This window comes from Nycticebus coucang, chromosome 19 (assembly GCF_027406575.1).
Source record: "Nycticebus coucang isolate mNycCou1 chromosome 19, mNycCou1.pri, whole genome shotgun sequence".
Lineage (NCBI taxonomy): Eukaryota > Metazoa > Chordata > Mammalia > Primates > Lorisidae > Nycticebus > Nycticebus coucang.
Window position 1 is genome coordinate 7,451,923 of NC_069798.1, and position 72,089 is coordinate 7,524,011.

At 42.0% G+C, this 72,089-nt stretch overlaps 2 protein-coding genes across 4 annotated transcripts; one reads left to right on the forward strand and one right to left on the reverse strand.

Moving 5' to 3' along the window:
• Nucleotides 1–34,306: 34,306 nt before the first annotated feature.
• On the reverse strand, nucleotides 34,307–35,910 carry LOC128571937 (serine/arginine repetitive matrix protein 1-like). The gene is made up of 2 exons (XM_053571803.1): nucleotides 35,532–35,910; nucleotides 34,307–34,563 (listed from the first exon to the last, which is right to left on the reverse strand). Exons 1-2 carry the CDS (start codon nucleotides 35,908–35,910, stop codon nucleotides 34,307–34,309), a joined length of 636 nt encoding a protein of 211 aa, XP_053427778.1.
• On the forward strand, nucleotides 35,399–45,329 carry ZBTB14 (zinc finger and BTB domain containing 14). Of its 3 annotated transcripts, none has more exons than XM_053571799.1 (3): nucleotides 35,399–35,626; nucleotides 38,289–38,372; nucleotides 39,587–45,329. In XM_053571799.1, the coding sequence occupies exons 2-3, from the start codon at nucleotides 38,370–38,372 to the stop codon at nucleotides 40,931–40,933; spliced, it is 1,350 nt and encodes a 449-aa protein (XP_053427774.1). In that variant the 5' UTR covers nucleotides 35,399–35,626; nucleotides 38,289–38,369; the 3' UTR covers nucleotides 40,934–45,329. The 3 variants fall into 3 exon arrangements, with proteins under 3 accessions (XP_053427774.1, XP_053427775.1, XP_053427777.1); XM_053571800.1 differs by lacking the exon at nucleotides 35,399–35,626 and adding an exon at nucleotides 35,738–35,774; XM_053571802.1 differs by lacking the exon at nucleotides 35,399–35,626 and adding an exon at nucleotides 36,435–36,495.
• The last annotated feature ends 26,760 nt before the right edge of the window (nucleotides 45,330–72,089 follow it).

The window sequence follows — 72,089 nt, forward strand, 5'->3', positions numbered from 1 at the left end:
TAAATATGTTCTCACCCATATCCTGAAAAAAGAGGCCTAGATCTCATCAGTGATGTATCCATCTCTGGATGGTGTTAATTGCTTTTTTAGCTCATTTACAATCCCACCTGAATATATATAATATAAAAACTAGATGGTAAAGTTAATCACTATGCAGATTCCATATAGAAAGGGATACAGAAAAGGGGGCTGATGGAAAACATTGTACATATGCAAATTAGTACATAAGAAGCTAGGAAGCAAGTCCGTTTCGCTGCTATATCCTCCTTTCCATTACTGGTTATGAGGCTGCATTCCATACTTACAGCTTCCTTCTACTCCTCATCCATGTTTCCTGGGCCTTCAGCCAGCACCTAAGCCAGCAGGGAATTTTTACTTAGAAGATTAATATAAAGTTTCATTTCTGAAAAGCCAGAGTTCTTTTTTTTGCAGTTATTATTTTTTTTTTTTGGCCCCAGCCCAGGTTTGAACCCACCACCTGCAGTATATGGGGCTGGCACCCTACTCCTTTGAGCCACAGGCGCTGCCCAGAGCCTGAGTTCTTTTTTTTTTTTTTAATTTTATTATTATTTTTTGTGTGTGTGTGTGTGTTTTTTTTTTTTTTTTTTGGCCAAGGCTGGGTTTGAACCCGCCACCTCCGGCATATGGGACCGGCACCCTACTCCTTGAGCCACAGGCGCTGCCCAGAGCCTGAGTTCTTAATCATTCTTCGTTGAGTTGTAGTAGTTATATGTTAATTTTTATTCATGTACAGGGAGGTAGTAAGAAGTACCCAGAAAAATCTTCTCACATCCAGATACATATAGTTCTTTGATGCCGTTTCACAAAAGGAACCAACTTTTCACTTACTTAATAGTCGGAATCAATTTCCCCAATGAGTCTGTGGGGTCAGAGACATAAGGAGCCCAACCTGGCCAGATGATAGTCTCAGCTTCCAATCAATATATCCATTATTGTGTCTGCTGTTGAAAGCATAGTTCTCCCTTGGAAATGAAGACCTTTAAACCAACAGAAGCCAAATGTTCAGCAATTAGAAGCAAACATTCTGAAGTAGGTTATTATATTGTACAACAGCCCACTTATTAGCAATCAGGGTTCCTGGGAAAACGTACAAAGTAATATCCATAGAATGGGTTATGTTCCCAGCCTAATTATTGAGATCTATATCTGCAGAGGGGAAAAGTAGCTTTACAATAAAAAAAAGAAAAAAAAAAAAGGAGGCAAACATGTCCTTAACTGACCCATCAAACAGCCTGACCAATCAGGGACCATCTAGCATGTCACACACGGTGAAGGACACAGCATTACCTAGGATGTCCCTGTGCCAAAAATGATTCCCTGAATCTAATTAAGCCTTTTGATCTGCAATTTACAGGAATACAGGGTTATAAAGGGGAAAGAAAATTCACAACAAATTTACAACAATCAAATGAAGAATGTGGAATGATTTACAAGACACTGGTCTGATATCTTCCCAAAGACAATGTCCTAACAATAAAAGGTGAAATGTTGTTCTAAAAGAAATTTAACACTCTGGGAGGTTAATTGAATTGCTGGAGCTCAGGAGTTGGAGACTAGCCTGAGCAAGAGTGAGACCCCTGTCTCTACTAAAAACAGAAAAATTAGCTGAGCATTTGTGGTAGGCGGCTGTAGTCCCAGCTACTCAGGAAGCCAAGAAAAGAGAATCACTTGAGCCTAAGAGTTTGAGGTTGCTGTGAGCACTCAACCCTAGGGAAACAAAATGAGACTCTGTCTCAAAATAAAATTAAAAATAAATAAATAGATAAATAAATAAATAAAAGAAATGTAGGGCTGGGCATGGTGGTTCATGCCTGTAATCCTAGCACGCTGGGAGGCTGAGGCAGGTGGATTGCCTGAGCTCTCAGGCTCCAGACCAGTCTGAGCAAGAGCAAGACCCCATCTCTAAAAATAGACAGGCGTTGTGGCAGGTGCCTATAGTCCCAGCTACTCCGGAACCTGAGGAAAGAGAATCACTTGAGCCTAAGAGTTTGAGGTTGTTGTGAGCTATGACTCCATAGCACTCAACCTAGGGCAACAAAATGAGACTATGTCTCAAAAAAAAAGAAATGTAAAAGATGTCAAATTCAAATGCAACTCATGACCCCTGTCTAAACCCTAGATATGTTTAAAAAGCAATAAATGATATTTTGAGGCAATTGCAGGAATTTGAATATGGACTAGATGTTAGATAATATCAAGAATTTACTAAGAAGTTTCTTGGAAGTTGTAATAGTATTGTATTTATGTAGACAAATATTCTTAAGAAATACAAAAAGTATTTAGGGGTAGTGTCATGCTTGCAACTCACTTCCAAATTAAAAACAAAACAAAACAAAAAACAGTCTTGTTGGCGCACTCCTGTAATCCTAGCACTCTGGGAGGCTAGGATTACAGGAGGCAGGAGAATCACGTGAGCTCAAAAGTTGGAGACCAGCCTGAGTAAGAGTGAGACCCCTGTCTCTACTAAAAATAGAAAAACAAGGGCGGCGCCTGTGGCTCAAAGGAGTAGGGCGCCAGCCCCATATGCTGGAGGTGGTGGGTTCAAACCCAGCCCCTGAAAAAAAAAAGAAAGAAAGAAAAACTAGCAGGGCATTAAGGAAAGCGCCTGTAGTCCCAGCTAGTTAGGAGGCTGCTGAGACAAGAGGATTGCTTGAGCCCAAGAGTTTGATGTTGCTGTGAGGTATGACACCATGGCATTCAATCCCAGGGTGACTGAGTGAGAGTCTTTAAAAATAAAAATAATTGGGCGGCGCCTGTGGCTCAGTCGGTAAGGCGCCAGCCCCATATACCAAGGGTGGCGGGTTCAAGCCCGGCCCCGGCCAAACTGCAACAAAAAATAGCTGGGCGTTGTGGCGGGCACCTGTAGTCCCAGCTACTCGGGAGGCTGAGGCAAGAGAATCGCTTAAGCCCCAGGAGTTAGAGGTTACTGTGAGCTGTGTGAGGCCACGGCACTCTACTGAGGGCCATAAAGTGAGACTCTGTCTCTACAAAAATAAAAAAATAAAAAAAAATAATTGGGTGGTGCCTGTGGCTTTGTGGGTAGGGTGCCGGCCCCAATACCGAGGGTGGCAGGTTCGAACCTGCCCTGGCCAAACTGCAACAAAAAATAACTGGCCATTGTGGTGGGCGCCTGTAGTCCCAGCTACTCAGGAGGCTGAGGCAAGAGAATCATCTAAACCCAGGAGTTGGAGGTTGCTGTAACCTGTGACGCCACGACACTCTACGGAGGGTGATAAAGTGAGACTGTCTCTAAAAGAATACAATAAAATAAAAGCAAAAATAATTAAAATTAAAAAGAACCCAGTATCTACATAGATAGTCAAACAAATGTGATGAATGTTAACACTGAAAGAAAATATTACCATGAGAATGTGACCACTTCTCACTCCCTACCATAGGAATGTGACCACCTCTCACTCCCTACCATAGGAATGTGACCTTTTGTAACTGTTCCAGGAGATAGCCCCAGGAGCTGCAGCAAATGTTTACTATTAAGCAAATATTTGACTGTTAGTCTTGTCTTAAGACAGTTGAATAATGAACCAGAGTTCTTATCTGGTTAGAGCCCCAGCTGTGTCTATTCCCTCTTACTTTATTGTTAGAGCCCCTGGCATGTCTGCTATTCCCGCCTACTTTGTAGTTTTTGCCTTTATAAGCTTGTAAAAACTGCTGTGCGGGGCTTGACTCCTCGGCTTCTAAAAGAGTTGTGGGTCAAGCCCCGGCATGCAGGAATAAAAATCCTCTTGCGTTTTTGCATCAAGCGACGTCTCTTGCGGTTGATTGGGGTGGTCAGAGCTCCGGGCAGAGTGGGGGGTTCTGCCCCAAGTCTTTTAACACTTGTTGAATACAAGTACATATATACAATTTTTTTTTTTTTTTTTGAGACAGAGCCTCAAGCTGTCACCCTGGGTAGAGTGCTGTGGCTTCACAGCTCACAGCAACCTCCAACTCCTGGGCTCCAGCAATTCTCCAGCCTCTGGCTCCAAAATAGCTGGGACTACAGACGCCCGCCACAACGCCCGGCTATTTTTTGGTTGCAGCCGTCATTGTTGTTTGGCGGGCCCGGGCTGGATTCGAACCCTCCAGCTCAGGTGTATGTGGCTGGCGTCTTAGCCACTTGAGCCACAGGCGCCAAGCCTGTACTTGTATATTTTAAACCCTTTAAAAATTCTGTAAATTTGAAACTCTCCTTGATTAAAAAACAATAAAATGAACTAGTTAGTGTTTCAAACTGAAACAAACTTTCAAAATGCTTGCTAAAAATCTCAAATAAAAGAAAATTAAAATATAGAAAATCTTATAGGAATCTATTAAAAGATTCTCAGAATTGAAAAATGTGTTCAGCAGAGCTTTAGAATGCAAGATCAGGGTGGTGCCTGTGGCTCAAGGAGTAGGGCGCCTGTCCCATATGCTGGAGGTGGTGAGTTCAAACCCAGCCCCGGCCAAAAACCAAAAAAAAAAAAAAAAAAAAAAAAATAGAATGCAAGATCAATCTAAAAAATCAATTTTTATTTTTATACACCAATACAATAATAAACATTTCAAAAAGAAAATGAAGAAAGCAAATTCATCTATCATAGCACCAAAATGAACACAATACTTAAGTACAAACAAAACAAGTACAAACTTTGTAGGCTGAAAACTACAAACCTTAGTTTAAAGAAATTAATAAGACCCAAATAAATGGAAAGGCATCTCATATTCATGGCTTGGAAAGCTCAATAGTAAGATGACAATATGCCCCACATTTATACAGATTTAGCACAATTTTCCTATCAAAATCCTAGCTGGTTTTGCCACAGAATCTGACAGACTTACCCTAAAATTTATATGAAAATGGAAGGAATACAGAAGAGCCAAAACAATCTTGAAAAAGAACAGAGTTGGAAGACTCACTTGTCCTGATTTCAAAATTCACTACAATAGCTACAATAATCAAGACAGTGTGTTCCCAGCTGCTCGGGAGGCTGAGGCAAGAGAATCGCGTAAGCCCAAGAGTTGGAGGTTGCTGTGAGCCGTGTGACACCACGGCACTCTACCCCAGGGCGGTACAGTGAGACTCTGTCTCTACAAAAAAAAAAAGACAGTGTATTACATAAATAACCCAAAGATCTCCCTTGGATATTGGCTCCTGTTTTGTTTACTTCTTTCACAACAGGCTAGGACTTTTAGCTCAAAACCCTCTAGAGTCAAACTCAAATTTTTTACACATCCAATTGCTTTAAAAGTAGCAAAAATAAACGTATTTTTAGTCACATAGAGCCTGCCTGCTTTACATAACTTGTGAAACGGCACCGAACACCTAGCCCCACAGATAAGACTAACCCTATAGTGGTAAAAGACCCCAAACCATTGCTCCTTGGAGCATTCTGACCCAGAGTTTCCCTACTTGGCTACTGGGCAACATGGAATTCCTTTCTTCAATCTCCCTCTTTGCCAGGGGTCTCCTCACTCTCCTCCTCTGCTGTCTGGGAGGTCGGCCGTGAGGGACTCCCCTCTGGGGCAACACCCTCAAGCACCAATAAAGCTAATATGCTGCTTTCTTGTGGTCCTGTTTTTTCCCTGATCAGCCCCCACATCCTTGAATTTAGCACACACTCACATAAGTATAGATTTATAGACCATTGGAATAGAATGAAGGACCCAGAAATAAACTTTTATATTTATGGTCAATTGATTTTTGACAAAGGTACCAAGAGAATTCAATGGGGGAAAGAATAGTATTTCAGCAAATTGTGCTACTATGACTGGGTATTCATACTGCAAAAAATAAAGTTGGACTCCTATCTCATCCCTTCCATAAAAATTAACTCCAAATGGATAGGAGTCTTAAATATAAAATCTAAAAATAGAAAACTCTTAGAAGAATACATAGGAATGACTCTTAATGACTTTAACTTTAGGCAATGATTTCTTAGATAATACATCAAAAAGCATAAAGGATAAAAGGAAAAATAATAAACTAGATCTCATCAAAATAGGCGTGCTGCAAATAATATTATCAAAAATGTGAGGGGCCGGGCATGGTGGCTCTCCCCTGTGATCCCAGCACTCTGGGAGGCCGAGGCAGGTGGACTGCCCGGAGCTCACAGGTTTGAGACCAACCTGAGCAAGTACGAGACCCTGTCTCTAAAAATAGCTGGGCGTTGTGGCCCCTGTAGTCCCAGCTACTTGGGAAGCTGAGGCAAGAGAATCTCTCGAACCCAAGAGTTTGAGGTTGCTGTGAGCTATGATGCCACAGCACTCTACGGAGGGTGACAAATTAAGACTTTGTCTCAAAAAGAAAGAAAAAAAAAAAGAATGTGAAAAGACAGCCCCCCAAAAGGGAGAAAATATTTGCAAATCATATTTCTGATAATAGACTTACATCTAGCATATAAAAATGATTATAACTTAATAAAAAGATAAAGAATGAAATTGAAAATGATCACAGGATTTGAGTAGATATTTCTTCGCAGGACCAATATACAAGTGATGTACTTATATAAATTACTAATAAACACATGAAAAGATGCTTAACATCCTTGTGGTGGTTTATTTTATGTGACAATTTGGCTAGACCATGGTACCCAGTTTTTGATCAAACACCAGTGTAGATGTTGGTGTGAAGGTATTTTTTTAGATGTAATTAATATACATATTGGTTGAGTAAGTAAAGGAGGTTACCCTTCATGATGTGTGTGGGTCTCATCCCATCAGTTGAAGACCTTAAAAGATAAGACTAAGGTCTCCAGAAGAAGCAAGTCTGCCTGCTCACTGCCTTCAAACCTGAGAATGCAGCACCATTTCCCTGGTCTCTGGTGCGCTGTGCTAACCTGCCCTGCAGATACATGTCAACATAAATCTCCACGGACGGATAGGTAGGGACAGGTTCAGCCACATCTGCACACACACACGTTTTATTGGTTCTGTTTCTCTGAAGAAACCGAGCACATTTCGGTACCAAGGGTGAAGTGGGTCTAAAGAAACAACTTTCAGGATGAGTTTTCTGAAATTGGATATCTAATCTAATTAGATGTATTTGTTTATTTTATTTTTATTATTATTTTTAAGACAGAGTCTCACTATGTCAGAGTAGAGTGCTGTAGCATCACAGCTCACAGCAACCTCAAACTCTTGGGCTTTAAGCGATTCTCTTGCCTCAGCCTCCCAAGTAGCTGGGACTATAGGCGCCCTCCACAATGCCCAGCAATTTTTTGGTTCTAGTTCTCATTGTTGTTTGGCAGGCCTGGGCTGGATTCAAACCCTCCAGCTCTGGGTGCCGAGCCTGATCTAATCAGATGTAAACATGTTAATGGAGCTATACCCAGCAGTAAAGAGTACACTGGGAGTCCACAGCATTATGTGGCAATAGAGAGAGATTTATAGATCATTAGAATAGAATTAAGGACCCAGAAATAAACACAAACCAACAAGTACAGTGAGACTGGCTATTGATCCTATTGTACTGGGCAAGATGGAGGAAGAGAAGGTTGAGAAGACGGATTCAGATTCCTAGCTGAGCTACACAAATGACTTGATAGTTTCTACATCTGCCTAAAGGAAATGCTTACCTCCTGCAGCCTCAGAACTGAGACTGCCAAAAACCAAACCCAGAGTCTCATCTTGTGAGTGGCTGAATTACAATGCAAATTAAAGACTTAAATTTGCAGGCAGTCTGTGTAAAGTGAGGCATTGATGGGAAAGAAACAGGATTCTGAACATTGGAACGGAGCCTTATGGCAAGATTCGATGAAGCTGTGACATTGAAGCCCCTAAAACCTGATGATTCTTCTTTGCCAATAGAAGCAGAAATTCCATCCTTGTCTGAAGAGGTTAACCTTGCTTTGCCTGAAGAAACTGCATAGCCTCTCTTGAGGTAACTGCTTGCAAGATGCTGCTGATTCCTCAGGACACACCCCTACTACCCTTCTTGGCTTCTAGACCTACAGATAGACTCAAGTCCCAGCAGGCTCCAGAAGATGAGGTGCAAAGTACGACCAGTGAAGAGGGTGCTACACTCCAAAAGAACTATACAATTTTTCCACTTTGTGCAGACAGAAATCTGAACAATATGTGTGGAAATGGATGTTAAAGGTGTGAGTAATGGTGGAAGGAACATACACTTGGATCAGACTGGTATGTATCCACAAAAGCAGAGGGTGGGTTTAACATCTCTGCTCAGGGGCGGCGCCTGTGGCTCAAGGAGTAGGGCGCTGGTCCCATATACTGTAGGTGGCGGGTTCAAACCCAGCCCCGGCCAAAAACAACAACCAAAAAAAAAAAAAAGAAAAAATCTCTGCTCAGGGGGCTGTAGCAGTTTGGTTGGTTGGTTGACTTCAACGTAACCCGAAAAGTGAAGTTGAAGTTGAAATGCCAGAACTGCCTTGGGACACCATAGCGGCAGGAATCCAAAGACTCAGAACGATGGCAGAGGGGGCTTCTCATTTGAAATCTGCTTAAAGGTACAGAGGACACAATTTTCACCATGAGTGTGGGAAATCCATTTGTGAGGAGAATCCCAGATTTCTTGAAGATCTTCGGGTCCCTCTTTGCTGAAGGTCAGAAACAGAAGGAGCCGCTACCACTGTATTGGGAACCTGAATGCAGTGGGTACAACTGGACAGGGAGTCAGGTGCCAAGCGGAGCACTGACTTAACAGAGGTGAGGTGGGCGTGTATGGGAGGAAGCTATTTTTAACATGTATTTTCACTGTTTTATTTTTATCCTATGCTTTAACTACTAAAAAATTAAAACATAAAACCAATAACAATGGAGCATGTTCTGAAATCTCAAAGATTAATGCCAAATTCAAGTTCAAGTGCTTTTTGAATATCTCAATCTGAATATTGCCACAATTATACAGTACTTTATCAGCATAAAAAGAAAGGAATCTCACTATTATTAAAGCTCAAATTGTAACAAATGCCAATATTAGCAAGTGATTTAAATATTATCCAGGAAGATTTAATAACATTTAACTGAATTGCATATTTATTTATTAAGTTTTTCTTTTCTTTTATCATCAAAAAAAAACCTATTTCTTGTATTTTATACATGACATTTTTTTTTCAAATAGTAAAGTAGAAAACAAAAAGCAAATTTCAGCAGGCCCTCACCCCACCAATATCCACTTCCATGGACAAATATTTTTAAATGTGGATTTATTTAGTCCTTCTGAGGAGTTAATACTTTTATATGTAAAATATTTTTTAAGTGTGTAACACTTGTAGATATCTATTGCGTTCCCATGTTGAAAGTTGAAGGAATAGCTCATTTTTCTTTTCTATTTAATTTCAGATTAACATGAGGGTACAAATGTTTAGGTCACATGGTTTTCAATTCTAAGGTAAAGTTCAAGTTGTAGTTAAGCCCTTCACCCAGGGGGCGCTGAACACTTTCACATTGTGCCCATGAAGTGAGATTCCCGCCAAGAATAGCTCATTTTCCGCCCTAACTCTCCTCCCTTTTCCCAATTTTATTAGTGGTATTATTTTGGTTGTTATATTTCTGCTTGTGCTTATCTTTATAACAATAAATAACAAACATGTAATCTATTAATATTTGTGAGCCACTGATTTAAACAGTTAACTCTTTTTTTTTTTTTTTTTTTTGTAGAGACAGAGTCTCACTTTATGGCCCTGGGTAGAGTGCCGTGGCCTCACACAGCTCACAGCAACCTCCAGCTCCTGGGCTTAAGCGATTCTCTTGCCTCAGCCTCCCGAGTAGCTGGGACCACAGGCGCCCGCCACAACACCCGGCTATTTTTTGGTTACAGTTTGGCGGGGGCCGGGCTCGAACCCACCACCCTCGGCATATGGGGCCGGTGCCTTACCGACTGAGCCACAGGCGCCTTACCGACTGAGCCACAGGCGCCGCCCTAAACAGTTGACTCTTAACTGGGCTAATATCATCGTTTCCTATATACACTTGAAAAGCAGACAACTCAAAATTGAGAAATCCAAAGCAAATATGGCCAGAAGCATTTCTAAAAAAATTTAAAAACCAACTTACCAGATGCATAGCAGCTTGACAATGAAGTCTTAATTGTATTTGCATAGCCGTTTTATGTATTGCTTTACTATAAAATTCATAGCCAAGTAGGAATGCAAAATTGAGTAATTTCAGTAGTAAATGAATGGTAAAACAATTTAATTTTTTTCTTTTTTTACTGCTATTTGTTTCATTCCTGAGAAAAAGTTAAGGCAACCTGAAGAAATGAGGAAACCTGAAGAAATGAGGAGTCCTGAAGGTGAATTCGACACTGTGGTGCCAGCATCAATGAGCATGTCTTGGATAAAATGACAGTGACGTCCAGAATCTAGTGGAGAAGCTTGGTAGGCAGCCTCTGTTCCTGGGTCCGTGAACCAGACTGCTACAAAGCTGCTTTTGTGGAGAATGGCGGTGTCTTTTTTCCTTCCAGGAAACAAATGCCTCTAGCAAAGGAATGTTGCCAGACAAAATGGATGTTTCACTTTCTCTGTCTCCACATGATGTTAACATCTAAAACACAGAAAGAGATTGAATCAGATGTGAGAATTGTGCTTCCCCAAAGGGTCTTTGCTAACAGTTTTGAAACTTTACCGGAGACATCGTCCCAATTAGCAAAAGCACCTAAGAGAAGTCATGTCGTCTGTTTCCAGAGGTTATTAAAGGGGCAATTAGCTAAAGGACTGCTTCTCTTAATAGCATACCAGGAACTGGCTGGGTGCGGAAGCTCACGCCTGTAATCCTAGACTCTGGGAGGCTGAGGCAGCTGAATTGCTTGAGTTTAGGAGTTCAAGACCAGCCTTAGCAATAGTAAGACCTGTCTTTATTAAAAATAGAAAAACTAGCTGGGTATGGTGGTGGGTGCCTGTAGTTCCAGCTACTTGGGAGGCTGAGGCAAGAGGATCACTTGAGCCCAAAAGGGTTGTTGCAAGCTAGGACGCCACAGCACTCTACCCAAGGTGGCAGAGTTAGACTCTGTCTCAAAAGGAAAAAAAAAAAGAAAGAAAAAAATAAAACACCAATAGCAAAACAGATGATGTTGTCTCGTGCCTGTTATCCTGGCACTCTGGGTAGCAAGGCAGAAGGACCACTTGAGCTCAGGAGTTTGAGCCCAGCCTGAGCAAGAACAAAATCCCATCTCTACTAAAAATAGAAAAGTTAGCTCGGCGTTGTGGTGGGCACTTGTAGTCTCAGCTACTTAGGAGGCTGAGGCTGGAGGATCGCTTCAGCCCGGAAGTTTGAGGTTGCCGTGAGCTATGAGGCCATGACACTCTAGCCTGGGCTAAGAGAGTGAGACTCTGTCTCACAAAAATAAAAAAGAAAAGAAAAGAGACACAGTGTTGCTCTCTGGCCCTGAGTTCTACTCTGCCCTGTCCTCTCTCTCCTTCATAACATATTCCTGGACTACAGCCATGCTTTTTAACAAGTAGTAATGTTTCATTTGCCCATTTCCAGTGCCTTAGTTTCTAATTCGTTAGGTTATTGTCCTTCTTAATTTTAACCTTATTAGAAGATTTTGCTTCAAAAACTACAAAAGTACATGTGTTTACTATAGTCAGTGAAATAATACAAAAACAAGAAAATCCTGATAAGTTCTGTGCCATTTCTTCCACTCAACCACCCTCAGGGGACCCAGTATTTTTAGGCTGGCACATCTTTTTTCACTCCTTCCTCCCTATGTATAACAGGTTTTGTTTTTTTTTTATTAGAATGAGAATATAGTTAGCATCTTACTTTTCTTTTCTCTTTCTTTCTTTCTTTTTTGCAGTTTTTGGCCAGAGTCGGGTTTGAACCTGCCACCTCTGGTATCTGAGGCCAGTGCCCTGCTCCTTTGAGCCACAGGTGCCGCCCCTTACTTTTCTTATTTCAAAGTTCCTGATGGATATTCAGCCAGTCTAATGGATATGGGGCTAATTTTTCAAAATTACTGACTATATCATCACTAACATTGTCTCCTTCTCTGTGGACAAACCCTGATGTTATTGAGGTATTAAGTTATCAGGAATGTGAGGTCAGCCTGCTGGGTAGATAGTTAAGAATCTAGCTTTCCAGGGCAAAAAGGACAAGGGGCCTGCAGTCCCTCATCTCCTGGTACCACTCACCTGAATCCCCAGTCATTGCTCACATCTGAGAGGAGGGAACACCCTACCAATCTACCAATCAGAGCTTAGCCGGCCAGCGTGAAAAGATGTAGAGGACTCTCTAGTCTATGGCGGAGCCTTATAAGTACACTGGAATCTGGAAGGTGACCTAGAACAACTATAAAGCTAACTGTCAGCAGGTTAAATCTATGTTGCAGTCCACCCCCACCCCCACAATGGTCTTTCAGAGAGGCAGGTGTGAAGTCCACATGTGCAGTAAGACTCTGGTTCTAAGGCACCCCCTGAAGCAGAGGTGGGCCCCATCCAGACAGTATAAACCAGAACCTCAGGCCATAGAACCAAGGCCTTTTCTTGTCTGAAAAATGGGGCCATTCATTATCTAAGGCAAACATATATATATCTCTTGCTCTGTAAAACTGTCTTTCTCTTCCTCAATAAACTTTGTTTCACGCTTGCCGTACTGTGAGGTGTCTGGGCATTCTTTGGTCAAGAGCACTCTGAGAACTGAGGACGCAGATATCTCCCAGGAAACCTGCCAAGCCTCTCCCTGGTCCCCAGAAATGAATAATGATTGGTCTGTAATAGTACAGGGTCTGTATCAGTCATAGTAACTCTACTCCTTTCTTTGTTTTCATGTAACTTTTGTGGAGTATGCTACGAATACAGGGAAGTATACGCACCAGTGATTTTTCCCCAGGCAACATTCCCAGGGAAACATTGCCCAGATTGAGATACACAACATTCCGGCATCTCAGAAGCCTGCCCCACGGTGCAGCTCCCGGGTCACCCTCCTCCAAAGCAATCAGCATTCCACGTCTCTCTCCATAGAAGAGAAAGAGGCTTGCTGCTGTTTACGCGTTATATAGACTGAATCACACGATATACATTCTTTTATTGTTTTATTCTCTTGTTTAACATTGTGTCTGTGAGATTCACCCATGTACTTATGGTAATAGGTAATAGGTACTTTTCACTATCGTATAATATTCTGCTGTGCAACTAATTTGCTTGTTTCCAGTTCGGAGCTATTATAAAAAATGCTGCTATGAGTATTTTTGTTCATGATTTTTTAGTGTACATATTTATACATTTCTACCGAGCGTATATACAGAATTGCTCAATTCAGAGTATGTGTACGGCCAACTTCACAGATACTGTCTGTTTGCCAGAGTGTTTGCACCAATTTACTGTCCTACCAACACTGTGTAAGACGGACAGTGAGCGCAGGTCCTAACACTTGTTATGGTTACTACTGTTTTTTTCATTTTAGTCACTCTGATACATATCTCATTGAGGTTTTATTTTCAATTTCTACAGTGATTAAGGATGTCGAGTAGTTTTTTATATGCTTCTTGTTCCTTTGAGTATTTTTTATGATGCACTTGTTCAGTCTTGTGAATTTTTTACTAGGTTGTCTGTTGTTGATTTGCCTGAATTCTTTATTTTTATCTGAAAATAGAGTCTTTTGTCAAATATATGTAATCCAAATATAGTCTTCTACTCTCTGGCTTACATTTTCACATTTTAGTATAAAAGTCTTTAATTTCAATGAAATCCAATTCATCAGTCTTTTACGGTTAATGTAATTTGTGTTCTGTTTAAGGAGGAATGTTGGTCTTGAAGAGATCCCCCCACTGTCTTCTAGAGGCCCTTTTTGTTTTAATGTTTTATACAATCCAACTGGAATTGCTTTTTCCACTTGATGATACAAAGGTCACGCTTCATTTGCTTATTTATGGATCTCTAACTGATCTAGCATTAAATATTGAAAAGCCCATCCTTTCTTACACTGCACTGCAGAGGAACTTTTGTCCTAAATCAAGAGCTTGTGTACATGCGGGTCTCCTCTCTTTTTTGTTCCAGTGATCTATTTGTAGACCCTGGTGTGGAGACCTTACTACTTTAAATACTGCAACTTTCAAATAATATCTAGTAGTATAAGACTTCAACTTTGTTTTTCGTTTTCAAGGACCCCATTAGAAAAGGAGAAATGCTTTACCAGAAATCTAACTCTAGGATTAAAAAACAGACAATAGAAAGATAATGGTGCCTTCTTATTCCTGAACCATTTGAAAGCAAGTTATGTGCATAATGGCCTTAAGTATTTCAGTATGGATTTCCTAACAATAGGGATATTCTCTTACAGAACCACAGCACAGTCATCAATTTCAATAAAATTTAACATTGGTATAATATTTTTATTTAATTGACCATTAGCATTCATTGTGTTCCGATTTTACCAATTAGCCCAATAACATACTTTCTAGTATTTCCCCCTCCATCCCAGGATCCAGTCGAGGATGAGATGTGTAGTTGTCTTTTCTTTTTTGCAGTTTTTGGCTGGGGCTGGGCTTGAACCCGTCACCTCCAGCATATGGGGCCGGCATCCTACTCCTTTGAGCCACAGGCACTGCCCCTGTAGTTGTCTTTTTAGCCTCCTTCAATCTGACGCATTTCCACAGCTTCTCACAGTCTTTTGTAACATTCATATGTTCTAAAAATACAATCCATCCCTTTTTTAATAACATGCTCCTAATTTTGTATTTGTCCGATGTTTCTTTGGATTTTACATCTTTTCTGGAATACTGTGTAAGGGACGCTATGTTTTCTCAGAGCATCTTCATTGGGAATGGCAATGTTTATCACCTGGTCCAAGTTTTGTTCTATTTTCCCATCCTATAATTACTGCTCTTATTTCCCCCTTCCAAGTAATAAGCAGTCTGAAGGAGATACTTTAAAATTAAGTGAATAAGCCCAAGTGCCCATCGATCCACAAATGGATTAATAAATTGTGGTATATGTACACCATGGAATATTATGCGGCCTTAAAGAAAGATGGAGACTTTACCTCTTTCATGTTTACATGGATGGAGCTGGAACATATTCTTCTTAGTAAAGTATCCCAATAACCCTCCCTCCGCCCGCCTCTCTCCCCTCCCTTTCCCCCTTCCCCCTATTCTTGGGTTATAACTGGGTTATAGCTTTCATGTGAAAGCCATAAATTAGTTTCATAGCAGGGCTGAGTACCTTGGATACTTTTTCTTCCATTCTTGAGATATTTTACTAAGAACAATGTGTTTCAACTCTGCCCAGGTAAACATAAAAGATGTAACGTCTCCATCTTTTGTATAGCTGAATAGCATTCCATGGTATATACCACAATTTGCTGATCCCTTCATGGGTTCATGGGCATTTCAGTTGCTTCTACAACTTGGAAATTATGAATTTTTCTATTTTTAGTAGTTACAGGGTCTCACTCTTGCTCAGGCTGGTCTGGAACTCCTGAGCTCAAGCAATCTACCTGCCTCTGCCTCCCAGAATGCCACGATGACAGGTGTGAGCCATCACACCTGGTGTCACAGATATTTCAATCACCATCTTCTTAATAGACACATTGCAAATACATCACTATACCTCTGAGTTGAGTGCAGCCTCACTTTGTCCCTCTCAGTGCTTCTGTCAGACTCATTCTGAAAAAGAACCTCCTACCACTTTGAATCATTCTTAAATATGGAAGATACATATTTTAAGTACTTTAAGCTTAATTACAATGATATAAATCATATAAATGATCACAGATCATTATTATAATCAGTTACATTTTAACAGATGAATGATATTGCTGAAGTTACAGATGCACAAATAATATACTAAGAATGCTTCAAACACAGACCTTTAAAATTAGAAAATGACCATGAGAACTAGACTGTCAACAGTTTTATAGATTAACATCTTATTTTGTTGGATATCATCACTGTATTCAGGTGTTGGGTTACCAAATGCAACAAATAAAAATACAGGGTGCTCTGTTAAATTTGAATATCAGATAAACAGCGAATAATATTTATATTCTGCATACTTGTGTATAACTTTATTCACTTGAAATTCAATCTTGCAGGGCTGCCCTGTATCTTTTTTTTTTTTATTAAATCATAACTGTATACATTGATATGATCATGGGGTATCATACACTCGCTTCATAAACCATTTGACACATTTTTATCACAGTGGTTAACATAGCCTTTCCGGCGTTATCTCAGTTACTGTGCCAAAACATTTACATTCTACATTTACCAAGTTTCGCAAATACCCCTGTAATATGCACCACAGGTGTGATCCCACCGATCCCCCTCCCTCTACCTACCCACTCCCTTTCCCACTTCCCCCTATTGTTAAGTTGTAGCTGGGTTATAGCTTTCATGTGAGAGTCCCAAATTAGTTTCATAGTAGGGCTGTGTACATTGGGTACTTTTTCTTCCATTCTTGAGATATTTTACTAAGAAGAATATGTTCCAGCTCCATCCATGTAAACATGAAAGAGGTAAAGTCTCCATTTTTCTTTAAGGCTGCATAGTATTCCATGGTATACATATACCACAATTTATTAATCCATTCGTGGATCGATGGGCACTTGGGCTTTTTCCATGACTTAGCTATTATGAATTGGGCTGCAATAAACATTCTGGTACAAATATCTTTGTTATGTTGTGATTTTTGGTCTTCTGGGTATATGCCCAGCAGAGGAATTACAGGATTGAATGGCAGATCTATTTTTAGATCTCTGAGTGTTCTCCATATATCTTTCCAAAAGGAATGTATTAATTTGCATTCCCACCAGCAGTGCAGAAGTGTTCCCTTTTCTCCGCATCCACGCCAACATCTCTGGTCTTGAGATTTTGTGATATAGGCTAGTCTCATTGGAGTTAGATGATATCTCAAAGTAGTTTTGATTTGCATTTCTCTGATGATTAAAGATGATGAGCATTTTTTGATTTGATTTTTGACAAGCCAATTAAAAACATTCAGTGGGGAAAAGATTCCCTATTTAACAAATGGTGCTGGCTGAACTGGCTGGCAACCTGCAGAAGACTGAAATTAGACCCACACCTTTCACCATTAACTAAGATAGACTCTCATTGGATTAAAGATTTAAACTTAAGACATGAAACTATAAAAATACTAGAGGAGAATGCAGGGAAAACCCTTGAAGAAATTGGTCTGGGTGAGTATTTCATGAGGAGAACCCCCCGGGCAATTGAAGCAGCTTCAAAAATACACTACTGGGACTTGATCAAACTAAAAAGCTTCTGCACAGCTGAGAACACAGTAAGCAAAGCAAGCAGACAGCCCTCAGAATGGGAGAAGATATTTGCAGGGTATAACTCTGACAAAGGTTTAATAACCAGAATCCACAGAGAACTCAAACGCATCAGCAAGAAAAAAACAAGGGATCCCATCGCAGGCTGGGCAAGGGATTTGAAGAGAAACTTCTCTGAAGAAGACAGGCGCACGGCTGCCCTGTATCTTATCCGGCAACCCTACTCAGGATTCACGTAAGACTAGCATGGCATAAAAACTACTTTCGTCACCCAGTGTGGTCATAAGTATAGGCTCCTGAGGTGTCTCCCCTCCACTGTATCAGGGTGGCCTCACATGAAGTTATCCTTGGACCAGTGTCAGCTACATAGGCTGAAGAGAGGGGTCAGGAGTCCAGCAATTGCCACACAGTAAATGCACATGAAGGTGGCTGGGAGGTGGGAGGGCAAGAGGCTGGGGACTATTCTGAAGGAAAAAGACTCCCACAAATTCCTGGGCAGGGAAGATGGCATCAAAGTGTATCCTCGAGTGAATGGAATTGTCTTCCTTCAAGTGGATAGCTGAGAATCAGCTTATTCCTGTGATGTTAAATGCAGGTGTATCGCTGAAAGTTCCCATTCCTCCCCAGGTGTTTGTTCATATTCCTGGAGTCAAAGCAAAAGCCAACACCTTTTGAGGATTTTCTTTCCTTGTTTTTTTTTTTTTTTCTTCTTGCCAATGGTGGGAGTAGGGATTGGTTCCAGTAGTAGAAAGGAAGTTTGTAATGGGAGTGGGTTTGTCCTAAAATTTAAAGTTTTGTGGGTAGTAGGGTGAGGAATGGGAGTGGGAAGTGAGTGATGGTGTTGACATGGGGCCCCACTGTATCTCCCCCAATCTTAGGTAACCCCTGAGGGTCATTTAATTATTCACAGCCTGTCTGCGGGGATGGTGGTGCGGTCTCCCTAGAGGTGCAGAGCCTGTATGTCTAGGAAAATGATCTCATGAACCCCCTTCCCATCCACCTTCCACCCTGTTAGTAATTATACTCTGACCATGATCTGGCTCTGGGGACTAGCACCAAGTCAGTACCAGGAAGATAATGGCTCTTTTAAAATATTCATATAAGTTTTGGCACAGTGAATCACGCCTGTGATCCTAACACTCTGAGAGGCTGAGGCAGGTGGATCGCCTGAGCTCAGGAATTTGTGACCAGCCTGAGCAAGAGCAAAACCCTATCTCTACTAGAAAAAGAAAAAGAAAAAAAGAGAGAAAGAAAAAAACTAGCCACCATAATGGCACAAGCCTGTAGTCCTAGCTGCTCAGGAGGCTAAGGAAACAGGATTGCTCAAACCCAAGAGTTTGGCTCAAGCCCAAGAGTTTGAGGTTGCTGTGAGCTATGATTCCTTCTTTCCTGGCATTTAACACCCCTGCCATAAAAATGAGGAATTTCACAAGCTGCAATGATTTACTTGTGACTCGAGCTATAGTGATTCTGACCAAGTTACTGCAGTTGACAGCAGAAGAAATATAAGCATCCAATGGTGAGTTGTTCCAAGTGAAAATGACCATGCTGTTTTCAGAAGCATTTGGCAAGCAATTTGTGTGGGGAGAAAATAATAGCAAAGGCAAAAATGAACAAATGGCAATTTAGCCATCAGTGTGTGCCCTCCAAAGTCATCAAAGCTAAGGGAGAGATTTCCTAATTTCGGAGACATAATTCTGTCTTGTGACAGCATGCAAATAAAAAAATTTGCTTAATGTGACCAGATCAGTGACTTTATGAGTCAGCATAAATAAATAAAAATGCTGACTAGGTGATTAAATAATTGCTTCTATTTGCTGTCTAGCTGCCTATTCTTTAACTTGTATTAGAGTCATAAATAATGAACTTTTAACAGTATGAATTCATGCACATTACCTGGAATTGAAATTCAAAGTGTATTCAGCATTCCACTTAAAGATGTTTTGAAGATATGTTATCAGATGCCCTTTCATAGACTTTATAAATAAAATGTCATAACCTCCCTCTTGATAAAAATAGAAGAATTATTTCTGGCTTAAATCTCATGTACTAAAATATCTTCATCTTCCAGAGATTACCAGGACATTGCAAGGTACATTTGAAGATTTTGGGGCTTTGGAGAGCAGGGGTTTGTTTGGGACTAGAAGAGAATGTCTCTAGTCATTAATTTCAAACACTGTACAATTGCTTTCCCTCAAGGGCAGATATGGTAAAGTTCTTACCCTTTGAAAAATATAAAACAAACTTTAGCAAACAAATTTTTTAAAAAAAAATGTTAAAAATCGTGAGACTCTCAAAAAAAAAAAAAAAAGAAAAAGAAAATACAGTCCCTACAAAATCATTTTGATGGGAGGATTTGCTACTGACCCACAGTTTCCTCGTCTTTCCTCCTTCTTCTCTTTACCCATCTCTTTCCTCTCAAACTTTCCCTTCTGTTCTCACTCAAGGAATCATGAATTTCTAGAGTGAGAGTCATCTTTCTCAATCTTTCTTTTCTTTTTTTTTTGCCTCCCTCGGTAGAGTGCCATGGTGTTACCGCTCACGGCAACCTCAAACTCTTAGGCTCAAGCGATTCTCCTGCCTCAGCCTCCCGAGTAGCTGGGACTACAGGGCCCACCACAACTCCAGGCTAGTTTTTCTATTTTTGGTAGAGACAGGGTCTTGCTCTTGCTCAGGGTGGTTTTGAACTCCTGAGCTCAAAGATCCACCCATCTCAGCCTCCGAGAGGGTTGGGATTACAGGCACGAGCCACCACGCCCAGCCTATCTTTCACATTCTCTATGTCTCTATAATTGAATACACTCCTAGCCTGTTTAAAAATTGAATTTTTCATTTGTTTCCTTTTTTTCTGGAAATAGGCTTTGCCTATTGATGTATGTTTCTCAAATGGGCAAGTTGAGGCAAGGACGGGACTCCTTAGGAGAGCAATAAAATATGTCGCAAATCTGTAAGTGCTGGAGAGGCACAGAACACATGGCAGGTTGGAAATAACGCACTGTAGTTGACGCGCTGATGTGGGCTTCTTTCCCTGCTCATCGTTTGAGTGTAGCATAGGTCAAAATTGACCCATAGGCCAAAACTTATCTAGTCATAATATGATGTTTTTAAAACAGCAAGTTGCTTTTTAAAAATATCGGCCAGGTGTAATCCCTGCACTTTGGGAGGCTGAGGGGAGAGGATCACTTGAGTCCAGAAATTTAAGACTAGTCTGGGCAACACAGTGAGACCCCATGTCTATACAAAATTAAAAAGTTTCTGGAGGTTGGTGTACCTATAATCCTATCTACTTGGGAGGCTCAGGTAGGAGGATTGTTTGAGTCCAGGAGTTAGAGGGCACAGTGAGCTATGTTTATGCCACTGTTTTACAGTTCTGGGTAACAGATTGAGACCCTGTCTCAAAAAAAAAAAAAAAAATATATATATATATATATACACACATATATATATAAATTGAACTCTATAAAATATGAGTATAACATTTAAAATGGGAAAGGATCTTAGAGCTTATCTAGTCATAATATGATTTTAAAACAGTTAACTGATGTGATAAGGACACTCCACCTCTGTGCTACTCTTTCCAAAATCCCCCAGCCTAATCATGAGAGGAACATCAGACAAACCCAGATTAAGGGAATGTTCTGTAAGAGGCCAGCTGGTACTTCTCAAGGCTGCCAAGATCAGGAAAAACAAGGGGAGGCTCAGAAACTGTGGCAGACCAGAGAAGACTGGGAACATGTGACAAATAAATGTGAGACTCTGGATTAGATCCTGGGCCAGAAGGAAGATAGTTGTGCAAAAACAGGTGAAATCCAAACAAGTCAGGAGTTTAGTTAATAGTGATGTCAATGTTAGTTTTTTAACTTGCACAAACACACCACTGCATTGCATGGCAATAACAACAGGGCAGCTAACTAGGGAGTGAGTATACGGGAACGTTACACTCATTTTGCAACTTTTCCATAAATCTAAAATTATTCTAAAATTAAAAGTTTATTAAAAACAATAGAAATTGCTAAGGCCAGGTGCAGTGGCTTACACCTATAATCCTAAGCACTCTGGAGGCCAAGGCAGGTAGATCGCTTGAGCTCAGAAGTTCAAGACCAGCCTGGGCAAGAGTGAGATGTCACATCATCTCTACCAAAAATAGAAAAAATAGCCAGGTGTTCAGGCACCTGTAGTCCCAGCTACTTGGGAGGCTGAAGCCAGAGGATGACTTGTGTCTGAGAGTTCAAGGTTGCTGTGAGCTATGACACCATGGCATTCTAGTTAGGGGAACAGAGGGAGACTCTGTCTCAAAAATAAAACAAAATAATTAAATAAAATAAAATAGAAATTTCTAACTGAAACATTTGCCCTTTTTAATGAAACATTGCTCTAGTACTGGCTTCTGGTTTTGGACTGATTGAGAGGTCAAACATATTAGTAAACCGTGACTCCTTTACATGGGAAATTTAACATGAGCATACCTAAATGCTCTGCTATTTTTAAGGTTATTTTTACTTACACATTTCCCCATGAGTATTCATTTTAAATATTCTAAATAGTAGAACGGAATTTTAATATGATGTAAACTTTTCCAAAAATATCTGTTTAGAAAGATAAGTGATTTCGCTCCGAAACTGAAGACACAGAATGAGGAGCCAATGACATAATTTGTCTGATCATTTCCTTTCCAGTCACTTAAATATTAGCTCTGAAAAGATCTCCGCGTCTTTATAAATTTATTAGGACTCTCCTTGGACTGTTTCTTTCGTTAACCGTGGAAATGAACGCCATAACTTTTATTAACATCAGATAAGAAAAGTATGGGAAAATACATTAGCTTGCTCCCCAATCATAAAGATAGCCATGTAGTATTTAGAGTTATCTGTTACTTTTATTATGTCACAGTTTGAATACAGTAGCAGCAAATAAATTAACTGACTGGAAGTCATGCTTGACTTATTCATCCCAACGAAAAACAGGAATTGAGACCAACGTGAAGGCAAATTATACAGACAAATCTTCTTGATTCCCAAAGAAATTAGGAGGAGAAGACAAACCTTTGACTTATTTAGTCTGACCACATCTATGGTCACATTGCAGAGAATGAAAGGTAAGGAATGGCCACTAATCTCTAGACAGGACTTTGGGCTGCCCTTGGAAAGATGGAGGTGTACCGTGAAGATATTTGTATTGTATGGAATAAAGAATTCCATGGAGATGTTCTTAACCATGTTAGGTCAATCCATCCTGCACAACAAAGTATCTTAGGTTGCCAGAATATAAGTATTGATGTTTGAAGAAGAACGTCAACAGCTGACTCTGTACCAGAAACCTGTGAATATATGGAAGGCATCATCTTACGGAACTCCCTCAACACCCTGCTTGTTAATGAATGGTCCCCATTCCTTTTTGGTGTTAAGATAGTGGTTTTCGGGCGGCACCTGTGGCTCAGTGAGTAGGGCGCCGGCCCCATATACCGAGGGTGGCGGGTTCAAACCCAGCCCCGGCCAAACTGCAACAAAAAAAAAAAAAAAAAAAAAAAATAGCCGGGCGTTGTGGCGGGTGCCTGTGGTCCCAGCTGCTCGGGAGGCTGAGGCAAGAGAATCACGTAGGCCCAAGAGCTGGAGGTTGCTGTGAGCCGTGTGATGCCACGGCACTCTACCGAGGGTGGTACAATGAGACTCTGTCTCTACAAAAAAAAAAAAAAAAAGATAGTGGTTTTCAATTGCGGCTTTACCTTAGAATCACCTGGGAACCTCCTAGTAACTCAGGCCACACCCCAAATCAATTCGTCAGAATCCTTGAGGGTGAAACCAGGGACCAGGATCTTGGAACAGCCCCCAAGACCCCTACCTTACTCCCACCACTGCACTGTGCAATCATGCTGGGGAAGGAAAACCTTCTTTCAGGGGTCTGCTTGAATCCTGGTACTCAACAGAAAGAGAAACTTCAAGAGAAACAACTGACAGCAAGTCCTCAAAGAATGTCACTTTAGTTTATTGTTGTTTCCTTACAACGTTGATGCTAAGAAAAGAATTGGGGTATGCTGGCTCATGCCCTGTAATCCTCGCACTCTGAGAGGCTTTAGGCTGCTGGAGCACTTGAGCTCAGGAATTGGAGACCAGCCTGACCAAGAGTGAGACCCCATCTCTACTAAAAACAGAAAAACTAGCCAGGCTAGGTGGCACATGCCTGTAGTCCCAGCTACTCAGGACACTGAGGCTAGGCAGCTGTTCTCAACCTGTGGGTCACAATCCCTTTTAACTGTATTAAAGGTTAGTAGCATTAGGAAGGTTGGGAACCACTGGGCTAGAGGATTGCTTGAACCCAGGAGTTTGAGGTTGTCGTGAGCTAAGATGACAGCCATGGCACCTCTACTCAGGGTGACAGAGGGGGACTCTGTCTCAAAAAAAAGAAAGAAAGGGAAGGAAAGGGAGAAAGACCAGCAAGGCGTTAATGGCAGGCACCTGTAATCCCAGCTGCTCAGGAGGCTGAGGCAAGAGGGTCCTTGAGCCCAAGAGTTTGGTTGTGTGAGCTATGATGATGCCAGGGCACATCAGGGTGACAGTGAGTCTCTGTCTCAAAAAAATCCAAAAAGAACTGGTTTCATTTTGTGTATTTTCTCTTAAAGTCACAATTTCTAAGAACTCATCAATGATTATAAATAAGGACTTACTACACTCAAATTACATACTGAATCAATTAACTAACCCTGTGGGGTCAGTACTATATTCTGATTGTACACATAAGGAAACTGAATCTTGAAACAAGAAGTGACCTGACTAAGGAGGATTAGTTATTAAGTGGCAGTCGTTGGATCCCATTGGATCCAAATTGTACCTAGAGACTGGGCAATTACATGTTATTTACTTACTCTTCCCTGCTGTTCCTCAGGACATCACATGGAAGATTTGTCTACTAACACTGTAAAAGGAAGATTGAATTTTGAGTGAGCAGATAAAAAGCTAAAGATTATTATATTGATGGATTTGAGCAGTTTCAATAGTTATTGGGACCACTGAATACAGTCTTATTTAGACAATAAGTTTTACCAGTTCAACTTGAATATTGCTGAGGTTCACAAGGTTCTGAGAAGGAAATACCCACTATGCTCAAAGAACAGCAAAGAAAAAGCATGGGAGGGCAAAGGTGACTTAGTTTATTTATTTTTTTTTTTTGAGACAAGAGTCTTACTATGTCACCCTTGGTAGAGTGCCGTGGTGTCACAGCTCACAGCAACCTCAAACTCTTGGGCTTAAGCGATTCTCTTGCCTCAGCCTCCCAAGTAGCTGGAACTACAGACACCCAGCTATTTTGTTGTTATTATTGTTGTTGTTGTTTAGCAGGCCCAGACTGGGTTCGAACCCACCACTTCTGGTGCATGTGGTCGGCGTCCTAACCACTGAGTAATGGGTGCCAAGCCCACTGACTTATTAGTTATTATCCTGGGAATAAAGTTGTTATGGTTGAAAAAACAATATAGATTTTTGACTGTCCAAAAGAAGAAATAATTATAATTTTAGTTCACCAGAACTAAGGCTAAATGCATTGCAAGTTTTTTTGAAACACAGTATTTGACAGTATAATAATTCCAATAAAATAAAATATTAAATTTTAAACCAAATTGATGAGTTGATTCTATATGTGATGGGTGCACCACAGTAAATAGTTTGCTAATCATCAGAAATAATATAATACAGGATTTTCTTATATAGGTTTATGATGTTAATATGATAGAAGAACCAGTTTTAAAATAAGTAGCAATAAACAAACAAAAGACCACAAAAAGTTTGGGGGGCAGGTGCAGTGGCTCACCCCTGTAATCCCAACCCTCCAGGAGGCCGAGGAAGGTAGATCATTTGAGTTCAGGAGTCCAGCCTGTACAAGAGTGAGACCCTTTCTTTACTAAAAATAGAAAAACTAGCTGAGCATTATGGCAGGCACCTGTAAACCCCAGCTACTCTGGAGGCTGAGGTAAGAGGATGGATTGCTTGAGCCCAAGAGTTTGAGAATTGCTGTGAGCTGTGGGACTCCACCCAGGGCAATAAAATAAAAAAAAACAACAACAAAAGCTTGAGTAACAGAAAAAAAGAATTCGATGTAAGTAGAATATGAGAGAGAGTTCTATCTAGCATTAATAATAAGAGATTTATTTATTTATTTATTTATTTTGAGACAGAGTCTTATTATGTCACCCTTGGTAGGGTGCCATGGTGTCACAGCTCACCGGAACCTTAAACTCTTGGGCTTAAGTGATTCTCTTGCCTCAGCCTCCCAGGTAGGTGGGACTACAAGTGCCTGCCACAATGCCTGGCTATTTTTTGTTGCAGTTGTCATAGTTGTTTAGCAGGCCCAGGCTGGGTTCAAACCTGTCAGCCTCGGTGTATGTGGCTGGTGCCATAATCACTGTGCTATGGGCGCCAAGCCAAGAAATTAATTTTAATTCCAGTTGCAAGTCAGAAAACTGTCACTCCTGTAGAGTACAATGCTTCAGCCACCCTGGCCTGTCATGGGTCCGGACACTGTCCCAGGTAGGAAAAGAGTAGCTGGCAAACAGAGCTGTTCTATGCATTGAGAGTGCCCACAGGTTTATAAAAGCTCAGAGGAGACTAATTTCAGCTTCATAACATACTGGCTCAAAGAGAATAAACTTTTTTGAATATTAATATGAGAATGCGTATTTCACTCTAAGGATATGTTCTTTGCTCAAGGACAAAAGTCAAGTCTTCAGGTTTGCCTGCTAGAGAAGAAGAAAACTCTCAAGTGTATAGCTCCACGCTTTACTCTGCTGGAAATTTAGCAGCTGAGCTTTGCAACTGACAAAAGGTAGAAAGAAAGAAAGGAAGGCAACTAAAATTATTCTGAGTTTTTAGAAATGCAAGACTATAAGAAGATAATATATTCCTTGGTAAGGGGGAAGGCTACAGCAAGAAAGAGAAGGAATCTTTCCCTCGATGTACTAAACTTAAAATAATCCAAAATATTCTGATAGAAGTGTTTTTACCAGAAAAAAAATTACAGAATGTTTAAAAAGACCAATGTTGGTGTTGAAGAATATAAAAGGAGATTTAGAAACAACAGAGATAGGTCCTGATAGCTAAATGCAAGGAATAATTCCGAACAGGAAAAAAAGCTATATACACTGTAATTGACATTATTGGAAGAATTGGTGAAATTTAAATATGAACACATTCGGCCGGGCATGGTGGCTCCTGTCTGTAATCTTAGCAGTCTGGGAGACCAGAGCTCAGGAGTTTGAGACCAGCCTCAGCAAGAGTAAGACCTGTGTCTATTAAAAATAGAAAAACTAGCTCATGCCTATAATCTCAGCACTCTGGGAGGCTGAGACAGCTGGATTGCTTGAGCTCAGAGCAAGACCCTGTCACTACTAAAAATAGAAACACTGAGGCAAGAGGATCACTTGAGTCCAAGAGTTGGAGGTTGCTGTGAGTGCTTCGGCACTCTACCCAGGGCCATAGAGTGAGACTCTGTCTCAAAAAAAAGAAGAAAAAAAAACAAAACACATTAGATTAGTATTGTATTGATGTTAAATACTTAATTATGACCACTGTACTATAGTTATGTAAAAAACTATTCTTGTTTTTAGGAAATACAGACCGAGGTACTTAAGAGAAAGGGAACATGATATCTGTAAATTACCCTTAAAAATAATATTTTTTGTTTGGAAACAAAATAATAGTATTAAATCACACTTGGGTTAATAACATTATTAAATAACACAGGTTAAAAAAGAAGTAATTTAAAAAGCCTGAAAAGTATAGAACTGAATGTAAGTAAAAAGACATGGAAAAATACATTAGAAAGGGGAAAGCAGTCCTTAGGAAGAAATGTATAGGACTTTCAAGTAAACGCGTCAGTGGAAATCACCATGGCTTAAAACAAGATGAAACTATTTCTACTAGTAGGGGTGTCTGGAAATGTAAATATAGTTGGGGCTTTAATTTGGTTCCATGACTTAAGAAAAACTAAAAACCAACTTAGACTTTTCTCCAGTTAATAAAATAAAAATAAAATAGAAGATAGGAAGGCTTATCAGCCAACCAGCAGTGAGTTTATCATTTTTCCCCCTTCTGATCCTCTTGCCACTTGGCTCCAGAAACAGGCATAGCTAGGGATGTGCCCCAGCTTTCCAGCTGGAGGATCAGAAAAGGTCGCTCAGGGAAGGCAGACAGTACCAAGGAGATCACAATGAGGAATAAGCCAGGAAAGTAAGCCCAGAAAGTTATGAACCTCTACACTCACCTTGTAGCTCACATACGAGGCTCTGGGCTTACTCAGCATGCAAGAGACTTTGAAAACAGAATTAACAGATCAGGTCCTAGACTGGCCATAGTACGTTATGCATTCCAGAATACAAACCACAGCACACAGAAGGGAGTTAAACTCGCTACTAGAGACTAACTTGGTTGATTGTCTACTAAAATAAAAATAACAGTATTTTCCATAGGACTTAAAGGCTGGGAAGAATCAACATTGTCAAAATGTCTACTCTATCCAAAGCCATCTACAGATTCAATGTAATCCCCATTAAAATACCAACATCATATTTTGAAGAACTGGAAAAAAATACTTATTCTAGTTTTGTACGGAACCAGAAAAAACTCTATAGGATTTAAACAAGACCCAGCGTCTTACAATATTAAAAATGTTTAAGATATAATCCAAAATTACTTGGAATGGAAAGCCCCAGGAAATCTCAACTCACACGTGAAAAGACAATAAACAGGTGGCAATATTGAAATGACAGAGATGTCGGAGTCATTTGATGTTGGACGGCTAAATAGCAGAATGGAGATGACAAAAAAACAAGTCAGGGAATGATAGATAAATTGATAGAAATTTGCCAATCAGAACAACACAAAGAAAAAGACATGAGGCAGGGCTGTGCCCGTAGCTCAGTGGGTAGGATGCTGGCCACGTACAGCAAGGCTGCCGGGGTCGAACCCGGCCAGGGCCAGCTAAACGACAACGACAACTGCAACAACAACAACAAAATAGCCGGGCTTTGTGGCAGGCACCTGTAGTCCCAGCTACTTGGGAGGCTGAGGCAAGAGAATCACCTAAGCTCAGGAGTTTGAGGTTGCTGTGAGCTGTGATGCCACAGCACTCCACCGAGGGCAGCATAGTGAGACTCTGTCTCAAAAAAAAAAAAAAAAAAAAAGGGCGGCGCCTGTAGCTCAGTGGGTAAGGCGCTGGCCCCATATACCGAGGGTGGCGGGTTCAAACCCGGCCCCGGCTGAACTGCAACCAAAAAATAGCCAGGCATTGTGGCGGGCGCCTGTAGTCCCAGCTACTCGGGAGGCTGAGGCAGAAGAATCGCTTAAGCCCAGGAGTTGGAGGTTGCTGTGAGCTGTGTGAGGCCACGGCACTCTACCAAGGGGCATAAAGTGAGACTCTGTCTCTACAAAAAAAAAAAAAAAAGACATGAGGCAGTTATTATTAAAAATTCTCCAACAAGCAATAATGAACACTTTTTTTCTAAGACAGAACCTCACTTTGTGGCTCTGGGTAGAGTGCCATGGTGTCCTGGCTCACAGCAACCTCAAACTCTTGGGTTCAAGCCATTCTCTTGCCTCAGCCTCCTGAGTGTCCGGGGCTACAGTTTTTCTATTTTTAATAGAGATAGGCTCTCCTTCTTTCTCAGGCTGGTCTTGAACTCCTGAACTCAAGTGATTCGCTCACCTCAGCCTCCCAGAGCGCTAAGATTACAGGCATGAGCCACTGTGCCTGGCCTATGAGCTCTCTTAAATTGAAATACGAAAAATCTTGGTAAAGAAATAGAAGATATAAATAAAAATAAAATAGCTGGGTGTTGTGGCGGGCGCCTGTAGTCCCAGCTACTCGGGAGGCTGAGGCAAGAGAGTCGCTTAAGCCCAGGAGTTGGAGGTTGCTGTGAGCTGTGTGAGGCCATGGCACTCTACTGAGGGCCATAAAGTGAGACTCTGTCTCTACAAAAAAAAAAATAAATAAATAAATAAAAAAACTAGCTAACATGGTGGCACATGCCTGTAGTCCCAACTACTGAGGAGGCAAGAGGATCGCTTGAGCCCAGGAGTTTGAGGTTGCTGTGAGCTGTGACACCATGGAACTCTACCAGGGTGACAAAGTGAGACTCCGTCTCCAAAAAAAGAAAAAAAAAAAAGACTCATGATCCTATGAGAGAAAAACAAAACAAAACAACTCAATGTTCATGTCACTGAAGTCTCCGAAGAAGAAAAAGAGTGCCATGTAGAAAAGATGTGGAGAACTAATGGCTATAAATGTCCCAATTTAGAGAAAGCTATCAATCTACATATCTAAGAAACTCAGCAAACCCCAAAATGGTATAGACTCAATGAAATCCATACCCAGAAAACATCTTAACCAAAATGCCACAAACTAAAGATAAAGAAAAAAATTTGTACGTATCCAGAGAAATGATTACTTGTACAGAAAAAATTTTTGTTTTGAAATATTTTGTCGGGATAGTGCAGAGTGTTTCCAGAGTATATAGTATTGTTATTATCAAACAAATCCCTCTATTGATCCAGAAACAGCAATTTATTTGTCCTCCTAATTTAGAATTTTCTCTCATAGCGTTTGCTGTGGTAATCAAATGGAAATCTGGCAAGATTATACTTCTCAGGATAGTGATTGGTAAGAGTGTTTTATTTTTTAAAAAGTGAGTTTCATGAATAACTCTGTCTTCTCTTCCTGTTTCTAGGCAGTGAAGGGTAGTATTTCAGATGATGGTATTTCAAATTCCAACAATAGCATGAGCGGTGGGAAAGGTTTTATCTGAGCAGTCTTGCTACTGGAGACATTAAAACCCAAAGTCTGCATCTATAAATCAAGTGCTGAATTCACTCTAGTTATGTGGGGTGTCCAACCTGCGGCCCGTGGGCTGCGTGATGATTTTTTGAGGACTTTTTTTGGCTTATCTGTGGTGTCGGATACCATGACAATTATCCACGGACTTTTGCTAAACAGCTTTTGTGTTTGTGTATTCAATGTGTGGCCCAAGACAACTCAATATTTACTTAAATAAAGTTTAGTTTAAAAGAAAAACCCTCTGATGGCTCTCATTGTGCTTAGTGTAAAATCTAGACCCCCTCACTGTGGATCACAAGGCCCTGCAGGTACCAGATCTTGTTCTTTTCTTTTCTTTCTTTTTTTTTTTTTGAGACAGAGCCTCAAGCTCTCGCCCTGGGTAGAGTGCTGTGCAATCACAGCTCACAGCAACCTCCAACTCTTGGGCTTAAGCGATTCTCTTGCCTCAGCCTTCCAAGTAGCTGACACTACAGGCGCCCGCCACAACGCCCGGCTATTTTTTGGTTGTAGTTGTCATTGTTGTTTGGCAGGTCCAGGCTGGATTCAAACCCGCCAGCTCTCTGGCGTATGAGGCTGGCGCCTTAGCCTCTTGAGCCACAGGCACCGAGCTGCTAGATCTTGTTCTGAAGAATCCCTCTCCTGACCACATTGCTCCCATCGCCCTGTCATTTTGCAGAACCTCACCTGCACCAAGCACCTCCCGTTCTTTCATTTGTGCTGTTCCTGGCTCTGCCTTGAAATGCTGTAATCCCTGCCCCTTCTTTGCCTATTCTTCCTCTTTCATCTCTTTGGATGGAAACTAATTCCTCCTGTTGCTCTTTTTCATCTTACTATGCTTCCCTCCGTATTAAAGCCCTTACTATATAATATGCGGTTGTGTTATTTATGTGATTGTTGAATGTGCACATCCGTGTCTCTATGTCGTCAAGGGTTGGATCTAAGTTTTGTTTACTTACTGTAGCCAGTGTTTTCAGAGCAGTGAAGAAAAGGTGCTTACAGTATTGGATGGGGCACTTTTTCTGGTTCAAGTGAGATAGGGAACCAAAGGGCCTTCCTTAAGAAGACTTCAGCCAAGGTCTCTGATAAAACAGGATGTGATGGAGAAACCAGTTAAGACCAGTTGAAACCTAGATGGTGACAAAATAACCTGCGGTTACTCACAATGCCTCATTATTTGCTAATTATAATGCATTAGCATGCTAAAAGAAACTCCTACCAGCAAATACCAAGACAACTTCCTGAAGTTATCCTATCTGGTTTAAAAAGGTGAGGGAGTAACTCCCCAACTCTTTCCCAGAAATCTTATAAATAATCCTCCCTCTGTTTAACATAACATTAAATGGAAGGTATAAAACAAGACCCGGGAACCTCACAAGTGCTACTTTCTGTTGCTCTGAGAGAGACTCACGGCTCAGCCTGCGGCAGGGCCTTCCTTCTGTTTCTTTGTACTTTAGTAAACTTGCTTTTGCTTTATTTGTTGTCGGCTTGCTCTAGAATTTCTAGTTTCACGACGCCAGGACCCGCTTAGCCTTCAGGGGGAAAGAACCCCAAACTGAGGTCCACTTCCCTATACCACAGGTTTATTAGGTTTTTCCCAATGACAAAGCACAAAACACAACTTCCCCGTGGCTACAAAACAAACATTTACCTCTCCCTCAGGGCTTGGCTGGGCTCTGAGTTTGGACCAGCTTCTTTCTTTCAGGTTCCAAGCTGAAGAATTGACTTCAGCACTTCCTTCCATGGTGGGGGCACAGCACAGGAGGGGCGGAACAGTCTGCTTCTCCAGGCCTCTTCTTGGAACCAGCCCACTCTCATCTGCCCACACTCCACTGGTTCAAACCAGCCACAGGCAACATGATGGAGAAACCACCCTCACCCACCTGTGAGAACCCAAATGACGTAACGTTTCCAAATGTCCCTTATGGGGCTATTCTGGAACCACCTCTGGTCTGGTGTCCAGGACTGCACACCACAGGCCCCATCGCCTTGGCCTCACGCAGAGGCTTCACTCCAGAGGCCATGGGTGTCCCAGGGAAGGAAAAACTTGCTTCAGATGTCACCAGCAGAGTTGTTGGACTGAGAGTCCCAGGAAGAGTGACAGCCACTCCTGGTGGGAGAGAAGGACAACTTCCACCAAGGGCCCCGAGTCAGTGTATTTCAGAAGGTCCAGACCTCCCATTAACTCTATACCAGGGGTCCTCAAACTGCGGCCTGCGGGCCACATGAGGCGGTGTGATTGTATTTGTTCCCGTTTTGTTTTTTTACTTCAAAATAAGACACGCGCAGTGTACATAGGAATTTGTTCATAGTTTTTTTTTTGCAGTTTCTGGCCAGGGCTGGGTTTGAACTGGCCACCTCCGGCATATGGCGCTGGCGCCTACTCCTTTGACCACAGGCGCGACACTCATAGTTTTTTTTATTAAACTATAGTCCATCCCTCCAACCGTCTGAGGGACAGTGTGCTGGCCCCCTGTTTAAAAAGTTTGAGGACCCCTGCTCTATACTGTACTCTTATAAAGCCCCTGGGTATCAAGTTCTAGGTTGTCACTTCTTTGTCAGCTGATATTTATTGAAAGCCTCATGGGTGCTGGAGCTGCACTATTATGGGTGGTGACACAGGCAAAGTGCTGGGTCTGGGTCAGGCCCTTCCTGGGTGACTTCCCATTCTTCCTTCTTATGGCGTTGTCCCTATTAATTTAGACTCATGCTCCTTGTGACCCAGCCAGCGAGAGCTAGGCAGAGCCTAGGCAACATGATCATAAAACAAATGAGAGGGAAAACATTCACTGATACGAAACCAAGATGTCAGAAAATACTTCAAAATGTTGGAAACTCTTCTGAACTGCTTGAGCAGATGAGTCAAAATGTGGGCAGGTTTTACAGTACCTAGCCATTTGTAAAAAGATTGTCTTTCAGGGGTGTCCAACCTGAGGCCTGCAGGCCACATGCTGGTTTTGTGAGAATTTTTTTTTTGCAATTTTTGGCCAGGGCTGGGTTTGAACTCACCACCTCTGGCATATGGGGCTGGTGCCCTACTCCTTTGAGCCACAGGTACCCCTGGATTTTTTTTTTCTTATCTGTGGTGTTAGATAACATGAAAAGTATACATGGGCCAGGTGTGGTGGCTCACATCTGTAATTCTAGCACTCTGAGAGGCTGAGGCAGGTGAATTGCCTGCGCTCACAGGTTCAAGACCAGGCTGAGGCAGAACAAGACCTCCTCTCTCTAAAAAAAAAAATAGCCGGGCATTGTGGCAGGTGCCGGTAGTTCCAGCTACTTGGGAGGCTGAGGCAAGAGAATTGCTTTAGCCCAAGGGTTTGAGGTTACTGTGAGATGTGATGCCACAGCACTCTACCCAGGGCGATAAAATGAGACTCTGTCTCCAAAAAAAAAAAACGGGGGACTTTTTTTTTTTTTTTTGCTAATCAGGTTTTTTTAGTGTTTGTGTATTTACCGTGTAGTTGTAGACAACTCTTCTACCAATGTGCAGCAGAAATGAAAAAAGGCTAGATACCCCTGCAAAGTAGGGGCATGCAGAGAGTGGGAAAAGCTCACAACGGGCTGGCAGAAGCTGGAGTAACAGCAGCAGAGGTGCACCGCCACTGCACGCCCGGCATGTCCCCGCACTGTGACAGCTTTTGGCGGCTTTACTGGTCGATGACCCAACCCTATGATACAGTGCCATATTATCCCCCATAAACACAAAACATAGGATTGAAGTGCAATTTTAAGAGCTATGCAAAGAAAAACAAAGTAAGCAGGGACAGGGTATCATATATAATGAACATGAACTTCTGCAGCAGGTAACTTGCTTCAGAACCCGTCCCTACCAGCAGAACCCACTACCTGTGGGCGCGGGACATTTATTAACACCACTGAGCTAATATCTGAGTACCTAGGCATTGTTTCACATCATCCTCACAAGTGCCCTGTTAGCTAATTTTCTCATCTCCATTTCAGAGAAGTAGCAACTGAGGTTTAGAGAAGTTCAACAACTTAAGCATCTTTGAACTGGTTATGACCCTAGAACTGGTTCTGTTCTGTCCGGTTTCATTCATCATACCTACCAACGCCAGTGCTTTCGTGAACGTCAAGATGTGTATACAAGCACCTTGGGGAATGTTAAACCAACGTCAGCTAATATTACAAAACCAACTGGGGGCTTACAGAATTTCCTTCAGAAAATTCATGCAAATAGGAATATCTTGGTTTACTTAAATGTTTTCTTAGGTGCCTGTTCCAAGTATTATCTTACGTAATCTTCACACCATTCACACAAACCCACGAGAAGGGTCCTGCTCTAATTTTTAGATATTAAATGATGTGTTTGGCAAAACGATGTTAAGAGCGAAAGAACGACTCCAAGAAGTTGCGGCATTGCTGTCCCGCTTTCAGTATTTAGGAGCTGCAAACGCGGGAGCGGGAGGGACTGCCCCGGGGTCCCGCTGCCAGGCACAGGCAGCGCGTCAGAGACAGCGCGACGATGTGTCCGCAGCAATGGAGCCATTACTTGCGGTGAACAGGGACGTGAGGACAGCGTCAGGCCCTCAGAGCTCTCTAGAAAGCGTCAAATGAAACTGAGTCCAGGGTCTAGACTGCCACAGACAGGCGGCCGCCGGCAGCCCCCGTGACTTTTCCTGGACTGTCCTGGTGAACTCAGGAGCGCGGACTCCGCTTGGCTAGACCCAGACTCCTAGGGGTGATCCCATTCCCCTCGGTGACTGGGGTCACCCCTTATACTCCAAATCAAAGACGTCACTTTTTAAATTTGTTTTGCAAACGTTTATTGTGCACCTATCATTTCCCCAGAAACAGAATACAGCAGCGGCAGCAGCCGGGGCCGTACACCCGCCAGCGCGCGTCCCGGAGCTGGCCAATGCGCGCGGAGGGCGAAGGTGCCCGGGGCGCCGGTTCCGGAGCCGCGGCCCAACCCACAGCCTCAGCTCACAGCCTGCACGCGCCCGGGGGCAGCACTGGCCCACGCACATGCACACGCACTGGAGCACCGGCTCCCGCGTCCCCGGCGCAGGGCGCGGGCGGGAGCCCAGGAGTTTGAGCGGGAGGCGGGAGCTCTAGGCGGGGCGGGTGCCCGCGAGAGGGGCTCGTGCATACGCGTCTCTCCTCTCAAAGCCCCGCCCCTGCCCCGCCCACCCTTTCTCCCGCGCGCGGGCTCCGCGCGCCCCAAGCCGCGCGCGTGCGCGCGCGTGCGCAGGCCAGGGCCCTCCGGGGGCGGCCCCGTAGTCTCAAACGAAGGCGTCGGCAAGAGCCCGGATTAACCCCTTCGCTGCTCGTCCGCTTAGGAGACCGGCCGAGTTCCGTGCCTGCGCGAGCCGGCGGCGCGCCTTCCCCCCAACCCGCACCGCGCATGCACGGGAGGGGGGGCGGTGGGGGTGTTCACGGCCGGCTAGACATTCTGTGCTCGTGCAGGAGGAGGGCTCCTACCATCAGGGACGTGCACGATTCCCCCCCACCCCGCCCCCTCCCCAAACTAAAAAAAAAAAAATCCAAAACACACTGCCACCCACCGTGCCCCCGCGCCCCGCGTCCATCCCGTCCAGGCCTGCGTGCTAGTGAGCGCGGGGAACCCACGGCGAGTCTCTGTGGCTGTGCCAGGCTGCAGGTAAGCGCGGGCCAGGGTGCGGAAGGGGCCGGGGTGTCTTCCAGGAGGGGGCGGCCGGGGCTGGCGGGACAGCCCGGAAGAAGCGCGTTCTCGCCGTGCTCTGGAGCACCAGCCAGTTCCAGGACGTGCGGCGGCTGCCAGCGGCGCGGTGCGAGCGGGGCCGGGCGTGGATCGGGGCTGGGCGTGGAGACCGGGCGCCCAGGGGGCCGCGCAGGCCAGCGAGCGGGCTCGGGGAGCGGCCAGGCGGCGGCGGCCCCGCGCGCGCGCTCGGCGGCCGAGTTCATGGCCGCCCCCGCTCGCACCGCCGCAGTGCACCGCGGTGGGGGTGGGGACGGCCCCAGCCCGGCGCCGAGCGCTGCCCGCGGGGCGCCGCCCCTCTGAGCCCGGGGCCCTGCCACGCCGCCCCCAGCTGACTACGGAGGAGGGGGCCGGGACCCCAGCGCTCGCACTCCCGGGTGCGCCCGCGGAGCTCGGGGAAGCCGGCCGCGCGCCGCCCCCGCCCTCGGCCGCGGGAGGGCGGAGGAGGGCCCAGCGCGAGCTGGCCGGGGAGTGCGCGGGGCGCGAGCTCCGGGCTCGCGGGCGGAGCGGGGCGCGGCGCGGCGCGGCGCGGGGCTGCGGAGCCGGCCGCACGCCCGCTCCCGCTTGTCGCGCCGCCGGGGCTGCCGTGGGCCGCGCGGTCCCTTCCTCCCGTGCTCAGAGCGGCGGCCCCCGGCCTGCGCCAGGCGTTCGATTATGAAAGGAAAAGTGGCCCTTTCACCACCCGGTTCGGAGGCTGAGCTTTTGTTTGGGAAGCAATACAAACGGCCTTATCCACTCCCTCACCTCTTGGGCGGAAAGAAATGAGAGCTAGGGCTCGGCACGCCTTAAAGGTTCCTTGGGTCTTGCGCTTGGTTGTCTGCTTCCCCTGGATTCCGAAGTTGCAACAGGGAAGTGGTGCAGCCGCCATTGTCGAGCTGCTCCGGGGTAGGGGAAGTGGCTGCAGCCGCTTATATAAGTTTGGCTTTGCAGGGACCCGGGCCACCTGCACTGTAACGACGGCTCTGCACGCCAGCAGACTGCAGAGCATTTAGGAAGGGCAGCTTTATTGTGTAGGTGCAGTTGGAACCACATCTTTTCCTGCACCTACCTGCATAGATACTGGCCAAAGGCTGACTTCCAGTTTGACTAACCTGAACTTACTAGTTGGAACATCTCAATGGAAAAAAAAAAATTGGCCCATGGATACACGATCTCTTTTCTGGTCCCCAGAGATCTTGAGAAGGAAGGCGGTAATACATGTTAGCCAAAAAAGAATTTAAAAAGCATACTCTGTTGCCATGGCTACTGTAAGGCCACTCCTCTCCCTGGTCCCATGCATTTTTATCCACAAGCCCAGGTGGGGGTTTCTGACCACAGAAGGAAGTATCATGGTGGGAAGATTTTGCCAGGGCTGCCTTCTCTGGACATGACCTTAGGGAGCAGATATACTAGAATAAGTCAGAAGCATCCTTAGAAATAATTTTGCCGAACCCTCATACTGTGCAGATGAAAACCCCCTACTCCCTAGTGTGTTCATGGTTCTCTAAAAGGAGGTTTTTATGATTTTCAGCATTGGTCTCTGTGTTGAAGCCTTGCACCACAGTTTTTGCAGAAGAGTGTATCACAGCCCAGTCGTTGGCTCCTACCAACCAAATAGCTTATTTGTGTGGTCACTGTTAAGCAGAAGAGACTTTTTATGTTTTTTAGGTTATTGGTCTGCAGGATAGGGTTCTTTGCAGACCAGAAAACCAAATTCTTTAACCTGTGTAGAGATAGATAAAAACACCTGGATTTCACAAGTGCAGGGTCTGTGTCACCCAGGTGAAGTGCGAGGAGTGCAATCATAGCTCACTACAACCTCAACTTCCTGGGCTCAAGTAATCCTACTACCTCAGCTTCCAGAGTAGCTGGGACTACAGGTGTGGGCAAGCCATCGTGCCCAGGTAATATTTAATTTTTTAAAGTTTTTGTGGAGACGAGATCGCACAATCTCGGGCTGAGGTCTTGAACTCCTAGCCTCTCGTGATCCTCCTGTCTCTGCCTTCTAAAGTGCTGGGATTGCAGGCGAGAGCCATTGCACCCAGCCTCAAATGCCATCTTCAAAGGCAAACAGGGCTGTCCTCACACAAGTACAGAAAGAAAAAAGCAGCCACTTTATCCTCTCATCCCAGTAACTGTTGTATATGTGTACTTCTGTAGCTTTACTTATACAATTATAAACATCTTTATGTCTGTTCAAACCTAGAGAAAAATGTAGAAGCCTACCTGTCCAGCAGGAAATGGGGGACCCAGGACATGTGAACTTAGTGGCTTTTTCTGTTTCTGTGTTGCCATCAGCATCTGTACAAATGTGGATGTGGGCTGTGTTTGTGAGGAGAAATCCCTGAGTGTTTCTCTAACCCCTCCTTCCACTTCCCAGTGCACAGCCCCTTCAGGCTCTAGTGCTCCAACCCTTACCTGTTCAGAGCTGTTCATGGCCAGCTATGCACTGTTCTGCTCCCGACCTGAAAATGGGTGCATGCACAGGACACAGAACAAGAGAGCAAAGTTTATTTTTTAAAATCAATACTTGAAAACCTTCTTGGTTTGGGTTTTGGGAAACAGCAAGATCCTGCCTCATCCTTGTTTGTCCTTTTTCTTGTAGATCTGGCGTGCTTTTGATCAGAGTTCCTCTGATCTGAAGATTTTGACGTTTGAGGCATTAAGATAATAGCCTGTGTTGTTCATGGTAACTATAACTTTGGATATTAAATCTTGAAATGATTTGACATTTGCTTTTACATATTTTTATACACAGACACACACATATATATAAATTCTCTTTGTGCATTAATACTTCTATTTCTCTGGGGAAATTGTGTGTTTTCCTCAGGATTATACTTTGTTGAACAAAACTAAATATTTTTTAAAAGAAAACATGCTGAGGGCAGCGCCTATGGCTCAAGGAGTAGGGCGCTGGTCCCATATGCCGGAGGTGGCGGGTTCAAACCCAGCCCCGGCCAAAAACCACAAAAAAAAAAAAAAAAAAAAAAAGAAAACATGCTGAACACAATATTTTAACTCATTTTTTAAAAAAGGTGACAGGGATCTTTCATGCCAGTTCTAACTTTCTTTTGTTTATAGAATACTTGCAGCATTTATCAAATATATCCAATGTTAAGGACACTTTGATCTGGATGCCAGTAGCTTTGGTATCTGGGGGAACTAAGCCACTCATCACTGTCTTCCCAAATGACATCTGATTCACTTAGTGTCAGATTAAACCTTGACCTTCATTCAGAAGTGGCCTGAAACTGCTATGGAAAAATTAAAAAACAACACTGAATGGATTATTGGGGCAATGATATCTCTCACTAGTTGCAGTAGTGATCTGTCTCGTTTATCAAGGAAGTATAACACTGAGCTCAGTATTTTACTGAGTTAAGAAAAGATGTAACATACAGGTTAGCGGGTCCTTGCCTTGAACCAATTTTTCAAACCTTGAATCTGGGTTATTTGTCATTATTCCCTCTGGTTGGGAAGAAGCGTGGGTTTTGGGGGCTAGATTGTCTGCGTTTGACTGTCAGCTTTCCACTAAGTAGCTACAGAATATTGGGCAGGTTTCTATCCTTGCCTACAAAATAGGGACGGTGATACATACCTCATAAGGTTATTTGAACATCAAGTTTATAAGACATGTAAAGCATGTATTATCTGCTCAGTGAAAGTTGTTATTATTATAATTAGGCAAATACTTAGTAAACTGAAAAGAAATAGAAGTAACAGTGTGGAATTCCCTAAGTTGAGCTCAGTCCTTTCTACTCGTATTTATAGGTCTACTCTTACATTGACTTACTGAAATTGTTAGGTTCCAAAAATTGATCAGAAAAATGAAAATCTGGCTTTGTTCTCTATATAGGAAAGTAATTACTAAACTTTCTTTCTTTAAAAAATTTTTTGTAGGAGTTTTTCATCAGTATGTCTGAAACCATTAAATATAATGACGATGATCATAAAACTCTGTTTCTGAAAACACTAAATGAACAACGCCTAGAAGGAGAATTTTGTGATATTGCTATTGTGGTTGAAGATGTGAAATTCAGAGCACACAGATGTGTTCTTGCCGCCTGCAGCACCTACTTTAAAAAGCTTTTCAAGAAGCTTGAAGTTGATAGTTCTTCAGTAATAGAAATAGATTTTCTTCGTTCTGATATATTTGAAGAGGTCCTGAACTACATGTACACAGCAAAGATTTCCGTGAAAAAAGAAGATGTTAACTTAATGATGTCATCGGGTCAGATTCTTGGGATCCGGTTTTTGGATAAACTCTGTTCTCAGAAGCGGGATGTATCTAGTCCGGATGAAAATAATGGGCAGTCAAAAAGTAAGTATTGCCTCAAAATAAATCGTCCCATCGGAGATGCTGCTGACACTCAGGATGACGATGTGGAAGAAATTGGGGATCAAGATGACAGTCCTTCTGATGACACCGTAGAAGGCACACCCCCAAGTCAGGAGGACGGCAAGTCGCCCACAACAACACTCAGGGTTCAGGAAGCGATTTTGAAAGAGCTGGGGAGTGAGGAAGTTCGGAAAGTCAATTGCTACGGCCAGGAAGTAGAATCCATGGAGACCCCAGAATCAAAAGATTTGGGGTCACAGACCCCTCAAGCCTTAACATTTAACGATGGGATGAGCGAAGTGAAAGATGAACAGACACCAGGCTGGACAACAGCCGCCAGTGACATGAAGTTTGAGTATTTGCTTTACGGCCACCACCGGGAGCAGATCGCCTGCCAGGCATGTGGTAAGACATTTTCCGATGAAGGCCGATTGAGGAAGCACGAAAAACTCCACACTGCGGACAGGCCGTTTGTCTGTGAGATGTGTACAAAAGGTTTCACCACACAAGCCCACCTGAAAGAACACCTCAAAATCCACACGGGATATAAGCCCTACAGTTGTGAGGTGTGTGGAAAATCATTTATTCGTGCCCCAGACTTAAAGAAGCACGAGCGAGTTCACAGTAACGAGAGACCGTTTGCGTGCCACATGTGTGACAAAGCCTTCAAACACAAGTCCCATCTCAAGGACCACGAAAGAAGGCACAGAGGGGAAAAGCCTTTTGTGTGTGGCTCCTGCACCAAGGCCTTTGCCAAGGCGTCGGATCTGAAAAGGCACGAGAACAACATGCACAGTGAAAGGAAGCAAGTCACGCCCAGCGCCATCCAGAGCGAGACGGAGCAGCTGCAGGCCGCGGCCATGGCCGCCGAAGCCGAGCAGCAGCTGGAAACGATAGCCTGTAGCTAGAGGTGAGGGACCGGACGCTCTGCCTGGGAGCAGATGGAGCTCGCAGTGGATCATAATGAATGAACGCAGTTACTATATTTTTGTGGAGATGTATGGAACTCACTGGACTGAAGACAGTGCTTGCTGCGGTATTTTTAAAACTTTTCCAGGAAATGATATTCCTGAGTTCTGACCAAACAGTCCCGCTGTCCTATCTGGTGTCTAGTATTCATGTTACCAGGCCCACTCCCCCACTTTATTATGATTTTAATTTGAGAACTGTGTTGGAAGTGAGAGACATCTATTCCATTTTACGTTCCTCTTACACTCACTGGTGAGTGCCCTGCACAGAGTGATAAGTAAATTAATTTCCTAATCATCACAATTCTATGTGACTTATGGTCAAAACAGCAGTTTTAATAACTTAAAGTGCTTCAGACGCTGACAATATCAGTGGGTGGTTGACCAGGAACACCGGGCAAAGATGAAAAGTTCTGGAAATGCAGAATGGTAGTAGATTTAAATTTGGTTTGTTAATTTTATATGGCTGTTTTTTCACTTTTTTTTTTTTGTGTGTGTGTGTGTGTGTGGACAAATAATGGTTGCTTTGCTGAAGGGTTTCTTCATCAGTTTTGATGGCCTTGTACCTACCCCAGAAGCTGTAGTCATACATCCTGAAGGCTCAGCAAACCCACCAGAAGGCTGGTGGTCTCGAGGCTGAGTTCTTAGGTTGTTTAGGCATGGCTGCTCTGCACCAGCTGGGATTTGTGGAGCGAACCAGTGGTGAGAGGAGTAGAAAAGACCAGGTTTTACATCTGCAACTATTCCAAGATTGGTAGATTGAAGTCATTCTTAATTGCTTTTGGAATTGGATTTTTGTTTAGGATCAAAATTAGGACAAGAACAGGTAATGTTTCTTCAGATCCATTTGTGTAACGTGTAACTTACAGAATGTCGTCAAGCTTTGGGGCTCTCTGCAGCACGTGATTAACTCAAAAAGAAGATGCAATCTGCTTAATTTGAAATCATTTAAGCGTGTAAATAGTGTTGGTCTTACATAGTCCAAGTAAAAGCAGATAGCTGCACTTTTTTTTTTTTTGCACGTTGGATTAAAGTAACTTCCATCAGCAACAAACGTCAGACTGTTTATAACAAATGTTAAAGATTGTCAGGCCAAATGTTTGTTTAGAAGGATATTTCATCACTGGTTACCATTTTTGCCTTTTCAAAGCCGTAAAGCAGAACTCTGTTCCAGGTTTGGTGTCCTAAATGTTCTTTTAACCATTTCTTTCAGAATATATTGAAATGCCAATAATAGTTTGAATTATGTTCTGTAATAAAGTATTAGTCAATTACTTTAGAATATGTAGTATCGAAGAAAATGTCAACTTTTTAAAATTCATTTTTGGTTGCTAGGATTTTTAAAAAATGTATTAAAAGCAATTTCATTTCATAGCTTGTTGCATTAACACCTGTAATTACTATTGTGGGAGGAATTTTATTTTTAAAATTGGTGTAAATGTTATGCCCAAGATCGTAGGATGAAGATGCTGCCTTTTTAAAAAAATTTATTTATTGGTAAAATGTTTAGCTTAAAATTAATTTAATTTCTTGAAAATTGTTCCTTCTGTACCGAGAGTAGTCCTGTCACTGTGTTTTTATGTTGTTAGCAGGAGGAGAACTGATTGCTGTTCCAGGCTGTTTTAACCAAAGCAGAGGAAAAATAACATCAGTAGCTACTTCAACAAACCTTATTTCGAGGCTTCATTTTTGTATCGAAAAGAAAGTATAATTCTGTCATTCCTGTTTTCATAGCAAGCTTCCACATACCCAGGTTTCTACCAAAATCTAACTTGCTGTACTATCTTGATCTTGGTTTTACAGATTTGCAAATTAAACGTGTGGTATTAACCCCCACTGAAAATACATAATCAGGGTGGTACCTCCCCCCACCCCCCAAAGATGGCTTAATTTTGAACACCTTATTTGTATTATGCAGATATTTACCATTTGGCCCATTTTGCATGAGAAATATACCTGTGTTATTTCTACCAGTGGTGGCATTGGGTTTGTACTGTGCATTGGGGTGTATGTTTTCTTGGAATATTTTTAGTAGCAGCAGCTCTCTTCTTTGCTGATGCTGCCTCTCCACACTCCGTAGGCCCCAGGATAGTGAAGCCATCATGTTAGATGGTTCACAGATACCTCAGAACCATGGAGGTTGATTCTGAATTATGGTTACATGGTTACTCTGAGTCTGCAACATACAGGGAAGGGAAAGTCTAAACTTCAACCAATATTACTACCTTTTCATTATTTACAAATCACTGACTTTTTCCATTTGTACAAAGAGAGTGTCCATACACTTGAACTTTTTAATGCATTTATTGGCACTGATCAAGTGAGGGAATTTTAGGAAGTTTAAATTTAAGGTACTTTGCCTGCAGTTAACTTGGTCATTAATTTAGAATTGTTAGAAAATTCAGAAGTGACCGTCAAGTGGGCTTGATACAAACATTTACTGTCTTGTTAGGAAAAAAAGATTGAGATGAGGGTAAATGAAGCAAATTTATGTAGTGGTTATTTTGTTCAGGTATCTGTAAGTTGTCATGTGAAGCTGGAATGCATTTTCCTGTAGTACAATGTTAGTGGTGGTTAGTTCTCAGCCTCCTGTGAGGCTAGTATAAGCCTGGTAGGACTAGTATAAGTATAATAAGGGGCGTTCTGTAGAGTTCTAAGTCCTGGGAGGAGTCAGAGCTATGGCTTCTAGAAAAGAATGGGGACTCTCACTTTCCTCTCTGAAATCTGTCTCCATTTTTTGCATGCCCTTTTGTAACTGGGAACTTCCTCCTCTGGAGCTGCTCGGTGTGAGGTTACTCCTGCATCTATGAGAGAGCTCTCTCAGGTGGGTAAAGGTGGGGTTGCCTGCTCAACATGTGTGGTGTATCAGGTGCGAGGCTGGATCCTGGAGAAACAAAGACAGGACAGGTTTGACCCCTGCCTGGTGGATTGAGTGTGCCCTGTCCAGTCTTACACATTCTTCTTAAAGATGAGTATGGCATTTGCCTGCACTGTTACCTGTGATTCCTTAAAGGCTGCCATACTGGTCCTGTCCAAGTGCCCTGAATGTAAGTTTTCAGCAGCTGAGTGTTTTTGTGATCTTGAGAGATAGTCCCAATTACCAACATTCACTGAAATACTCCCAGTACAGTGAGGATGTGTGGTTAGGTGGAAAGGCTTTTCAAGTCAAACTTGGATGTAGGTCTTGGTTCTGTTTCTCAACGTGTAGATTCAGACATGTTAACCCCCCTGAGCCGGTTCGTCATTTCTAAAATCGAGAGAGGGGTTTCTGCCTCCTGGTCTACCATGGATTAAATGTGTAACCAGTCCAAAACATTCAGCCCACCACCCACTGCTTTTTAGGTGCACTGTCAATGCTCCCTTCCTATAGAGCATTCTCAGAGGAGCAGACAGAAGCAAAACTGAAGTTCTCTTCTGCCTTTGGCATTTGTCAGTTCTACTGTTGCTGGCCCCGAGCTGTAGACTTAGACCTCTTTAAGTCTTCTTAACTGAAAGTACTACAGAAGCTGTGTTTATCTGGACACTTCTGTAAGCAACCCCTTTGCAGCAAAACTTAACATATTTGTCTTAGAGTTTTCTTTGGTCTTGTAATCTCCCATCATTTGTACATTTTAAAGTAGGTCATTGGAGTGCATTCAGGTGTGAACACTGGCCTCTTTGGAGGGCTCCCTGCTCTTTGCAATTGTGGCTCTGCCATCACAGGTGGTTCTGATTTTGAAGGCTGACTTTTTAGTCTCATACATACATGAAATCATGTATTTAAAAAATATTTTTATATTATGCTTTTCGAAAATTAGGCATATTTGGGGGTGCGTCCAACTGTTCTCTGTCTAGTTTGTGTAAATTCAAGAATGATCTGTTGCATTCCCCCTAAAGGGGCTTTGACTACGACCCAGGAATTCGAATTTTCCTTTTAGTTCCAGAGTAAGGGTTTACTCATTCACTTTGCTTTTTTTTGGAGGACATCTCTATTAATCTTATGCAAAAATACTTCCTGTAGAGTAAGACTGAGGCATATTGGTTGACAATTATTGAAGGGCATCGGACTAGGTGCTAGGACGTAACAGCACAGTGAGCAAGAACGGCGCCGTCCCTGCTGCCCTGGAGCTTATCATCTGGAATGGAATGCTTTCCTCTCCAAGTTTTACAAAATTTTACAAGAATTTACAAATGATTACAAATGTACAAAATGCTTTCTGAAAAACTGCTGTGGTATGTATTTTAATTGAGTTCATGGAACATACTTTAGAAAGTAATTAAGGGGTTTTGATAAATTGTCATAATTTAGTAGTACTGACATGAGCATTCCTAAATGACTTTTGTGAATGTATACTGAGAAAATATGTCTATTAAATATTACCATTTTCATAGAATGATTCGCATCGTCCCTTATTGATCCTGAATTTTGAGAAGAGGAATGGTAATAGGAAACTAAGGTCTATTTTTTTTAAAACAAGTGATACTGGCATCAAGAATGATACTGCTGCAAAGAAAATGAGAGGAGTGAAGAAGAACGGCCTGGGCTTCCAGCAGCTTTGGGCAAAGATCTTAACCCAGGAGATTTTAAGGGAAGAAGCACCAAGAGCGAGCAGCGTTGCCTGGCCGTGGCTAAGGGCCTGGTGTCCCTTAGCACCCACCAACCATTAAAGGTGACAATCTGGACAGGATAGAATTGCCAAGTAAGCTAATGGAAATCTGAAAAGATCCTAATGTTAGTTTGAGGTCACCTCAGGCTGCTTGTCGTTTTGGCGGCGTTCTGAGAAAGTGATGCTACTACACCTGCTCGGAATGCAATCATTCTCTGTTTTCAGTCAAGAGGGCAGAGGCCTCCCATGGGTGATTGCTAGAGGTCATGGCTTTTGCTTTTTTTGTTTTTTCCACTTTTATTTTTCACTTTGGATGTCTGTGACCAGATAGTCAAGAGGTTCAGGATTTAAATCGTAAAGCCTAGTCTATGTTAAATATTTACCAGGTACCAGGCTCTATACACAATGTGTATATTTTGTGAGGTACTCATTGATGACCCCATTGTCCAAAGAAGGTAAGAATCCTGCCCAACGTTCAGAGAGCCAGGACAAGGGAACGGTTCCATCTGTCTCCAGAGCCTGCGCCCTGAGTCACTATGTTTTAGGCTCGGAAATGTGCAGTGGTGACCTGGCACATGTCTCTACTGATTTCAGTCTGCTGCTTGGCTGATGGTGCTGGAGGAGAGAGAAAGAGGCATTTATATGAACAGGAATTGGTCCCTATATTTTGATTTTTCTCACTCAAGGAGCTGAACCTAAATCAACATTGTTTTACCTTGCTGCAGGTCTAGAGGGTACCCCCAAGTACAAAAAACTGCAGGTAGAGTGTGTGGATGATTGCAGCTTAACTCAAAGCTACCGGCCAGGGTTCCCATATTCCTGGGCAATGCCAGAAGACCAGAAGCTGTCTAGTTTGGGGCCAAAGTAACTCCTATGTTAGGACCTCTCCACCCACACTCTTCTTGCCCCTGCTCTCGCTCTGGAAGGTGTTGAAAAGCTTAGATTCATCTGTCTCTGCCGCTTTCCAGCTGTTTCGGCTCCTTGGGCTGGTTGCATTATCTTTCTTAATTTTTGCCAAAATGCAAATGTTGATTCTAGCCCAGTGTATGCCACTCTTGCTTATTATTCCAAAAGATAAACTCACTACTTCTGTAAGTAACAAGGCATTTAGTTTCAAAATAAAATTTATTTAATATATAATTGACTTCAAACAGGATGGCAGAGATGATTCAAAGTTTTAACATTTGGGGAACTTAAAATTTCGTTAAGGCTATTTACGTTTATCTAAAGGAAGAGTATGTAGGCTGGGCGTGGTGGCTCACTCCTGTAATCCTAGCACATGGAGGCCAAGGCGGGTGAATTGCTTGAGCTCACAGTTTCAAGAACAGCCTGAGCCAGAGCAAGACCTCATCTCAAAAAATTGCCAGGTGTTGTAGCGGGGACCTGTAGTCCCACATACTCGAGGAGCTGAGATGAGAATCACTTGAGCCCAAGAGTTTGAGGTTGCTGTGAGCTGTGACACCACTGCACTCTACAGAGGGTGACAAGTGAGATCCTGTCTCAAAAAAATAAATAAAGGAAAGGTATGTGTACGACTGTTACTTTTCCTAAATATGGTAATGTTCTGGCTATTGTTTCAGTAATCTTCCAACCAATACAGGAAATATTAACCACATTGGACGTCTGCTGGATCTGTTGGCATTATCGTAAACAAGATTATATTGAATAGTCTTGATACCCTGTAATAAAATGTGAGGTTGGGAAAAGAAGAATGAAAAACAATACGGATCAAGTTAATTTTAAGAGCTATGTAATTAACCATTATCTTCCCAAACTTCTGTGAGTTGTGAGATCATTAAGAATTTTCTTTTTTAAAAAAGTGGTATATTAATAATGCACAGTCAACAATTTTAATTTTGTTGATAAGGTAGAACTGAACTGTATGCTAATTGACATAGTCTATGACTTCTGCAGACCTTTACAGTTTACATAATTAGTATTATGAGGGAAATATTACTATTCTAATTTTACAGACAAAAAGTATTAAAAAGGGACAGCACCTGTAAGCTCAGTGGGTAGGGCGCCAGCCACATACACTAAGGCTGGTGAGTTTGAACCCGGCCTGGACCAGCTAAAACAGCAATGACAACTGCAACAAAAAAATAGCGGGGCATTGTGGCAGGTGCCTGTTGTACCAGCTACTTGGGAGGCTAAGGCAAGAGTATCACTTAAGCCCAAGAGTTTGAGGTTGCTGTGAGCTGTGACGCCACAGCACTCTGACCAGGGTGACATAGACACTGTCTCAAAAAAAAAAAAAGGCCTAAACCTACATCCTTTCATTCTGGTAATTGTCCAAAGCAGTCTGAAATAAAATTCTTTTTTTTTTTTTTTTTTTGAGACAAAGTCTCACTATGTCGCCCTTGGTAGAGTTCCCTGGTGCCACAGCTCACAACAACTTCAAACACTTGGGCTTAAGCAATTCTTCTGCCTCAGCCTCTTAAGTAGCTGGGACTACAGGTGCCCACCACAACGCCCGGCTATTTTGTTGCAGTTGTTGTTTAGGTGGCCCTGGCTGGGTTTGAACCCGCCACCTTCGGTGTATGTGGCTGGCACCATAACCACTGTGCCACGGGCACCAAGCCAGAAATAAAATTCTTAAGTAAAGAGTATATTTATTTTGTAGAAAACTTTTATCTCTGTTAAAAACATTAATGTAAAAGATTAAGATTTGAAAGATTACATTTAAATCTTCTATGTTTAAAATTTTTTTTTTAATCATATGCTTATCTACTGGTTAACTTCCAGTATCCATTCTGTCCCTCTTCTGTAGCAACAGAATTTTTAGCTAGGCATTGTACTTTTGACTAAAAACTCTAAAACCAGTTGTTTTTCTTTTTTACTACTGCAAAACTTTGAAAATATTTGTTACCAGTGACAAAATCCGGTATAGTGGTTTAGAGCACGGCTCTAGATTCAGACTACTTGGAGTAAATTCTGGTTCTACCACTGAGTGTCCTTCCTTGGTCAAGTTATTGAACTATTTTTAGGTTTTCATTTTCTCATCTGTAAGACAGAATAATGTGAGGATTATGTGAGATGATCTATGGAACATTCTTACAATGACAAACAATATAATTTTATGGTTATTTCTGTCAATGAATGAGACATCTGGATTTCTGTCTTCATCCTTTAACTTGATATGTGAACCTCAAGCAACAGATTTGAGACATTTTCTTGTTTTAATGTAATTACTAGAGGCCTTCCTGCAAATGGGCATTAAAGGAGATCACAAGATTTGGATTCCTCAATACCTATGAGAGATTATAGGAGAGGTATTTAAAGGCTGATCATCAGACCGGGTGAGGTGACTCATGCCTGTGATCCTAGCAGTCTGGGAGATAGGTAGGTGGATCGCCTGAGCTCACAAGTTAGAGACCAGCCTGAGCCATAGCAAGGCCTCATCTCAAAAAAATAGCCTGGTGGTCGCCTAGTCCCAGCTACATGGGAGGCTGAGGCAAGAGAATCGCTTGAGTCCAAAAGTTTGAGGTTGCTGTGAGCTGTCAGGCCACGAACTCTAAAAAAATAAATAAAGGCTGATCATCATCTCAAGTTTTTTCTGCAGTTCAAAACTGAAGGAAATTGGGCAGCGCCTGTGGCTCAGTCGGTAGGGCGCCGGCCCCGTATACTGAGGGTGGTGGGTTCAAGACCGGCCCCGGCCAAACTGCAACCAAAAAATGGCCGGGCATTGTGGCGGGCGCCTGTAGTCCCAGCTACTTGGGAGGCTGAGGCGAGAGAATCGCTTAGGCCCAGGAGTTGGAGGTTGCTGTGAGCTGTGGGACACCACGGCACTCTACCGAGGGCCATAGAGTGAGACTCTGTCTCTACAAAAACAAAACAAAACAAAACTGAAGGAAATTTGGGTAATTCTGTGCAAACTGTCACAACTACTAGCAAAATAATTCAAATTGCACTCCATGTAATCCAAGTAAACCTAGCATTTTCTAGTTCTATTTTTAAGGACCTTCTCAGCTTTTGGAGATAACATCCAAAAGAAGTGTAAGTCTTACTCTTAAGTATTGGAAAATGACGTATATCTTCACTGAAGTTTCCTGGAGTTAGTGTCAGTAAGGGAGATCACACGGCATCCCCTGTGAAAATATTTTTTGTATTTCTTCTATTTTTTCAGCAGCCTCTTATTTCATCTTTTCCTTTCTCTCGGCCCAAATTTTAAAAGCCATATTTTTACTCCCCCACACAAATATTTTCCTAAATATTTTCACTCCCTTCCTCAGCCTTTTCCTCTACCAAACTTGTTTATAAAGCAATTGTATCTGTTGTTTTGCCCTCTCTACCCTCTTTTGAAATTAAGGTACTTCTTTTTTTTTTTTTATTTTGGCCGGGGCTAGGTTTGAACCCGCCACCTCCAGCATATGGGACCGGTGCCCTACTCCTTGAGCCACAGGCGCCGCCCCTCTTTTGAAATTAAGGCCTGACTGCAGAGCAAATAGGAAGAAGGTATTACACACTGTTACATAAGTTTGTTTTTGTATCTCTCACATATATCAGATATAAACCAGAGGGTCTTACTATGTACCACTCTCACCACCACCCCCATTATTATTGCTTTAGGCTTTACGTTATTACAGGCTAGATCCCATTACATCAAAATAAAATAGGTCACACATTAAAGTTCAGTTTTATTTTGCTTTAAAATAAGATAGCCTTGCAGAAATGTAGAGAAACTCCTTGGAAAAAGCATCAGTAAATCGAATAGATTTACAATCTTTACTTGGAAGAAAATAATTATAGTTCCTAGGAATTGGAGAATAGATCTTAAAGTGGGAGAAATTAAAGCTTCTTCGTCTTCAAGTATTTTTAGCTGCTCAATTTGGTACTTTCCTTCAAAAACTTAGATTGCTTTTTCCTAATTTTTTGTATTTGACTTAAATTTTTTTTTTCACTTGTTCCTATAAAGATCTTTTCCTTCCTTGTGTCTTATACATATACACATTTGTGCTCTTCCTGTGTTCTTAATATAGTGTAATTTTATTAAATCATACTTCATTGTTTATATTACTGTGATCATGTAAATGCTATTGCAGCTGAGCCACCTACCTTACTATGACCTATTTTCCTTGCTTGCAAAGTTGTTTCCCCACAGCTAAGAACTTCTGTTTGCTGAGATTTTTATGTGCACACCATCAATCCCACCCTAGACTCTCTGCCAGTTGTTTAAGCCACCTGTCATTGTGTCACAATTACAAGGTGTTTTGTTAGTTGCATCTTTTTGAATAGCGCTATCTCAGAGAGTTCTGGGCACTGATACTATCCTGGATCTCCCCTCACCGATATTGTAGAACTCCATTCTTGAGTTGGATTCCTCTTTCTAGATCCCAGCCTGCCTTCTTTTCTTGATATATTCCCTTTTCTCGGTGGAAGAACACATCCTCCCTACGAAGAGGGAATGAGGTAAACTTTTTGAGGTCCATTTTACCTTCACACTTAATTGGTGGTTTGGGAGCAGAACTTGAGATCAGAAAACAATCTGCCTGGCAGTCAATAATTCCATGTTTCTGCATAGTCAAGGCTTTCTGAACACTTTTAATGGTACCTGGGTTGAAAGACTGGTCTTGGAAGAGTAACTGAATAGCCCGAAACTTGCCAAGAAATCTAGAGCCTTATCTCCCTACCTGTTTAAATTTCAAAAGCCTATAAATCACCAAAGCCCAAGAGCCAGTCATTTACATTCCAAAGGATTGTTAAGGACCTGGGAGCAAAGGTTTCTCTGAATCTTTCTGAAGGAGAGGGAGCAGCTTTTGGCCTGTACAAACCCCCAAGACTCTTACTTTGAGGCATGCCCCTATGTGCAGGGTTACCTGTGGCTCTCATGTCACCCAAATGATATTGGGTATGTGAGACTGGTGCAGTTATTGCTGTAATAACAATTTTGAGCTCCAATCTAAAAATCTCATGTTTGTTTTCAGGATAAAGATGTAAATATGGATGTTAAAAACTTATAATCTACCTTCAAGATTTTGATAAGATCTTGGGAAATCTGAAGACATTCTGATTTCTGATTCTTTATGTGCAACCTCTAGGTATTTTTCTCTCTTTAAAGCTTGAAGAGTCATCTCGTCATCTCCATGTTCTGAAATACGATGATGGTTCCTGTTGTGAAACTGGCTGGCCCTTTCAATATGGAGAGTCTTTCAGTTTTGGAAAGTTTTCTTGCATTATTTCATTTATTATTTCCTCATTTTTGTTTTCTCCTTCTCTAGTTTTCCTAGACTAGTCCTTTAATTTTATTTGTCGTTTTCTATCTCTTTAATCTCTTGATCTAATTTCTGAGAGGCTTCTTTAACTTTATATTTCTACCATTTATATTAAGGGTTTTTATTTAGGGCCAAGTATGGTGGCTCACACCTGTAATCCTAGCACTGTAGGAGGAGTTCAAGACCAGCCTGAGCAAGAGCAAGACCCCATTTCTACTAAATATAGAAAAACTAGCCAGGCATTTTAGTGGGTGCCTGTAGGCCCAGCTATTTGGGAGGCTGAGGCAAGAGGATTGCCTGAGCCCAAGAGTTTGAGGTTGCTGTGAGCTATGAGGCCATGACACTCTACTCTGAAGTGACAGAGTAAGACTCTGTCTCAAAAGTAAAGAGGGTAGGCTCAGTGCCTGTAGCTCAGTGACTAGGGTGCCAGCCACATACACTGGAGCTGGCGGGTTCAAATCCAGCCCAGGCCTGCCAAACAACAATGACAACTACAAGCAAAAAATAGCTGGGCGTTGTGGTGGGTGTCTGTAGTTCCAGCTACTTGAGAGGCTGAGGCAAGAGAATTGCTTAAGCCCAAGAGTTTGAGGTTGCTGTGAGCTGTGACGCCACAGCACTCTACTGAGGGTGACATAGTGAGACTGTGTCAAAAAAAAAAAAGTAAAGAGAAGGTTATAAAAAAAATCTTTTTTATTTTGAAATAATTTTAAGAGATTTATAGAAATATTGATGCAGGCGGCACCTGTGGCTCATTGAGTAGGGTGCCGGCCCCACATACCAAGGGTGGCAGGTTTAAACCTAGCCCCATAGCCGGGCGTTGTGGCGGGCGCCTGTGGTCCCAGCTACTCGGGAGGCTGAGGCAAGAGAATTGCTTAAGCCCAGGAGTTGGAGGTTGCTGTGAGCTGGGTGAGGCCACGGCACTCTACCGAGGGCCATAAAGTGAGACTCTGTCTCTACAAAAAAAAAAAAAAAACCTAGCCCCAGCCAAACTACAAAAAAATAGCTGGGCATTGTGGCGGGCACTGTAGTTTCAGCTACTAGGGATGCTGCAGCAAGAGAATTGCCTAAGCCCAGGAGCTGGAGGTTGCTGTGAGCTGTGGTGCCACAACACTCTACTGAGGGCAATAAAGTGAGGCTCTGTCTCTCCAAAAAAAAAAAAAAAAGAAATGTTGATCAGAAAGTTAGTACATGAAGTTTCCATATATCCACTGAACTTCCTTTAGTAGCATCTTACATAGTCATGGTACAATTACCAAAACTATGAAATAACATTGATTGCTACAATTCTGTAACTAAAATTTAATTTTAATTTAACTTTTTTTCTATTGGATTAAGTCCACAATTTCACATTGCCATTATTTGTTATATTTTCTTAATCTTCTCTCCAGTCTGTGACAGTTCTTTATTCTTCATGTATTTTGTGACCTTGATACTTTTTGGACAGTATTAGTGAGATTATTTTTGAGACTGTGTCTCAATGTGAATTCATCAGATAATTTCTCATATTAGAATGTGAATGTGCATTTTTAGCAAGAATACCACAGAAGTACTATGCCTTTCTCTGTTAATCATATCAGGGGGTTCCTGGTGATTCTTCCAGGTCTATGACTGGTAATGTTTACCTCGATGATTTGGTAAATATTCATAATTGAGATATTATCTATCTCAACTGTGTAAAGCTACTATTTTTCCCTTTTTAAATTAATATTTTGGAGATGATACTTTCAGAATATGTAGTCATCATGTTTTTCAAACTGTCAGCCACTAATTTTAGCATCCAACTTTGGTAGATATTCCCTACAAAAGTTATTAATATGGTGTTCAAATAACGATTTTTTTTTCCTCATTCTTTCTAGATGTATTAGTTGGAATTTTTGTAAGAATATTCAATTATTTCAGAAATTATGGATATTTACTTTATGAGATATCATTCTTTATTTCTATTATTTATTTGGTTACTCAAATTATTTTAGCTTTGGCCATTAGATAACCATAGTTTTCATTTCCAGGAGCTTTGCTTCTTTATTTATTTTTAATGCCTCCTACCTGTTTCCTTTTCATAACATCCTATTCTTGTTTTATGATTGAAATTTTTCTTTTATTTTTTCAAAGGTATTAGTGATCATTGTTTTTCAATGGTTTCCTCCTTGCATCAGTCAGTCATCTGTTTCCTCCTCCAAGTTACTTGTTTTCACTTTCTATTTGTATTTTCTATTCGTCCTCCCTCTTTCTTTTTCCCTCCCTCTCTCCCTTTGTTTTTTTCTTTCTTTTGTTTGTTTGTTTGCTTGCTTTGGTCTCTATCTGCATGTTGGAGGCTCCTATGACTGACAATATTTGTCATCTCATTTCTTTTATTTTTTTGAGACAGAGTCTCACTATGTTGCCCTCCATAGAGTGTTGTGGCATCGCAGCTCACAGCAACCTCAAACTCTTGGACTTAAGCGATTCTCTTGCCTCAGCCTCCCAAGTAGCTGAGACTATAGGCACTTGCCACAACGCCTGGCTACTTTTTTTGTTGCAGTTGTCATTGTTAGTTAGCAGGCCTGGACTGGGTTCAAACCTGCCAGCCTGGGCGTATGTGGCTGACGCCCTACTCACTGAGCCATCAGTGGCACCCTGTCACCTCATTTCTAATGATAGTTTAAGTGCTGCTGGAGATCCCTGCACCAATGGGAAGGGCTGTCAGTTTAGGCTTCTCTTCCTGATGATGTCTGGGGTGCTTGTTGGTCAACATCTGATATCAGCTTGTTTAGATCTCTCCTTTTGAGATGATCAGACACTACAGAAAATATTTTCAAGTCTCCTGTTGGGGGAAAGTTCTGGCTGATATTATTCCAGAAATCTAAAGGAGAAGAAAGCTGAAGAATACTGTTATTCAATATGTACGTACTTTCTTTTATCTCCTTGTTCTTCAGCACACCCAGAAATCTCCTGTTTTACCCACTTTGGGGGAATTTTTCTTTTTTTAAACAGAGCCTAACTCTGTTGCCCAGGCTTGAGTGCCATGGCATCAGCCTAGCTCACAGCAACCCCAAACTCCTGGGTTGAAGGGATTCTCCCGCCTCAGCCTTCCAAGTAGCTGGGACTACAGGTGTCTGCCACTATGCCTGGCTAATTTTTCTATTTTTAATACAGATAGTCTCTTCCTCAGGTTGATCTTCAGCTCCTAAACTCAAGCAATCCACCCACCTTGGCCTCCCAGAGTGCTAGGATTACAGCCATGAGCCACCTTGCCCAGGCAGGACTTTTTTTTTTTTTTTTTTAATAAGTCTCTTTACTGTAATTTAATGGCAGTTTGGGTTAGTAAAGTGAGGAAATACTTGTGTTCATCTGTACTATTTAGTCAGAAGTCCCCGTTACTGTTTCAAATGAAATTTCTTAAGAACTTGAATTCTTAAATTGGATTTGGTAGAAATATATTTAGGCCAATCAATGGTAGCTATGGACTCAGTCAGTAAATCTGAAGTTTTAATGTCTTCCTTTAAAACTAGAATAACATGGGAGCCTTCAAATTTTGCACTTTGTTTATAAATCTTTAATTTGTCAAGTTTGGAAAGAAATCAGTACATACCTATATTACTGAATTTGCTGTCATAAGACTCAAATGAGTTATAAAAGTGTTAATGACATGTTTCATTCCCAAGTAAAAACATTTTAGCAGAATTTTCTGACTGAAATAGACAAATATATCTATATTTTTGGTAATAACTTATGTGCATATGGCAACGTTCACTGGCTTCAGTTTTCTCTCTTTGCTATTTTAACTCTCATTCTGCAGACACTTAGTGTGCTTTGTTATGAGCCAAATCCTATAGTAGGTTCCAAAGATACAAGTGAGAACCCTTACATTGAGTATCTCACAATCTAGTGGAGAAAGAAAAAGTCACAAAAAATTACATTCTTATGTCAGGTGAATGTGTGTATCTGTTGCTGGTGGGTCATCAGAGGTCAAGAGCACCTAGTTCAAACTTAGGGTGAGGGAGAGTTGAGGGAAAGTGTTTGGGGAGGCATTTTGCCACATGCCATATCCTAAACGATCTCCATCTGTATTTCTGAAGGTGTCTCCAGTGTAACTTATCAAAGCCTTACTTGATCCTCAAATTTGATCCCTACATGGTCTTTCTGGTCTCACTGAACAGCCTCCCAGATACTGAGGCTATCAAACCTGTTCTCTTTCTTTTGCGTCTCACATCCATTCCACATACAAGCCACCAACACCTCCTGTTGGCCCAGCTTCTGACAGTGATTTTCACCTGGTGTGCTGCAGCACCCGGGTGTGCCAGGGGAGGATCTTAGGTATGTCCTGAAAAGTTTTAAAGACCATCAATTAGATTATTTTTGAGAGAAGTTCAAAGCACAGTAAGTATATTTTTTTAAATCTTTTTTGATCAACATAATCTAAGTGTGCTGTGGAAGTTTATAGGTTCAAGTGTGCCGAGAGATTAAGAAGGTTGAAAACACTGCTAAGACATGGAATATATATCCAGGATTTGACCTCCTGGTTCTAAGTTACCTTTATATTATCTCTTGCCAAAATGTTACCAGAACCTCCCTCTGGGATCTCTGTTTCTGCCCTTGCCCCACCTCCATTGCAAGTCTGTTCTAAACAGCCAGAGGGAGCCTTTCAGTGGAGAAAATTCAGTGTTCCATCACATTCCCGGGGTTCTGTTAGGCCAGTACTCAAATGTTACCTTATCTGTGACAGATAGCAACCCAGCCTACCTGCAGGTGGGCATTCACTACCCATTGTACACATCTCTACATGACATACTTTATTTTACTTTTGTAAATGTATCATTTTGCTTGTTTTCTTTCTCCACTGGAACATTAAAAAGTCCATGATAACAGGAATTCAGTTTATTTCAGTCCTAATATCCACTCTCAACAACTCATTCAAGTGAACACTCAACCAATGAAAGGGTATATGGCATACCACCTGGGTGAAAGGCTCACCTACAACTTGGACTTTACCTAACAAATGCGAACAATGTAACCTAATGGTACCCTCATACTAAAATGAGGTAAAAAAACAAAACAAACAAAAAAACACTCAACCATTAAGCAAGGCTCTAAGTTGTAAGTATTTGGGGATGGGGTGAGCAGGAGGGGAAGTGGATAAAAAATCAAATTATATTTGGTCCCTGTTCTCAAGAAGTAAGTCTAGAAGGGGAGGAGAAAAGACATACATTTATTAACCTACACATAAAACAGAAGACTCAAAGGCCAGATGAATGATGTTTTTCTACCATACAGACAAGGATAAAGGCTCAAGCTCCTGGGGGAGGCAGCTACAGGTTAAGGGACAGAGAAGGGAGGGAAGGCAGCTAGCCAAGGCCTTTTTATTATGCAAATGAAGTGTCTGGACAGCAGCTCAGAAGAATAGCTGGTAGCTGAGGTAACAGTTTCTCTGTCAGAACTTTAAAGGTGTCAGACCTTTTGTCTCCCTTTCCTGCGAGTTAATCTTTCCTAGATTTGGATACTGCAGATACGGGGCCTGTTTGCATCTGCTGTTTACTTACTTCACTAAGGTAGATTTCCTCTGCAGATGCAAATCTCCCCCACAAAAGGACAGATTTTCAGAGCTATTCCTGTGTTTGTAGCTCCACCGAATAGCCATCTCAAAACATGCCAAAGAAGCATATTTTGGGGAGACATATTTTGGTTTCTCAGTGACAAATTGTTAGTTCTCAATTGCTATCATTATTAATATTTGCTTTTATCATACCAGATTGTTTGTAATTATATCTCTTTCTTAGGCCCGTGTAAATCTGTTAACAGGGAGAGAGAGAGTGTATGTCTTGAGTCCACACCAGGAAATTCTTCACCACCTAAGAGGTGGACGGGAGTGATTATATTTTCTTCTCCGTACTTTCCTATATTTTATAAAATGTCCATAGTGAGTATATATAATTTTATAACAAAAAGTTAAGAGTTCTGTGTGAAATATTCAAGTGTTGTGCATTAAAATTAAACCCAAACACGAATTAAGCAAAATATACTAAACTAAATATATCATCATCTATTATACATTGTATATTAATTATAACACCAAAACTAAATAATTTCACTTATTTTGGGGAGGAACGTTAGAAATAGGCCAGTTTAAAATCTTGTTCAATAAAAGGGAAAGCCCAAATCTAGGGGGTTCGTATTCCTCACGATGTCGCAGACAGGCCTAGAACCAATCCTTTCGCATTCTTATTCCAGTGATCTTTACCACATGTTGCCAAAATTATGTTTCTCTGAGATAGAATTTCATATAAATAGATCCATTGGGAATCATTACATTATACTCAAAATTAATCTAATACCAATTAAAGAAATTCCTGCAAAATCTAAATTGGTACGTATCTTTGAAATATTATAATATTAAAAGGAGTCTGTTATTGCTATGGTCCTACACATTTGGGGAAAAATGACAAAATGGTTTAATTTTTTTTCTTCTTCTTCTTTTTTTTTTTTGTAGAGACAGAGTCTCACTTTATGGCCCTCGGTAGAGTGCCGTGGCCTCACACAGCTCACAGCAACCTCCAACTCCTGGGCTTAGGCGATTCTCTTGCCTCAGCCTCCCGAGTAGCTGGGACTACAGGCGCCCGCCACAACACCCGGCTACAAAATGGTTTAATTTTTGTCACTTGGAAAATTGAAGACAAAGTATCAACTAACAAATTCCTTTGATTGCTGAATAATAGAAATAGATTTTTAGCACTTGCCTGTGTTCTTAAAAATCCTTTTGAATGCAGGACAATTTTTAGATATTCAAGTTCAAATGCAGATCAAAATAAAAAAGGAGTAGGTCCAGGTGAGGTGGCTCATGCCTATAATCCCAGCACCTTGGGAGGCCAAGGCAGGTAGATTGCTTGAGGTCAGGAGTTTGAGACTAGCCTGAAAAAGAGCAAGACCTTGTCTCTAAAAAATAGCCAGGTGTTGTGACATCTGCCTATAGTCCCAGCTACTTGGGAGGCAGAGGCAAGAGGATTGCTTAAGCCCAAGAGTTTGAGGTTGCTGTGAGCTATGATTCTATGACACTCTACCCAGAGCCACGAAGTGAGACTGTCTCAAAACAACAGAGCAACAACAACAACAAAAAAGAAAACTTAAAAGGAGATGCTCAAAATTATATGCAAAATAATTTTGGAAGTGATACAAGATTCCCCCACTCAGGACTGGACAGGATTCCTCCATTCTCTAGGCCCAGGTGAGCTCAGAAATCAGACCCCTATTTCTAGGTACAAACAGGCTGCCTTTTTCAGGCTGCACCCTCTGGGCTCTAGCAAGATCAGGAACAAAGCAGCCTGAGACAGTTTTTTGGGGTGGTTCCACCTTGAGTAGGGAGCACACACCCCAATCCCTTCCCTGAGACAAAAACTACAAAGATCTAATAACCTTGCCCCGGGGGAGGGACTGCATCCAACTTTGAAAGGATATTTTTCCACCTACCAAATCCTAGCCAAAATGTAATTCTCCAATGTATACCCCTAGTCGGAGGATCCAAGAGATGAACTTCCGACTTGGGTCTTCCCCTCTGCCAGAAGCTCTGCTGCTTTTTCACTGCTTCTGTATTGCTTTCTGTCTAATAAAATCCTATCTTACCACTAACCTGTGGTCCCTGGATTCATTCTTTGAATCCCCGAGACCATGGACCTACTGAAGAAGAAATTCTGGTAACAAAAGTATAATCATAACTAAAATACCTTTTTGTTTGGCATTCAGAAGTAGTTTTGATTAAAACAAAAAGTAATTATTCACAAGTAAGTATCTTTATTTTTGCTAAAAGCACAGTATTTTCATCCCAAAATGTCCTCTCAAACCTATCAGACTAATTTGCCCTGACTCAGCCTTTCATCTTCTTTTCTCTCGACTAGTGAAAGATTTTTTTTTATTAATAACCCCTCTGTGTTTAGCCTTCCTATAGACTGTGTTATTCATTTTCTATCCTGTGTTCAGAATGAACCTTCTATTAAAAATGTTCAATATGATGATCTTCCTAAAACATGAGTCTGGTGACACCCTGCTCTTCCTCACACACTGTTCATTTCTCGCTGCCTGTGGATCTCACGGCGCTTTCTTTAGAGCCCCTGTGTCGTTATCAGGCCGACTCCCTGTAGTCAGAGATTCTCCTTCCCAAGGTCTGGGCGGGGGTCCAGGACTCTTTTAGCACATGCAAAGTATTAGCTTACACACAAGTTATTAAACGAATGATCTATAAAATAATTTCTGACTCATGGAAGGGAAGCTCTTGGTGGCCAGAAGATGCAGACCTTGTAAGAAAGCAGCACCACAAGGAGCTAAACTTGGAGAGTCAGTCTGGGGTGCAGCTGGGTTCAGGGACTCACTTTCACATCAGTGGTAGGGAAGAGAACACACAAGTGGGGTCACCTAAGGCTTATCTGTATCTCTCTTATTAGTTGTTTGTTTTTTTTTTTTTGGCCGGGGCTGGGTTTGAACTGGCCACCCCCGGTATATGGGGCTGGCACCCTACTCCTTGAGCCACAGGCACCTCCCTCTCTTATTAGTTTTAACAACCACAATGTCAACATGTTGCCTAAGAAATGCTGGAGTGGCTCAGAGAAGTTCCTCCGCTCTCTACACTTCTCCCCGCCCTCGTTCTAAGCTACTCTTCCCTTAAAGGCCACCATCTAACAGCTGTGGACTCTCAGTAAAGCACTCCAAGGAACCAATTGACAACTGAATGTATACATCTGTTTCTGATAGGAGTCAGATACTTGACCTTAATCATTTCCCAAGAAGCAGTAGCACTATCAAATTCACAATTAGGAATTTACTTTCTTCAGAGACAATCTGCCGTTCTACTTTGTCTCATTGCCTCAACTCTTCACATTTTGCTGATGTGCTAAGTTGTTGCCAGCTAATTAATATCAATGTGATATTTTTGTCTATTTATTTATTTATTTATTTTTTGAGACAGAGTGTCACTATGTGGCCCTTGGTAGAGTGCTGTGGTGTCACAGCTCACAGCAACCTCAAACTCTTGGGCTCAAGCCATTCTCTTGCTTCAGCCTCCCAAGTAGCTGGGACTGCAGGCGCCCGCCACAATGTTGTTGCAGTTATCATTGTTGTTTAGCAGGCTGGATGGACTCGAACCCACCAGCCTCAGTGTATGTGGCTGGCGCCCTACTTACTGAACTATGGGTGCTGAGCCTTTGTTATCTTTTTTTTTTTTTGCAGTTTTTGGCCGGGGTTGGGTTTGAACCCACCACCTCCGTTATATGGGGCTGGTGCCCTACTCACTGAGCCACAGGCACTGCCCCATCCTTTGTTATCTTTTTTAACCACTCATTTACAGTTAATTTTTTTTGGAGACAGAGTCTCAATTTGTTGTTTAGGCTAGAGTATCATATCATCAGCTTAGCTCACAGCAACCTCTAACTCCTGGACTCAAGCGATCCTCTTGCCTCAGCTTCCCAAGTGGCTGGGACTACAGGCAATTGCCACAATGCCCAGCTAATTTTTCTGGTTTAGTAGAGATGGGGTCTCACTTTGCTCAGGCTGGTCTGGATCCCTGAAGGGATCCTTCTGCCTTGGCCTCCCAGAGTGCTGGGATTACAGGCATGAGCCACCTCACCTGGCCATAATCTGATAATTTTAATGACCCTTTCCCACTGATTTTAGAACAGAGCTTCCCTTGCCCTTTGAAAATTGAAATTTATTGAATGTTTTTCTATAAATACTAATAGAATTATATAATGTGTCTCCTATTCCAATTTTTTTTTTTTTTGCAGTTTTTGGCCAGGGTCAGGTTTGAACCCGCCACCTCTGGTATATGGGGCTAGCGCCCTACTCCTTGAGCCACAGGCGCTGCCCTCCAATTTCTTTGATGTAGTAAATTACATTAGTAGATTTTGTAATGCTAAACTATCTTTTCATTCTTGGATTAAATTCAAGTAGGTCCTGAAGTGGCATTTTAATGTTTTAGTGTATCATTCAATTTCATTTCATTTGTTACTCTTTTACTTATGATTTTTTTTTTTAGAGACAGAGTCTCACTATATCACCCTCGGTAGAGTGTTGTGGCCTCAACAGCTCACAGGAACCTCAAACTCTTGGGCTTAAGTGATTCTCTTGCCTCAGCCTCCCAAGTATCTGGGACTACAGCTGCCCGTCACAATGCCTGTCTATTTTTTGTTGCAGTTGTCACTGTTGTTTAGCTGGCCTGGGCGAACCCACCAGCCTCAGGGTATGTGGCTGGCACCATAACCACTGTGCTATGGGCACTGAGCCTTACTTATGATATTTGCATTTGTTTTCAGTGAGGGCTGTCAGGAATCTGATTTTGTTGTATTATTTGTGTACTATTTTGTTATCATAGTTGTCTAACTTCAACAAGTGAAGATGGGGGACTTTATCTCTTTTTCTTATATCTTCTAAATTATGTGTGTTAGATTGAACATTGCTGTAGAAATAGTGTTTATGTGGCCCCACAATTCATAAGTTAAAATCCTAATTTCCAAGATGATGATATTAGGAGATGGGGACTTTGGGAGGTGATTAGGTCATGAGGGCAGAGCTCTAGTGAATGAAATTAGTGCCCTTTTAAAAAGAGACCCTGGGTGGCGCCTGTGGCTCAGGGAGTAGGGCGCCGGTCCCATATGCCAGAGGTGGCGGGTTCAAACCCAGCCCCGGCCAAAAAAAAAAAAAAAAAAAAAAAAAAAGAGACCCTGTAGCTGGGTGTTGTGGCGGGCGCCTGTAGTCCCAGCTGCTCGGGAGGCTGAGGCAAGAGAATCGCTGAAGCCCAGGAGTTGGAGGTTGCTGTGAGCAGTGTGACGCCACGGCACTCTATCAAGGGCCATAAAGTGAGACTCTGTCTCTACAAAAAAAAAATAAAAATAAAAAATAAAAATAAAAAGAGACCCTGGAGAGATACCTCATCCCTTCTACCACATGAGGACACAGAATGAAGGCACCATCTGTCAACCAGAAAGTGAGCCCTTACTGGACACTGAAATCAAGGTGTCAGTAGGGCCATGCTCCCTCTGCAGTTCCAGGGAAGAATCTGTCCGGAGCTTGTCTCCTGGCTCCTGCTGGTGCTGGGCAATAGCTGACACTTTTGGCTTGCAGCTGCACCCCTCAGTCTCTGCCTCTGAGGTTACCCAGCGTTCTTCCCAATTTGTATCTGTGTCTCCCTGTGTCCTTTCTCTTTTTTTATAAGAACTTCTTAACTCATCCTAATCTTCATCTAATCTTCACCTTAACTAACTACTTACACAAAGGTCATATTAGGGGTGGTGCCTGTGGCTCAGTGAGTAGGGCACTGGCCCCATATACAGAGGGTGGTGGGTTCAAACCCAACCCCGGCCAAACTGCAACAACAACAACAACAAAAACAAAAATAGCCAGGCGTTGTGGTGGGCACCTGTAGTCCCAGCTACTCGGGAGGCTGAGACAAGAGAATCACCTAAGCCCAGAAGCCGGAGGTTGCTGTGAGCTGTGACACCATAGCACTCTACGAAGGGCGACAAAATGAGACTCCGTCTCAAAAAAAAGAAAAAAAAAAAACAACGAAGATCGTATTAGGTCACTGATAGGGTTTAAATGTCCCCTCCAAAATTGATGTTAAGGGTGGTGCCTGTGGCTCAAGGAGTAGGGCGCCAGTCCCATATGCCGGAGGTGGCGGGTTCAAACCTAGCCCCGGCCAAAAACCACAAAAAAAAAAAAAAACCAAAAAACAAAATTGATGTTAAAATTTAATTGCCATTTTAACAATACGGGGTAGACATAAAGTTTGGGTGCAACTTAAAATAGTTTAGCACAGTAGATTGCACACAAACTTTATGGACATTCTGTATTTAAGGGGTAATGAGGCCATGAGAGATCGGTCCTCACAAATGGATTAATGCCGATTCTAAAAGGGGTTGAGGCTTCAAGTTCACCCTCTCACGCCCTTTCTCTCTCTCATCGCCCTTCTGCCATGGGATGACTCAGCAAGAAGGCCCTTGCCAGGTGTCAGCCCCTTGATCTTGTTCTCTCCAGCCTCCAGGACTGTGAGCCAATCGATTTGTTCATTATTCATATTTGTTCTCAGGTATTTTGTCGTAGCAGCACCAAATGGACCACGATAGTCACACTGTGAGGTCCTGAGTGCACGTGAATTTTGAGTGCGACTCTTTCTGCCATCCTTCTTCGTTTGCCCTTATTTCCTTTTCTCTTAGAACTGTGATAAGTTACAAGATAGACGATGAGCTGGCTGTGTTCTCACTTGCTGTTGGTGACCTTTTACAAATCATTCCTTGTTATGTTTTTCTCAGCACTCATGAATTATAAGGTCATCAGTAACTCATGAAGATATATTATTTATTTTAAACATGCTGATTAGGCAAGCTTCATATATTTTCTCAAGCTTTTTGCATGTCTTCTTTAATTTTTGTGAATATTGAGGGCTTGCTCGAACTTCAAAGGTCAATGCATTTTTCATAACTTTTAATGAATGTTTTTGGTTTCGTTTTTTTTTTTTTTTTTTTTTGGCCAGGGCTGGGTTTGAACTCACCACCTCCAGCATATGGGACCGGCGCCCTACTCCTTGAGCCACAGGTGCCGCCCTTGGTTTCGTTTTTAATAAGCCTTTCAACAATGATAGCAACTCTATCAAGCTATTCTTTTCTCAAGTTTTAAAAAAACTGGAGATTCTGTGGGGCTTTATTTTTTGATGCAGATATTTATGGTCACATGGCAAAGATGTGGCTTTGAACAACAAAGCCTACTGACTGAGAGAAATATGAGACATACACAACGTGATAGCATTAAAATGCAATGCCATTTACAGATCAATGCGAAGAATGAACTTGACTGGAAATGCTCTTGTTACTGTAGGCCAAATTAGATTCTAAGTCTCTTTGGGTAAATCAAATGAACTATTGGGAGGGGTGGGCTGTTAGGAAACATGACCGTGTGAACAGTGGACTAGACTGGACAAGATTGGATGTGGTTAGGAAGACACGGGCTAGTGCCACACTGCAGGGTGGTGACAGCCATAGCATAGGGCCAGCTGTGCCTGCTCCCCAATCCCATCCACAAGGAAAAGTGTATCCAAAGATGACTGAGCTCTGACCCATCACTTTATCCTCTTCGCTCCCTTGGAAAGGAAGAAGAAAGGGGGTTTAAGAAATGGAAGTGTGATCTCTGATATTCCTGATGGGGGTGAGAGGAAGAAATGCTTTCCCCATCCTATTTACCTGTAAGGCAATTTCCATCTATAAAATATACCTCACATCTATCCCCTATCTCCATCTTCACCTCAGGCCAAAATCCTTTCCTTTGTCATTGGAGGCGTTGTAATTCAGGCCTCAGCTGTGTAAAATTCAGAGGAAAGGATGTATATAGGCCCCTGTAGTTTCCAAGTTAATTAGAAGCTGTGCATTATAGGGTGCCTAAGAATTAATAAATAGTCCTTCCCTATATTCATTTGGCAATCTATCCTTTTGTATACACCCCAACAGTCAGAATCCTGGAAAGAAGAGTCACACCTTGAACCCCAATCCTACAGATGTTTGAATTTTCTCATAGTGCATGACTCTGAAAAGTGCTCCTTCTCCTGTCACATGCATTGAGTCAGAGCCAGATGTCATGTTCTGTGACAAACACCTCATCTCATTCCATCATAACTTTTGCCCAAACGTAATGTATGAACTTGATGGTATGTATATGTATATACATACACATAGTTATCTATTGCTACATAATAAATTGTTATGATGATGTGTGGCTTAAGATAAAAATAAGCATGGATGATTTCACAGTTTATATGGGTGTATGGTCAGGGTGTATGGCCAGCAGCAGAGCTGGCCTCTTCAGGCTTAGGGGCTGTATCATCTGAGGGCTTGAGCGTGGTATGAGGATGATTGTGCACTTGGAGATGACAAGTTCATGCTGGCTGTGACCTCAGTTCCTCATCACATGGGCCTCTTCCTACGCATACTTGAGTGTCCTCTCTGGCACTCAAGTGCCTCTTTATCAATTATCAATTACCAATTACCTTATCAATTACCTGACTTGCTTAGAGCTAATAATTCAAGAGAGTGCAAAGCAAGAGCCACAGTATCTTTTATAACTTAGGCTTAGAATGCATACTCTGTGGCTGCAGACACAATCTATTTATTAGAAGTGAATTACTAAATCTGGCCCATACTAAGGGAGAGTCAGACTTTTTCTTTTGAAGACAGTGAAAATCTCCACAATGTGTCTCCTTTTGAATTCTGGCCTCTTCTCCACAATTCAACTCTCCTGCTAATCCTAAATCTCTTCTTTTCCCCTTTCCCATTCCCCAACACAAAGTTTATCTAAAAGATTTTCTTGTCCTTTCCTTGTATCAGGATTTGTTCTGGCTATAGTAAAGGAAACTAAAAATTTGTGTTAGCTTAAATTACAGTAGAGGTTTACTTTTATCCTGTATTAAAAGTTCCTGGAGGTAGGAAGTCCAAGGCTGGTCAAGTGCTGCTGTTACGGTTTATGACCTTCACCCTCACGGTCCAAGATACCTGCTGGGCTTCCAGTTGTCACAACTGAAACCAAGGCAGCAGAGTAGAGGAAAGCAAAAAGGGGGTGGGGGGGAATTGTGTGCTAGCAATTGCTTAAGATTTCCTGGGGATGGTCATATAGCACTCTGCTTACCTTTCAGCGGTCAGCACGTAGTTACATGAAACCTGGGACATATAACATACAACATGGAAGTGCAGGATTTGTAAGCGAATTGGGTGAATGTAGTCTTTATTTTCAGGTGAGAAATGGTTAATTTTGGGTGTCAAGTTGACTACATTATGGGATGCCGTTCTGAGTGTGTCTCTGAGGGTGTTTCCAGCAGAGACTGGCATGGGAGTAGTTGCCCTACTGAGTCGGGCAGATTTGTCCTCAGTGTGGGCTGGCACCACGCAGTTGGCTGGGGGACAAGATAAAACAGAAAGGCAATAGAAAGGCAAATTTACTCTCTCTTTCCTGGAGCAGAGACACCCATTTTCTCCTGCCATTGCACATCAGAACTTTAGTTTGTCAGGCCTCTGGACTCTGGGACTTGCAGCAGCAGCCCACTGCCAAGATCTCAGGCCTTCGGCCTCAGTCTGAGATTTGCACCATCAGCTTCCCTAGTTCTGAGGCATTCGGACATGTACTGGGTCTCACTACCTATCCCCAGGTCTTCAGCTCACAGATGACTGCCTATCGCTAAACTTCTTGGTCTGCATAATTATGTGAGCCAGTTCCCCTTTGAAATCCCTTTCATCTACCTACCTATATAGTCTATTGTTTCTGTTTTTCTGGAAATCCATGACTAATTTAAGGAGGTTATATGCCCAGCTAAAAATCAGAGGTTTTCTTGGGAAGGAAGAAGGGGAGAATAAATGTTGGCCATGACCACGCACGTCCCTTTGGCTGCCCAAATATTAATGAGCACCTTTCTTCCTATGTGGGCTGCTGCTGTGTTCTCACCATATGGCAGTTGGCTTCCCTCGAAGCTAATGCTCTAAGAGATACCAGGAGCACAGGTACAGAGAACACATCTACTTCTTCAGCATCTTCCTGAGTTTTTGCTCCATGTCTGGGCCCTCCTTGAGGTTATGTGTAGCTTCTTACGGTCTGGCACCATATAAATTAACAGACATACATGGATATGGAAACAGGACACCACAGTAAAAATTCTAAATTGACAGTGGTTGTTTGTCTTTATCAATTACCAAATACCCATGAGCAGAAAGTCCGAAGTCCCTCTCCCAGTAAAGAACTCTTTGATGAGCTCCTTTGGTAGTTCGTGGTTAAGCTCTTCCACACACTGCCTTTTGTGGACCTTATCTCTGCTTTCTAGGACATACATTGCCCATCATGGCTATATATGAAGGGGCTACAGGATGAGTTTGAGGGCCGAGGCATTATTTTAGGAGTTTGACAGTCACAGGCCAGGATTGAAATTTCTTTTGAAAGACAGTTCCCTTAAAATTTAGTAATCTTCTGATTTATTTTCCGTCAGTGAATTCCAAGTATACTAGTAGCCACAGGTCATGTCTAAACAATTTTTGAGACTGAGGACTTTGGAGTTTGAAGTTTTGGCATCTAGACTCTGCCTATTCTCTCCTCTCCCTACTCCAAACACCTTATCCCTCCAAGAAAAGTTGGCTATCTTTACACATTTTGAAACAATATGCAAAACTACTATCTGGTCTTTAAAGTACTCAAGAAAGACTAAACCTAAAATATTTGCATTGGATTAATGACCTCAATTTTTTTTTTTTTTTTTTTGAGACAGTCTAGTCTCATGGTATTGCCCTGGGTAGAGTGCTGTGCTGTCATAGCTCACAGTAACCTCAAACTCTTGGGCTCAAGCCATCCTCTTGCCTCAGTCTTCCAAGTAGCTGGGACTACAGGTGTGTCTGCCACCACACCCGGCTAGTTTTTCTGTTTTTAGTAGAGATGGGGTCTCACTCTTGCTCAGGCTGGTCTCAAACTCCTGAGCTTAAGAAATCCTTCTACCTTGGCCTCCCAGAGGGCTAGGATTACAAGCATGAGCCACTGTGGCCAATGATCCCAATTTTTACTCCTTTCTCTTTTCATACTCTTTGCCCAGAAATACTGTAGTGCCCTCTTACTTTGGGGAAAGTGTTCTGCCCAGTGGCACACTGGTAAATATTTCTCAAAAAATACTCATAATGTTATAAATTTTACTGAAGGGATGTAGGTATATAATTGAAAAATGATAATAAAATGTACAATACTCTTTATTATAAGTTTCATATAGCCAATAGACTCTTAAACAATTTTTTTTTTGCCTTTTACTAAATTCTATTATCCACAGCCAACCTACCGTTGTAGTGCATGAACAAGTACCCACATACAGTTCTGGTATTAATGTTGGTTGATATTTTTGTTGTTGGTAAGATGAAAGTGAAACAATGATGAGGTAAGTTGAAACTTTAGTTGTCTTTCAATGAGGTGACATCCTTGTTGAGTAGGATAATAGTTTTCAACTACTGTAAGAACATTTCCTCAATTTTTTATGTAATGGCCACACGTACAACACACTTTTAAGGTTAATCTTAACGTTTTCTCTGCCACTTTCTTAAACTATGCAATCAACAAAACAATAAATCAATCCCTGATATATAGCTTTTGTCAATTTCTGTAGTATACACTGCCGCTAGAATGGCTGATTTCCAGCTACTAAAACTGAAATATGATGCAGTGTTTCCACCACATACAGTAGATACAACTAGCCTTCAGATGACAATGGTAAAATGTAATAAAATAACTAGTGTTGAATATATGTTATCTTTGTTTTAATATATTTAATTATGAGTACATAATTTAATTTTAAACAATGGCTTGCCAAATGTGTTTAACAATCAGCTTGCCAAATTTCTGGAAATTTAATAATAGGCTCATATGGGCTGGTTGGAGTTGTCTCCTGCACATTGCTAGTTCTGCCCCTCACCTTGACCTCAAGGCTTGTTCATACAACTTGATTTGGTCAATGGGACAATAACAAGCATGACACAGAGGCTTGGAAAAATGGGTGAATATTATTCTTGCTTTGGGCTTCTCTGCCCTAAATGCAAGAACATTTCTGCGCTAGCCTGTGGGGACAGTGGAGAGCTGACTAGTAAACTTGTCTCAGCCAACGTCATCCTAAACCAGCAGAGCAGATGGCCCTAGACTTGTGAGAGAGCCCAGCCCAGGTCAAGGAGCTTACACCCTGCTGCTGACTGGATGTAAGCAAGCCTGGCCAACCAAGACCAAAAGAAACACTCACCTTGTTGCTGGACCAATGAGTTCGTCTGCCTGTCATCCACACCAATCAATGGAGAAGCAGATGAGAGATCAACAACTCCACTTTCATTTACAGAAAAGCCAGCAATTCCAGAGAACAGCAAGGATATTTCCTTAAAGAGCTGTTGTGTTTGTGAGCATTTTGATGAGAAAGTGGTGATTATCAGGAGATGGCATAAATTTAATTGTCAATTAAATTGTTAAATACATTTAATTGTATTAAGCTAACCTCATTTATTTCTGTAGAATTACTGGCATGGGTTATTGGATAGATGCCTAGTGTATTTAAATTTTAAGTAATTTGAGCAAGTTGTAAGGTATACACATGGATAAAATGGAGGAACATGACCCAGATGATGGTATAATTAGATTGCAGGTGGTTTAAGTAGTACCTAAGCACAATAATCTGGATTCTGCCTACTCTCCAGCAGCATTTCTGATCATTCCTCATTCCTCTGCTCCAAGTGACTTATGAGCAGTTCCTTAAACATATATTCTTTACCTTTGGGCTTTTTCAGATACTCTTATCTTTGCCTGATCCAATGTTTTTCTTCTCCTTTACCTCATTCCCACTGATCTTTTGGATATTAGCTTTGGCAACTCTCCTAGGAAGCTGTCTTTAACTTCCAATGCCCAGGTTCAGTGTGTCCTATTGGGCTACCATATCATAATCTTCTTACTTCCCCACTTCTGTCCTATGTTTTAATGGCCTCTTTTTTTGTCTTCCCAGGTGTAAGCTACTGGTCAGGATTGTCTTAATCATAGCTGTGTCCTTGGTACCTAGCATGTTATAGTTGCCCAGTGACTAATAATGTAACTGCTGCGTAATAGAGAAAACTTCATTGCTTCTTTCCAGAACTCACTATTTTAAAAATAGAAAACAAAATCATCATCAATTCTGGTAATATAAATTGGAAAGGATAATAAAATCAAAATTCAAAAATGTTAAGATTCAAAGACTTCAACAGGCTCTAAGTACAGGCTAAAACAAATGAGGTAAAATTCTAGAGAGAAACTTAAAAAGTTCTATATTTAGGTCATATTGTACAGTGGTTCTCAAAGTGTGACCCTGATCAATGTCAGGGAAAGATAATTAAAAACAAATCTCTTTCCAACGCAGAAAAATCTCTTCTCAAAGGGAGAAAACAAAAGCTTTCTTGGCTGAGCTTTGTGGCTCATGCTTGTAATCCTAGCATTCTGGGAGACTGAGGCAGGTGGATTGCTTGAGCTCAGGAGTTCAAGACCAGCCTGAGGAAGAGTGAGGTCCTGTCTTTGCTAAAAATAGCCTGGCATTTTAGTCCCTGCTACTCAGGAGGCTGAGGCAAAAGGATTGCTCAAGCACAAGAGTTTCAGGTTGCTGTGTGCCGTGACTCCATAGCCCTCTACCCAGGATGAAAGAGTGAGACTCTATCTCAAAAAAAAAAAAAGCTTTCTTTAAAGTTAAAGAAGCATTAACCAAAATGTGTATGCACTACAGTAACTCCACTAACGGACTGCAAAGACAGAAATCTCACCATTTTAAATAGCCAAGCAGATGCAACCTATTGCATATGTGTCCTCAAACAATAACTATAGATGCTCCTCAACTAACCATGGGATTACATCCCAATAAATCCATCATAAATTGAAAATAAGATCCTAAGTTGAAAATGAATTTAATACACCTAACCTGTTAAACATCACAGCTTAGCCTTACCTATCCTCAATAGGCTCAGAACACTTAATGAACCTATAGTTGGGTAAAATCTTCTATTTATAATAAAGTATTGAATATTTCATATAATTTATATTGATACTCTCATGTGTTCGTTGAATATAGAATACTATACCGAAAATAAAGAACAAAATGGTTTTACACCATTGTAAAGCTAAACAATCCTAAATTGCGGATTGTCTGTAATTCTCAGGTTAAGAGAACTTGACAGCACCATTGATCACAGAAGATTCATCCTAAATTCTCTTGTGGTATTTGTTAATTGCCTTTGTCCAAAGGAAAAACAAATTTCTCATATCTTTATGACAGAAAACTTATAATTTAGAGCAAGGACAAGGCTTCTGTCTTTTCTGGAAACTGGGAGGTAGGGGTACCATCTCCTTCAATGATTACATTTCAATGGGATGGCTCTCAAGGTCCTTGAGGAAATGTTTTTGGGTGAAACTGGAAAGAGGTTTATTTAGCTTTTGGAAAGATTTACATACATATCAAAGAGGCACAGAAAGAGCTTATAATTAAAAGTTTTCTCAGTAAACGCTCAAAGAAAAGGAAGCTGAAGAAAGCCTCTTTTCTTTGTGCCAGGGAGAATTAGTCTTCTTATTTCTAATTTGTGTTTACCCTTATACTAGCATCAGTATCACTTAGGAATTTTACTTAGAGATGCAAATCCTCAGATCCCAGCCTAGAGCTACTCAGTCAGAAACTCTGGGGATAGGGCACAGCAATTTGAGTTTTTAAATAAGCTCCCCAGGGGAAGCTGACAAACCTTGAGAATTATTGTAGAGAATTGCTGACAGTAGACCAGTGCAAAGGATCTGGGG

Excerpts from the sequence above, each read along its gene's own strand:
- LOC128571937 (XM_053571803.1), bottom strand. The coding sequence starts at position 35,910 with ATGAACTCGGCCGCCGAGCGCGCGCGCGGGGCCGCCGCCGCCTGGCCG. Across the intron at positions 34,564-35,531 it reads ACGCGGGGCGCGGGGGCACG|AGAGCTCTGAGGGCCTGACG; the intron begins GTGGGTGGCAGT and ends GACGCTTTCTAG.